Source organism: Triticum aestivum, chromosome 6B, assembly GCF_018294505.1.
Source record: "Triticum aestivum cultivar Chinese Spring chromosome 6B, IWGSC CS RefSeq v2.1, whole genome shotgun sequence".
Classification (NCBI taxonomy): Eukaryota; Viridiplantae; Streptophyta; class Magnoliopsida; order Poales; family Poaceae; genus Triticum; species Triticum aestivum.
The window spans coordinates 659689564-659761652 of record NC_057810.1 but is presented as its reverse complement, the minus strand read 5'-3'; the positions used below and the strand labels follow the sequence as shown (position 1 = coordinate 659761652).

The following is a 72089-nucleotide window of genomic DNA, read 5'->3' as shown; positions in this document are numbered from 1 at the left end:
CAACCAGTCTGTCAAGTTTCTCGGAGACCACCTGCACGCCAAGTGCCACAACGTTGACGACCCCTTCAAGTTCGACTACGGTTGCCGTGTTTGACTACTTCCACTACCGCCGCGTGAACGTCTACTTCCACTACCGCCGCATGTAGCACTACTTCCACTACCGTCGCCCCGAAGACGTTGGATTCGTCAAGTACCTCTCCGAAACGAACATGTACCACTACTTCCGCTACGACCATTTCGAGAACATCTACTTCCCCTACATCGTACCGAACCCGAACCGCTCCGAAAATGCACGCTTCAAAGGTATAACCCCGAGACGATGACCCGTGGACGAATGCATGTGTTGTATGAGATGCTTGTGTTTGCATTGTGATCAAATGGTCGGTTGTGATGCCCCTCTTTTGCCATTCCACCGACACGTGGGAACCCGGTAACCGGGATCACCCCACCATCTTTTGCATGTTTCGCACATCCGCACACTTGCTCTTTTGCACCGGTATCTCAAAGAGTTGTCGGATCATCGGAATGTTGTCGTGGCACCATTTTTGTTGTAGTTGCCGTGGCACCCTTTTTTGTTCCGCCATGGTGACAAATGCTTCATAACATGCTCATGTCAATGTTTTCATAAAATTGCATAAACCTTGATTATGTCATCCGCATCATGTTAACAACTTTAGAATGCTTAAAATTGTTGTTTGCTTAGAAATTGCTAAATAACATATGGGGATTTCCGGAATTGTTGTTTGTTGTTTCCGGCCTCATTTAAACTTGCCTAGCTAGGTAGTTTTATTATGCTTCACCCCTTGCCATGTTTAATAACATTTAATTTTGTTGAGTAGCTTAAACGAGAGCGAACTAAATAACTCGAATGTGGTGTTTTGTCAATATGCAACTCGTTGCATATTGAGCTCCACTTAATTTGTAGTATTGTTTGTGCAAATTGCCATGCCATGCCTCATTAAACCGGACATGCATCATACTTGATTGTGCATCATGCCATGTTTATGTGATGGTTGTTTACTATGTCGTTTGCTTCTTTCCGGTTGCGCTTCTCCTTGATAGTTCCGGTTACGTTGCGATTGTGAGGATTCGTTCGACTACATCCGTTTGTCTTCTTCATGGACTCGTTCTTCTTCCTTGCGGGATTTCAGGAAAGATGACCATTACCCTCGATATCACTTCTATCTTTGCTTGCTAGTTGTTTCATTCTATCGCTATGCGGCGTTACCTATCACTTGTTTACCATGCCTCCCATATTGCCATGTCAACCTCTAACCTTTCGCCCTTCCTAGCAAACCATTGCTTGGCTATGTTACCGCTTTGCTCAGCCCCTCTTATAGCGTTGTTAGTTGCAGGTGAAGTTGAAGATTGCTCCATGATGGACAGGATTATGTTGGGATATCACAATATCTGTTATTTAATTAATGCACCTATATACTTGGTAAAGGGTGGAAGGCTCGGCCTTATGCCTGGTGTTTTGTTCCACTCTTGCCGCCCTAGTTTCCGTCATACCGGTGTTATGTTCCTTGATTTTGCATTCCTTACGCGGTTGGGTGATTTATGGGACCCCCTTGACAGTTAGTTTTGAATAAAACTCCTCCAGCAAGGCCCAACCTTGGTTTTAACAGTTGCCACCTAAGCCTTTTTCCCTTGGGTTCTGCAGACTCAAGGGTCATCTTTATTTTACCCCCCCCCCCCCGGGCCAGCGCTCGTCGTGAGTGTTGGTCCAACCTGTCAGCCACCGGTGGCCACCAGGGGCAACTCTGGGCTGGCCTACCGGAAGTTTGGACAATCCGGTGTGCCCTGAGAACTTGATATGTGCAGCTCCTATCAGGATTTGTCAGCACATTCGGGCGGCTTTGCTGGTCTTGTTTTACCATTGTCGAAATGTCTTGTAACCAGGATTCCGAGTCTGATCGGGTCTTCCTGGGAGAAGGAATATCCTTCCTTGACCGTGAGAGCTTATGATGGGCTAAGTTGGGACACCCCTGCATGGTATTATATTTCGAAAGCCGTGCCCGTGGTTATGTGGCAGATGGGAATTTGTTAATGTTCGGTTGTCGATAACTTGACACCAGATCCGAATTAAAACGCATCAACCGTGTGTGTAGCCGTGATGGTCTCTTTTCTGCAGAGTTCGGGAAGTGAACACGGTTTTGGGTTATGTTTGACGTAAGTAGGAGTTTAGGATCACCTCTTGATCATTGCTAGCTTCATGACCGTTCCGTTGCTTCTCTTCTCGCTCTTATTTGCGTATGTTAGCCACCATATTTTCTTAGTGCTTGCTGCAACTCCACTTCATTACCACTCCCTACCCATAAGCTTAAATAGTCTTGATCTCGCGGGTTTTGAGATTGCTGAGTCCTCGTGACTCACCAGATACTATCACAACAGTTGCAGGTGCAGATGATACCAGTGCAGATGATGCAACCGAGCTCAGATGGGAGCTCAATTAAGACCTTGGTTGTTACTATGTTTCGTTTCATGTTGATTAGTAGTGGAGCCCAGTCGGGACGATCGGGGATCTAGCAGTTGGGTTATCTTCTTTTCTTTTGGCTTCGTCCGTAGTCGGACTATGTGTGTACTCTGATTGATGTATGATTTATTTAAGTACTTGTGTGAAGTGGCAATTGTAAGCCAACTCTTTATCTCAGTCTTGTTCATTACATTGGATTGTGTGAAGATGACCCTTCTTGTGACAAAACCACAATGCGGTTATGCCTCTAAGTCGTGCTTCGACACGTGGGAGATATAGCCGCATCGTGGGTGTTATAAGTTGGTAATCAGAGCCATCCCCGACTTAAGAGCCCCCTGCTTGATTGTTTGCTGGCGTTGTTGAGTCTAGAACAAAAATGTTTTGAGTCTTAGGATTATATATATCGGAGAGTAGGATTCTTTTTACTCCTCAGTCCCTTCATCGCTCTGGTGAGGTCTCCTGATGTAGAAGTTTTGACTCTCCTCTCCTCAAATTTCACTTAAATTTTTTTTAGGATCACGCGGGTATCTTGGAATCGTTCCGATGGTTTTGTGACGAGAACATTGTTCTTGGTGCCTCCTGTCATTTAGGGGTTGTGGCAGTGTCCCGGGGAGTTGAGCTCCGAGGTGTAGTCGTCACAATTTTATCGTTGCAGTTCTGGAATACCTGAGTTTTGCCGACATCGAAAATCTCTTTTATGCAGTTGTTGGTGAGATAACCTCGACGTCACCCAGTACTGGGGAGTTCGGGAGTATTGCCATAGCTCGTATAACGGATGCTTTTCGAAGGTTGAGGTACACGATTTCTGAAGGTTTCTTGGTTATGTGTTGACGGATGGATACAGCTTGGATGTAGGGATTGTTAGTTTTGGGTGAGATATATATTGCTTCCCCTGTATCCCCAACACCTGATTGCATAACCAGAAAGTTTCGGGAGTTTTATAGGTGGGAATTCAATTAGCTCTAGTTTTTTTTCTTTCTGACAGATGCATGATATGAGATTGGGGTTCGACGTCTAGTGGTCCGCCTATCCACGGTCGTTTTTACAGTGGTCTCATTGTGTCTTAAAGAATCCTTGTCTATGCCAATTCGGGGACACTTCGTATGTCATGTGCACTGCCTTGTACATGATGGTGCTGTACGATCGAGCCCGTGTGGGCCCCACCATGAAATCTTCGGACGAAATCTCTATCATATGTTTGTTCCGGCTTATTCTGCAAGCCAAATCCTTTGTTTTGTTTTATTTGTGCTATTCGAGTTGCTTCGAAGTCAAGTGTTGAATCCATACCTTCCCTAAATGGTGTTCTCATATTGCTATGTGAATACTAATCCTTCTTGATCATCGAGGTCGTCATGTTAATTCTTTTTCAACCGGCGTGCTTCTCTTCAAGTGAATCCAATCATTTCAACATTTGCGAGATCAATTCTAAGTTTTCTCAACGGTGTTTGTTCCATCGTCCCCAAGTTGCCTTTGTTTTCCCGCCCTCACACCCTTTCCTTCAAGGACTCAGATTTCTTAATCAAGTATCCTTTTGTTGATGTAAAGTCTCTCCATTCTTTTCTATCAATGCTCTTATCAAGCGATTCTCAGGAAGATACTAACGGAGCTTCAAGTTTATCATTCTTCGTCTCTTTTCTTCTCCGGTGGATTAATTTCAAGTTTCGGTGTTGATCATATCTCTTCCTTTTGTTTCACATATCTTCCCATGTGAATTTCTTATTCGAGGATCTCTTATTTATTCACCTTGCCCAGTTCATATCCGGAGTTTTGAAGATATCTCAGGAAATTCGTGTTTTCAGTTCTAATCCATTCAACATATCTCGAGATTGTTATCTCATTCAAGCCATTTAATTCAACCGGTGCAATCTCTCTTTTAAAATCGTTCAATGGTGTTTCCTTTTGAGTGGGCCCTAACCCATAGGTCTTTTTCCAGGATCTTACATGACTCTCCTAATTTTCCCGGAGCTATTCCAAAAATTCATTTCAAAGTTTGATGTAAGAATGAATTATCATCGGTCAAATATCTTTCTCCAAGATCTTTCAAATTCTTTCGTCGTTGGTTCAACCTTTCTAATTTTCATTCTAGAGTGTCTCAACAATTCATGGTGGTGTTTATCGTCGTCATTCTCGGATTTTGAAGACCGAAGAAGAGTTTTTCCTCCAAATGTTATCTGTTCTCTCAGAGATGTGTAGTTCAAGCTTGATGCCATCCTCTCATAATTGTTTTCGATTGTGAGAATTCTTTTCACCCATCCGACGCATTTCAGGAGTTTCTTTCCTTTCTCGATCACCCGAAGGCCATCATTTCTGAATATTACTCATTTTCAGCTTTCAGCTCTCATTCTCAAATTCTTCCGGTGCATCATTCAAATATCCTCTAATCAGTTCATGATCTCTTCATTCTCATGTATCTAAATCCCCTCAAGTATCTTCATTCATTTTCCAATTCTCCCCGGTGAGTTGTGCCTTTGCTACGTTCATTTTCTATTCTTACGGTGGTTCGTTCAAGATTTCACTTCCTTCGTTATCATATCCATTCATTCGTTGTTTCTGAATCCTACCGATGGTTTGTTCAAGTTTTTCCCAAGTTTGCGCTATATCTCTCTTAATCCTTTCTATGAGAATAAGTAGTATGCCAAATCCGTTGCTTGTCATCAATTTAAATTGGTGAAGGATACGCATAACGTAATTCTTATTATTGTTTCATCCAAGTGATTAATTTCTTCTTTCCAGAGTTGTTCATCATATCACATTCTCGGTTTCATGTGTTTCATCTTTTCTTTTCCGGAGTTCCAAGTTTTCCGCATTATCTCGTCACGAAGCTCCATCTAAATCATCGCAAGGCTTCACCTTGTGTTTTCAACTTCCCTTTCTTTTTATCATCCTTTTATTACCGGAGTTCTTCATGGAGGCTCTACATGGTGGTTCATCTAGGATCCCTTTCATTCTTCAATTGTTCATCAAGATTTCCCATGGAGTTAAGACCCGCCAAGCTATACTCTAAAATAAATATGGTGTTCAACACATGTTTTGTTTTAGGAGTTCAAGTATTCTTGTTCTTGCATTTTGAAGTGTAATTCTTTCTACCTTATCTTTTCAGGTGGTGTTATATCATTCTTGACAATTTTCCATTCATGTTTCGCGATTCACATGTTGTCAAGAATGAAGTATTTTAAATCCATTAATCTCTTCGTTGGAGTTATCTTGTGTCATATTTCACCTAAAGCCTTCCCTAAGGAATGTTGCTATTGTGGTGTTTATCAATGATCCAAGTTATCTCTCTATCATCTTGGTGGAAGAAATTTTTCATCTTGTCGGTGTTATCAATTATATTATTTGTTTCCGTAGTGGCAGAATTTCACCTCAATTTTGAGAAGTATTCCATAAGCCCACTACAAGCTTATTCATTTCGTTGTTGGTTTTTCCAACAACTCCGTTATAACCTTCTTGGAAGGGTGCTTTCCGAGCTCATTTGTGGCAGAAGTTTGCATTTTCTTCCCCATTCTCTTATTCCGAGGATCTATCTTCTATTCTTTCTTCCGGAGGCATTGTGATGTTGCTCTTTTCAAACATCATCTCGATTGTGAGGATCGTGTTCTTTTCGTGCTTATCCATTTAACCGGAGTGTTGTGTTCTCATTCAAGTTCTTTTCATCTTATCAAGCCTTGTATCTCTTTTCAACCGGAGTGTTGTCCGAATTTGATCTTCCATGTTCCTTGTTTATCTCGTTTCAACCAGAGTGGTTCCAATTCCTTCTTGTCCATTGTACTCGTCATTCATAGCTTTGCTACCTCCAAGGTTCACACGGTGTTCCTTCTTTCTATTCTCTACCGCAGTGCTCTCAATTGTGTTCAACTCCGTTGTGTTCTTTCTTTCAACTTTTCAACCGTCAAGGTTCTTTGGTTTCACTCTTTTGTCGGAGAAGCAACTTAGTTTTACCTCTTCTCTTCCTCTTTCGTTTCTCTCCGGTGCCATCCTAGATGTCGGGACGAGATCCTCTTGTAGTGGTGGAGTGTTGTAACGCCCCGAGACCGACGCTCCAGAAGACTTCCAGCTATTCCGAGTTTTGTTGTGTGATTTGTATTTGTTTGTTGCATTCTTCTTAGCATCATTTGCATTGCATCATGTCATCATGCCATCATGTCATGTAATTTTAAAAAAACTCTAAATAAAATCATATGGATCTTCGGTCCATTTAAATCGAGGGATATTCACAATGGAGATTTCTCTTTATAACATATCCTCCCAATATTTAGGGAGCTATATAAAATATTCCATTAATTTGGAATTTACGACAACACACGTGCATGTTAAATCCCTTGGCCTTTCCTTCTTCGTGTTTTGACACCCTAACCTTGCCTATAATTCTTTTCCCATCTATCGAGGCTCTTTCTAAATTATCAACATTTTTGGACACTTATAAATCCTAGTCCTTGTTCAAACCATTTGAATTAAATTCAAATGACTTTGAATTTAATTCATGCAATCTTGCCCACTCCATTTTTCTTGGATCAAGCTCATTTTTATGAGTCCGGAAAAATTAATCCCATGCTCAAATTATTTCTCCAACCTTTTCTTTATCTCCTTTTTCTTTCTTTGCTATTTACTGCTTTTGGTAAATAAAAGAGAAGTGGGGGATTAGAGAGATAGAGATCCGGCGCAGCCCAACTCCTCCTGGCCTTTTTCCCTCTTAACCAAGATGGCCCAAGGCCCAGCCGCACCTATACCTAAACCCTAGCCTCATCCCGATCGATCCCCTCGTTCCTCCTCCAGCGCCGCCAATGGACACATACCCGCGCATCGAGCCAGGGAGAGGAGCTCCCATCGCCCGATCCCCATCTCCCTCTCATCTCCTCCCTCGCGCTGCCTCCCACAGAGAAAGAGAGAGGAGTAGAGCCTCGCGCCCGACCCCCTCGTCGAGGCCATGGCCGCCGCCGCGCCTTCTTGCCTCTGCGCCTTGCTCCCTCCTGCCGCCAAGCGCCTCCCCTTCTCCTGCTCCTCTGCGACGCCCTACTGCCGGCCAAGTCCCGGCCTCCAACGCTAGGGCCGACCCCAAGCTCTCCTGTGCTGCCGTCATCAGCCGCAGGTGCAGGTCCGGCAAGATCTCCTCTGCCTCGCCGCCGCTCCATTACCCGCCGCCTGCGCCAAGCCGTTGCCGTTGCCTGTTGGCACGGTGACGACCACTTGTTCTGCCCTGCTCGGGATCGAGCAGGTCGAGTCGCTCACCTCCTCTGTCCACATCGTGCCTGGACCCGCCCCGCAACTCGTCTGCTTCCTCTCCGGCATCCGTTCCTAGCCCCGGCCACCCTCTGCCTTGGACTCAGGTAGCAGCCATGCCCATGCTGCCGCCGTGCCTTGCTCGCGCTAGCCCCTTTTGCGTTGCCTTGCTGCCGTCGACCCGAAGCCTTTTGTGTTGTTCTGGATCTCGCTAAGACCCTCTTGGATTTCGGCAAGTAGCATGAGGAACGAGGACTCGGAGCAACCAGTCTGTCAAGTTTCTCGGAGACCACCTGCACGCCAAGTGCCACAACGTTGACGACCCCTTCAAGTTCGACTACGGTTGTCGTGTTCGACTACTTCCACTACTGCCGCGTGAATGTCTACTTCCACTACCGCCGCATGTAGCACTACTTCCACTACCGTCGCCCCAAAGACGTTGGATTCGTCAAGTACCTATCCAAAACGAACGTGTACCACTACTTCCGCTACGACCGTTTTGAGAACATCTACTTCCCCTACATCGTACCGAACCCGAACCGCTCCAAAAATGCACGCTTCAAAGGTATAACCCCAAGACGATGACCCGTGGACGAATGCATGTGTTGTATGAGATGCTCGTGTTTGCACCGTGATCGAATGGTCGCTTGCGATGCCCCTCTTTTGCCATGCCACCGACACGTGGGAACCCGGTAACCGGGATCGCCCCACCATCTTTTGCATGTTTCGCACATCCGCACACTTGCTCTTTTGCACCGGTATCTCAAAGAGTTGTCGGATCATCGGAATTTTGCCGTGGCACCATTTCTGTTGTAGTTGTCGTGGCACCCTTTTTTGTTCCGCCATGGTGACAAATGCTTCATAACATGCTCATGTCAACGTTTTCATAAAATTGCATAAACCTTGATTATGTCATCCGCATCATGTTAACAACTTTTAAATGCTTAAAATTGTTGTTTGCTTAAAAATTGCTAAATAACATATGGGGATTTCCGGAATTGTTGTTTGTTGTTTTCGGCCTCATTTAAACTTGCCTAGCTAGGTAGTTTTATTATGCTTCACCCCTTGCCATGTTTAATAACATTTAATTTTGTTGACTAGCTTAAACGAGAGCGAACTAAATAACTCGAATGTGGTGTTTCGTCAATATGCAACTCGTTGCATATTGAGCTCCACTTAATTTGTAGTATTGTTTGTGCAAATTGCCATGCCATGCCTCATTAAACCGGACATGCATCATACTTGATTGTGCATCATGCCATGTTTATGTGATGGTTGTTTACTATGTCGTTTGCTTCTTTCCGGTTGTGCTTCTCCTTGATAGTTCCGGTTACGTTGCGATTGTGAGGATTCGTTCGACTACATCCGTTTGTCTTCTTCATAGACTCATTCTTCTTCCTTGCGGGATTTCAGGCAAGATGACCATTACCCTCGATATCACTTCTATCTTTGCTTGCTAGTTGCTTCGTTCTATCGCTATGCGGCGTTACCTATCACTTGTTTACCATGCCTCCCATATTGCCATGTCAACCTCTAACCTTTCGCCCTTCCTAGCAAACCATTGCTTGGCTATGTTACCGCTTTGCTCAGCCCCTCTTATAGCGTTGTTAGTTGCAGGTGAAGTTGAAGATTGCTCCATGATGGACAGGATTATGTTGGAATATCACAATATCTCTTATTTAATTAATGCACCTATATACTTGGTAAAGGGTGGAAGGCTCGGCCTTATGCCTGGTGTTTTGTTCCACTCTTGCCGCCCTAGTTTCCGTCATGCCGGTGTTATGTTCCTTGATTTTGCGTTCCTTACGCGGTTGGGTGATTTATGGGACCCCCTTGACAGTTCACTTTGAATAAAACTCCTCCAGCAAGGCCCAACCTTGGTTTTAACAGTTGCCACCTAAGCCTTTTTCCCTTGGGTTCTGTAGACTCAAGGGTCATCTTTATTCCCCCCCCCCCCGGAGCCAGCGCTCGTCGTGAGTGTTGGTCCAACCTGTCAGCCGCCGGTGGCCACCAGGGGCAACTCTGGGCTGGCCTACCGGAAGTTTGGACAATCCGGTGTGCGCTGAGAACGAGATATGTGCAGCTCCTATCAGGATTTGTCGGCACATTCGGGCGGCTTTGCTGGTCTTGTTTTGCCATTGTCGAAATGTCTTGTAACCGGGATTTCGAGTCTGATCGGGTCTTCCTGGGAGAAGGAATATCCTTCGTTGACCGTGAGAGCTTATGATGGGCTAAGTTGGGACACCCCTGCAGGGTATTATCTTTCGAAAGTCGTGCCCGTGGTTATGTGGCAGATGGGAATTTGTTAGTGTCCGGTTGTAGATAACTTGACACCAGATCCGAATTAAAATGCATCAACCGCGTGTGTAGCCGTGATGGTCTCTTTTCGGCGGAGTTCGGGAAGTGAACATGGTTTTGGGTTATGTTTGACGTAAGTAGGAGTTCAGAATCACCTCTTGATCATTGCTAGCTTCACGACCATTCCATTGCTTCTCTTCTCGCACTTATTTGCGTATGTTAGCCACCATATTTGCTTAGTGCTTGCTGCAACCCCACTTCATTACCACTCCCTACCCATAAGCTTAAATAGTCTTGATCTCACGGGTTTTGAGATTGCTGAGTCCTCGTGACTCATCAGATACTATCACAACAGTTGCAGGTGCAGATGATACCAGTGCAAATGATGCAACCGAGCTCAGATGGGAGCTCAATGAAGACCTTGGTTGTTGCTATGTTTCATTTCATGTTGATCAGTAGTGGAGCCCAGTCGGGACGATCGGGGATCTAGCAGTTGGGTTATCTTCTTTTCTTTTGGCTTCATCCGTAGTCGGACTATGTGTGTACTCTGATTGATGTATGATTTATTTAAGTACTTGTGTGAAGTGGAGATTGTAAGCCAACTCTTTATCCCAGTCTTGTTCATTACATGGGATTGTGTGAAGATGACCCTTCTTGCGACAAAATCACAATGTGGTTATGCCTCTAAGTCGTGCTTCGACACGTGGGAGATATAGCCACATCGTGGGTGTTATACCGGTACACCGCCGGAGACATTCATATAGATTCATATTTTGTTCTAAGTATCTAGTTGTAGTTCTTGAGTTGTAAGTAAATAGAAGTGTGATGATCTTCATTATTAGAGCATTGTCCCAGTAAGGAAAGGATGATGGAGACTATGATTCCCCCACAAGTCGGGATGAGACTCCGGATGGAAAAAAAGAGGCCAAAAAATTAAGAAAGGCCCAAATAAATACAAATAAACATGAGAGAAAATAGAGAATGGGCAATGTTACTATCCTTTTTCCACACTTGTGCTTCAAAGTAGCATCATGATCTTCGTGATAGAGAGTCTCCTATGATATCACTTTCATATACTAGTGGGAATTTTTCATTATAGAACTTGGCTTGTGAAAGTGCAACTATCCCTAGGTGGTTTTGGTAATTCATAACAACATATAGCTCATTGAGCTAATGCTATTCCAAGACTATTATTTCAGGAAAGCTAAATGAATGGCATGGCATGGATGATGAAAGTGGATCCCTCAAAATACTAAGGACAAAGGATTGGCTCAAGCTAGAAAAGCTCAAGACTCTTCATTTTATATTTTAGTGATCCAAGATCACATTGAGTCTATAGGAAAAGCCAATACTATCAAGGAGGGATGAGGTGTTGCTTGATGAGCCTCTTGCTTCATGTGCTTAGTGATATGCTCCAAAACCCTCAGCTACTTTCTCACATCCACAAATGACCTAAACCTAAAGCCAAAATCGGTCACACCGATTCTTCCTATCCGGCGCCACCGATTTCACAAGTCATAGCCACTGCCACAAACCCTAGGCAAATCGGTCCTACCGATAGGAATCTAGGTCTCACCGAGATGGGATTGTAATCTCTCTGTTTCCCTTCGTAACGTTTCGGTCAAACCAAAGTGAGCGATCGGTCCCACCGAGATTGCAATGTAAACTCTCTGTTTCCCTTTTGTAACATTTTGGTCTCACCAAAAAGAGCAAATCGGTCCCACCGAGTTTACCTGACCAACTCTCTGGAAAGCTTATTACCAAAATCGGTCTCACCGAGTTTGTGTAATTGGTCTTACCGAGATTACGTTATGCCCTAACCCTAACCGAATCGGTCTCACCGAGTTGCATGTCAGTCCCACCGAAAATCACTAACGGTCACTAGGTTTACTAAATCGGTCCGACCGAGTCTGTTGAATCGGTCCCATCGAGTTTGGTAAATTGTGTGTAACTGTTAGATTTTGTGTGGAGGCTATATATACCCCTCCACCTCCTCTTCATTCATAGAGAGAGCCATCAGACTAAACCTACACTTCCAACTTACCATTTCTGAGAGAGAACCACCTACTCATGTGTTGAGGCCAAGATATTCCATTCCTACCATATGAATCTTGATCTCTAGCCTTCCCCAAGTTGCTTTCCACTCAAATCCTCTTTCCACCAGATCCAAATCCTATGAGAGAGAGTTGAGTGTTGGGGAGACTATCATGTGAAGCACAAGAGCAAGGAGTTCATCATCAACGCACCATTTATTACTTCTTGGAGAGTGATGTCTCCTAGATTGGCTAGGTGTCACTTGGGAGCCTCCGACAAGATTGTGGAGTTGAACCAAGGAGTTTGTAAGGGCAAGGAGATCGCCTACTTCGTGAAGATCTACCGCTAGTGAGGCAAGTCCTTCGTGAAGATCTACCGCTAGTGAGGCAAGTCCTTCGTGGGCGACGGCCATGGTGGGATAGACAAGGTTGCTTCTTTGTGGACCCTTTGTGGGTGGAGCCCTCCGTGGACTTGCGCAACCGTTACCCTTCGTGGGTTGAAGTCTCCATCAACGTGGATGTACGATAGCACCACCTATCGGAACCACGCCAAAAACATCCGTGTCTCCAATTGTGTTTGAATCCTCCAAACCCTTCCCTTTACTTTCTTGCAAGTTGCATGCTTTAATTTCCGCTGCCCATATACTCTTTGCATGCTTGCTTGATTTGTTGATGATTGCTTGACTTTGTCCTAAGATAGGTAAAATCTGCCAAACTCTAAAATTGGGAAAAGGTTAAGTTTTTAATTGGTCAAGTAGTCTAATCACCCCCCCTCTAGACATACTTCAAGGTCCTACAAGTGGTATCAGAGCTTTGGTCTCCATTTGCTTTGATTTCCATAGCTTTGGTGGTCATAGCCTTGGTTTCACAACCTAGGAGAGTATGGCGTCTAGCGAGGGAAATTATCACCGTAGAGGTCCTTACTTTGATGGTACTAACTTTGCTAGTTGGAAGCATAAGATGAAAATGCATATTCTCGGACATAACCTCGCCGTTTGGGCAATTATTTGTATTGGCTTGCAAGGTGAATTCTTTGATGGGAGAGAGCCGAACCGTGAAGCTAATGCGGAAGAATTGAAGATGCTGCAATACAACACTCAAGCTTGTGATATCATCTTCAACGGATTCTGCGCCGAAGAATTCAACAAAATCAGTCGTCTTGAGAATGCAAAGGAAATTTGGGATACTTTGATTGATATCCATGAAGGTACTGAATCCGTCAAGGAATCCAAGTTGGATGTGCTCCAAAGTCAGCTTGACAAGTTCAAAATGAAGGATGGTGAAGGTGTCGCTGAAATGTACTCTAGGCTTGCTCTTATTACAAATGAGATTGACGGCTTAGGGAGTGAAGAGATGACCGACAGATTCATCATCAAGAAGATCCTAAGAGCATTGGATGGAAAGTATGATACCGTGTGCACATTGATCCAAATGATGCCAAACTACAAAGATCTCAAGCCAACGGAAGTCATTGGAAGAATTGCTGCTCATGAGATGTCACTCAAGGATAAGGAGGAACTTCACAACAAGTCAAGTGGTGCTTACAAAGCCTCAAGTGAAGCCCCCACATCATCAAGTGAGAAACAAACCTTCAATGAAGAATTGAGCTTAATGGTGAAGAACTTCAACAAATTCTACAAGAGTAGAAGCAAAGAAAGAAGCTCCAAGTCAAGGTCTTACCATGACAAAAGATCTTCTAGTCGAGAGCACAATTGCTACAATTGTGGGAGACCTGTACACTATTCCAATGAGTGTACGGCACCCTACAAAAGAAGAGAAGATTCTCCAAGAAGAAGAAACAAAAGAGAAGAATCACCACCAAGAGAGAGGAGGAGTAGAGATGATCGATATGAACGAAGACCCTCACGGAGAAGAAAGGATTCGGAAAGGAAGGACAAGTCATCAAGGAGCTACACAAAACGAAGACATCAAGCTCATGTTGGTGAATGGGTATCTGGCTCCGACTCCGACAATCACTTTGAGAGAAGCTATCACTCCGACTCCGAATATACTCAACATGAAGGTGTTGCCAGTCTAGCACTTGTGTGAACCAACTCCTACGACATATTTGATTCACCAAATGAAGAAATTGGAAGATGCTTCATGGCCAAAGGTCCAAAGGTAACACATCCTGAGTATGTTGATTTCAATAGTGATGAAGATGACTTGCTTGTGGATGATGATCTACTTATTGACAACTCTAGTGATGAATACTATGATGAAACGTCAATTAATCATGCTAATCAAGATAAAATGAATGATAATGATAAGGAGAAGATTGAGCTTCTAACTAAAGAACTAAACACTCTTAAGTTGGCTCATGAAACTATCTTCGAAGATCATTGAGAACTTTTAAGGGCTCATGAGAAGTTATGCTTTGAAAAGCTCAATCTTGAGCAAGAGCATGAGTTCTTAAAAGCAATCAATGATGATCTCCATAGGAAAAGTTCTTCTTATATTGCCAAGCGTTTACTCTTATCTACTTACATGCCTCAAGTCAAGTCTAGTAACAAACACAAGAAAGATACTTCCTCTAGTAGTAACAATAATAATGTCAATACTGTTGCTTCTAGTAGTTCTCTTGATTCCACTAATGATTCTCTTAGCCAAGTTACACTTGAGCAAGAAAATAGCTTATTGAAGGGAATTATAGAGAAAGGTGTTTACAAGAGCCTTGCCGGGAGTAAGCAATTCGAGGAAATTGTACGCAAGCAAGGAAGATACCGGAAGAATCAAGGTGTTGGTTTTGAACGAAAGTTCAATGCCAATGGAGTTGAGTGGGAAGAAGATCAATACCCCAAGATGAAGTTTGTTCCTCAACAAGAGAAGTATGATCCTACTTCCTTCAAGGGAACACAAGCACAAGATGATCTTCCACCACAAGATCACAAGAACAAAGGCAAGGACAAGCTTCAAGAAGAGATTGATGCATTTGAAGAAGGACCTAAGGCCTCGTTCAAGTGGGTTCCCAAGACTACATCAAGTTCAGCTTCATCAAGTACAACTACAACTCCAAGGATTCCCATCAAGATGATGTGGATCCCGAAGAAGAAGAACTAGAGAGTTCTTGAGGGTGACTCCGCCAACATTCTTCACTCATATCATTATGGCAAGGACAAGTGCAATCAACTTCCACATCTTGCACTAGTTCAAGGAGTCACAAACCCTCATGTTGGTAAGGCAAGGGACAAGGTAACCTAATGATTTCATGGACATCATCTTGTGTGTGCATCACTCTATGTCTATGGATATTCTTGTTTGTTCCTTGTGGGACTAACCCATGTAGGTAAGTTGAAAGTGCAACTCACTCCAACGGATTGCTCCAAATGATCTACTTCAACATTGAGCACCCACATCTTCAACACCTACATGAAGTCATCATCGACAAAACCCAAGGTTAGTTCATCCCTCTAAGGGGGGATCTCACATCTAGGGGGGGTCTTAACTCTAAGAATTGAGTCAAAGCAACTCTAATGGTGTGAACACATCAATGCATTATGTAAAAGTGGTAACCCCACTTGAGCTTAAACGATGAGTATGACCTATGATCAAATGTTCTCATTTGACTCCTAAGTCAATATACTCATATATAGATGACCTAGTCATCGCCAATTGTTTGATAGATGCTAGAATTGGTTGTGCATGTTTTGCCACATATTTCATTTGCCATCTTATTGAGTGAGCATGTTGGTGCATATTTTAATCATTCAAGGACATCCACTTGTTGTTTTGATTGATTTGTCTTTTTTCTTCTTGCCAAGTGGATGGACAAGAATGCCTAAGAACCTTCTCTAGCTATATATGCTTTTCTCGTCTCAAACTCTATTCATGCTACATCACAAAATTTGATCAAGTCAGATTCGAACCATTCTGTGTGAGGAGCACTCGGAGTCCCCGATTCGTCATAGACTTAAACTTCCAAAACTTCTTTGTGATTCTCGGTCTGACCGATTCCTCCATTTCGGTCCTACCGAGATCATTAAGTCGATCTAAGTTTTCAATCTCGGTGCAACGATTTGAACTTTTCGGTCACAGCGAGTTGCCGTAACTGTACACAGTTATGCATCTTGGTGCCACCGAGTTGTTCAACTCGGTCACACCGACAGGGTCGGGCTATATATAGTCACGGGCAAAAATTTGGAAATTCCTCCGAACCCCTTCGCCCGCGCAATAGCTCGCTCTGCCTCCAAGGTCTCCGGATCGTCTCCTCGTTGTCAGCCGCCTCCTGTCGCTGGTCTCCGCCGCTGTCAACGGAATTCAACCCCGCCGTTGCCGCTGTAGCGAGTTCATCACTGAGCTAGGGTATGGACTCGATCACTGTGCTATCCTCGTCTGATTCCTAGCACATTGTGTTCTTATTGATTCTTGCCACGATTGAAACACTCCTATCCAGTCAATGCAATCCGTAGATTAGATGAGATTCAAAATTTTAGGGTTAGGTTTCCGCCGAAACCATCTCGGACCCAACGAGTTGAAAAACTCAGTCCCACCGATTTGGCTTATGCCATTGCACTAGTAACTCTCGGTCTGACCGAGAATTGCTAATCGGTGAGACCGATTTTAGGACTTTGTGAAACCCTAGCAGTCTCGGTGCCACCGAACTGTGACTCGGTCCAACCGAGTTCATCAGTTTAGGTTCTAAAACGGCTTCGGTATCACCGATTTTGAAAATCGGTTGATCCAAAATGCTTTTCGTGGAAAACTAAAACTGAATTTTTGAATCATTCTTTTGTAAAAATCTCTGCATTTTGTGATGCTCATCCACTCTATCTCATCTATAACTCTTCACAGGGTCAGCAGTCAGTGTTTGCAGCATGTCAGACCAGAGTGACAGCCAGAACAGGTCAGAAGAGCAGATTGACATGAGTCAGGGCACTAGTCCCTCTAGCACTTCAGATGAAGGCAGCAGAAGCACTCCTAGCAACTTGCCTAAGGCTGCTACCAGGCAAAGGAAGAAGAGAACTTCAGACTATGAAGATGAGGATTATAGAGCTGAAGAGGATGAGGCTACTTCCAAGAAAGTAGTGCTCAAAAAGGAGTATGGCTCAGCAAAGCATACAAAGCCAGGCATGAAGATTAAAAGGCTTGTAGGAAGACAACCAATGTCCAAAGCCAGAGTCTCCACTCAAATTCCTTTGGAATCCCAATCCAAAGAGCCTGCTACTGAAGGAAAGAAAAGGAAGGAAAGGGTCAAGAAGACCATAGCTAGAGTTGTTGGACAACCTTCCATGATGGAAGAGGAAGAAGAGGTTGCTGCACCAGCACCAAAGGCACCAAAGCTTATGGGTGATGCTATTAGATCAGGGACTGCAACATCTAAGCCCAAGGAAGCACCCAAAGCTGCCCCCAAGGCCAAGCTTGCACCAAAAAGGAATGCCAGGAGTATTCCAGCTGCTGAGAAGAACAAGGCCCAAGTGCCTAATGTTGTTGATGAGGAAGATGAAGAAGGACAGGTCCTAAGGAAGCTCAAGCCCAAGATACCAGACCACAATGATGCCCATCCTGTGGCTGAGGACATGAACATTAGAAGAGACTCGGGGTTGAGGCTATGGAGGCTGATAGATCCATATGCCGCAAGGAGAAGAACTGCTGTTGATTATAGGTTCCATACAAAGGCACAGCAGGACTTCTATGAGACAATCTTGTTGGACAAGAAGCCCATAGTATGTGATATGAGGTGGGTCGACTAGACCTACATAAAGGAAAATGAAGAGCACTATCCTGGAGTGCAAGATAGTTTTTTTGCTTGTGGGGTTGCAGATTATGTTGGGCAAAAGCTCACCAACTGGAATGATGAACTTATCATGCAATTCTACTCCACAGCACACTTCTATCCAGATGGGAGGATAGTTTGGATGTCTGAAGGTACAAGGTACCAGTCCACTGTTGAGGAATGGGCAAGACTGATCAATGCCCCAAAGGAAAATGATGATAACCTAGATGTATATGCCAAGAAGAAGATGGACCACAATTCCATGGCACACATGTACAAGGAGATCCCAGACAAAGCCATTGAGACACATAAGTTTGGGTCAGTCCACTTTCTTCTGTCAGGGCTGCCCACAATCAATTGGATCCTAAGGCACACTCTATTGCCTAAGTCTGGTGACCACAACATGATCAGAGGGCATGCAATCAACATGTTGCATTTGTTTGATGTGCCTCAGAAATTCAAGGTCATGAGCCTTATGGTTGAAACCATTAAGAGGACTGCAGCAGATCAGAAGAGGGGCTGTGGATATGCCCCTCGGATTCAGGAGTTGATTAACTCAAAGATAGGAACAGGCAAATATCTATTGGATAAGGAACATTTTCCACTTTATCCAGACTTTGAGGACAATGAGATTGTCATGAATGAGAATGATCCATCATCTGTACATGCTCAAGAGAAGAAGGAGAAGGCAAGGAAGGAGAAGGCTGCCAAGATGCCAACTCAAGAGGAGGCATCTGAGTATTTCTTGAAGAACAAGCAGGAGCGGCTTGGTTACTTAATAGCATCAACACTGAGGATTGAGAAGGGATTGGCCACCCTCACTCAGAATCAGGAGAGCTTGGAAAGAATCATGGAACTCAAATTTCATGATCTTGATGTCAAAGTAACTGAGATTCAGTCAGTTGTGGAGCAGTTGCAGGATGACATGCAGGAGAGGCAGGGCAAGACTACCACTAATGTGTTTGCCAGAGTGTCTAGAGCCCAGAGGTCAGTTGCAGTGCCTGTGACAGACACTAGAGCAACATCATCTGCACCAGCTACAGCTCCTACAGCTCCAGTGCAACCAGCTCCAGCATCAACTCCAGCACCCTCTACTTCAACTGAAGCCTCCGTTCTTGGAGTTATCCAGACACCACCACCTGAAGATCAAGCCTAAGAGACGATCTAGCACTATGCATTTTCTATGAACTTTTTGGTAACTTGTTGCCAAAGGGGGAGAAAAATGTATAGATCATAGGCTTCGAGAGAGAGAGAGTGTGTTGCTTTTGTTCTCTCTTGATTTGGTGGTTAAAATTTGTTTGCTTTTGATTGCTTGAGATACTATGCTATTCTTGTGAGACATTGATGATCATGTGTTTGATCATAAGCTACACTTATGCATGTTTGATGATATTATCTTATATATCCTATGTGATCATTCACCTTGCTTGGTGATGAGTGCATGTATTCAATATTTATCATTTTGAGCGCTCCACCAGGATGTATGTGACATGGAAGAGTAACCCATGAGCCTAATTCCTTGTGCATTTGCAGTCCAAAGCAAATCTTAAACTATGCACAAATTTAGGGGGAGCTCTTGCTTATCACACACTTCTCAAAGCGACGATGTTTTTCAATCTTATTATCATTTGTCGAAGCTTTGATCTATATGTTGTCATCAATTACCAAAAAGGGGGAGATTGAAAGTGCAACTATCCCTAGGTGGTTTTGGTAATTCATAACAACATATAGCTCATTGAGCTAATGCTATTCCAAGACTATTATTTCAGGAAAGCTCAATGAATGGCATGGCATGGATGATGAAAGTGGATCCCTCAAAATACTAAGGACAAAGGATTGGCTCAAGCTCAAAATCTCAAGACTCTTCATTTTATATTTTAGTGATCCAAGATCACATTGAGTCTATAGGAAAAGCCAATACTATCAAGGAGGGATGAGGTGTTGCTTGATGAGCCTCTTGCTTCATGTGCTTAGTGATATGCTCCAAAACCCTCGGCTACTTTCTCACATCCACAAATGACCTAAACCTAAAGCCAAAATTGGTCACACCGATTCTTCCTATCCGGCGCCACCGATTTCACAAGTCATAGCCACTGCCACGAACCCTAGGCAAATCGGTCCTACCGATAGGGATCTCGGTCTCACCAAGATGGGATTGTAATCTCTCTGTTTCCCTTTGTAATGTTTCGGTCAAACCGAAGTGAGCGATCGGTTCCACCGAGATTGCAATGTAAACTCTCTGTTTCCCTTTTGTAACATTTCAGTCTCACCGAAAAGAGCAAATCGGTCCCACCGAGTTTACCTGACCAACTCTCTGGAAAGCTTATTACCAAAATCGGTCTCACCGAGTTTGTGTAATCGGTCTTACCGAGATTACCTTATGCCCTAACCCTAACCTAATCGGTCTCACCGAGTTGCATGTCAGTCCCGCCGAAAATCACTAACGGTCACTAGGTTTACTAAATCGGTCCGACCGAGTCTGTTGAATCGGTCCCACCGAGTTTGGTAAATTATGTGTAAATGTTAGATTTTGTGTGGAGGCTATATATACCCCTCCACCTCCTCTTCATTCGTAGAGAGAGCCATCAGACTAAACCTACACTTCCAACTTACCATTTCTGAGAGAGAACCACCTACTCATGTGTTGAGGCCAAGATATTCAATTCCTACCATATGAATCTTGATCTCTAGCCTTCCCCAAGTTGCTTTCCACTCAAATCCTCTTTCCACCAGATCCAAATCCTATGAGAGAGAGTTGAGTGTTGGGGAGACTATCATTTGAAGCACAAGAGCAAGGAGTTCATCATCAACGCACCATTTGTTACTTCTTGGAGAGTGGTGTCTCCTAGATTGGCTAGGTGTCACTTGGGAGCCTCCGACAAGATTGTGGAGTTAAACCAAGGAGTTTGTAAGGGCAAGGAGATCGCCTACTTCATGAAGATCTACCGCTAGTGAGGCAAGTCCTTCGTGGGCGACGGCCATGGTGGGATAGACAAGGTTGCTTCTTCGTGGACCCTTCGTGGGTGGAGCCCTCCGTGGACTCGCGCAACCGTTACCCTTCGTGGTTTGAAGTCTTCATCAACGTGGATGTACGATAGCACCACCTATCGGAACCATGCCAAAAACATATGTGTCTCCAATTGCGTTTGAATCCTCCAAACCCTTCCCTTTACTTTCTTGCAAGTTGCATGCTTTAATTTCCGCTGCCCATATACTCTTTGCATGCTTGCTTGATTTGTGTGATGATTGCTTGACTTGTCCTAAGATAGCTAAAATCTGCCAAACTCTAAAATTGGGAAAAGGTTAAGTTTTTAATTGGTCAAGTAGTCTAATCACATTGATCTATTGATGGGCATCTCCATAGCCTGTTAATACGCCTAGTTGATGTGAGACCATTTCCATCTTTTTATCTTCTCCACAACCACCATATTCTATTCCACCTGTAGTGCTATGTCCATGGCTCACGCTCATGTATTGCGTGAAAGTTGAAAAAGTTTGAGAACATCAAAAGTATGAAACAATTGCTTGGCTTGTCATCGGGGTTGTGCATGATTTAAATATTTTGTGTGGTGAAGATGGAGCATAGCCAGACTATATGATTTTGTAGGGATAAGCTTTCTTTGGCCATGTTATTTTGAGAAGACATAATTAAGTTGTTAGTATGCTTGAAGTATTGTTGTTTTTATGTCACTATTAACCTTTTTTTTTGAATCTTATAGATCTGAACATTCATGACACAATAAAGAAAATTACATGGATTAATATGTTAGGTAGCATTCCACATCAAAAATTCTGTTTTTATCATTTACCTACTTGAGGACGAGCAGGAATTAAGCTTGGGGATGCTTGATACGTCTCCAATGTATCTACAATTTTTTATTGTTCCATGCTATTACATTATCTGTTTTGGATGTTTTATATGTATTATTATGCTATTTTATATTATTTTTGGGACTAACCTATTAACCTAGAGCCCAGTGCCAGTTCTTGTTTTTTCCTTGTTTTTGAGTTTCGCAGAAAAGGAATACCAAGCGGAATAAAACTTTCGCGATGATTTTTCTTGGACCAGAAGACAACCAGGAGACTTGGAGATGAAGTCGGAGGAGCCACGAGGCGGCCACAAGGATGGAGGGCGCCCCCCCCCCCCCCCCCCCCTCCCACACATACACACCCTTGTGGGCCCCTCGTGCACCTTCTGACCTAATTCTTTCCCTATATATACCCATATATCCCCAAACCAACAGGGGCATCCACGAAAACACTTTTCCACCGCCGCAACCTTCTATACCCGTGAGATCCCATCTAGGGACCTTTTTCGGTGTCCTGCCGGAGGGGGATTCGACCACGGAGGGCTTCTACGTCAACACCATTGCCCTTCCGATGAAGCGTGAGTAGTTTACCATAGACCTACGGGTCCATAGCTAGTAGCTAGATGGCTTCTTCTCTCTCTTTGATTCTCAATACCATGTTCTCCTCGATGTTCTTGGAGATCTATTCGATGTAATAATTTTTTGCGGTGTGTTTGCCGAGATCCGATGAATTGTGGATTTATGATCAGCTTATCTATGAATATTATTTGAATCTTCTCTGAATTCTTATATGCATGATTTGATATATTTGTAATTCTCTTTGAACTATTGGTTTGGTTTGGCCAACTAGATTGGTTTTTATTGCAATGGGAGAAGTGCTTAGCTTTGGGTTCAATCTTGCAGTGTCCTTTCCCGGTGATAGTAGGGGCAGCAAGGCACTTATTGTATTGTTGTCATCGAGGATAAAAAGATGGGGTTTTCATCATATTGCTTGAGTTAATTCCTCTACATCATGTCATCTTACTTAATGCGTTACTCTGTTCTTTATGAACTTAATACTCTAGATACATGTTGGATAGCGGTCGATGTGTGGAGTAATAGTAGTAGATGCAGAATCATTTCGGTCTACTTGACACAGACGTGATGCCTATATTCGTGATCATTGCCTTAGATATCGTCATAACTTTGCGCTTCTCTATCAATTGCTCGGCAGTAATTTGTTCACCCACCTATTATTTTCTATCTTGAGAGAAGCCTCTGGTGAAACCTATGGCCCCCGGGTCTATTTTCCATCATATAAGTCTCCGGTCTACAATATTAGTGTCCGATCTACTATTCTTGCAATCTTTTACTTTCTGATCTATAAACCAAAAATGACAAAAATATTTACTTTATCGTTTATCCATCTCTATCAAATCTCACTTTTGCAAGTAATCATGAAGGGATTGACAACCCCTTTATCACATTGGGTGCAAGTTTGTTTGATTGCTTGTGCAGGTATTCGGTGATTTGTGTGTTGTCTCCTACTGGATTGATAGCTTGGTTCTCAAACTGAGGGAAATACTTATCTCTACATTGCTGCATCACCCTTTCCTCTTCAAGGGAAAAAGCAACGCAAGCTCAAGAAGTAGCACCCCTAGAAGATCATCCATCTTCGACACCCTCTTGTGTACGTGACGGTTCACTATTCCCGACTATGATGTAGCCCAAAGAACTGTTAGTAGATCGTCGACAGCCAGAGCCGAACGATTATCAGAACCTTGTAGCAAAAATTCTACATCATTCTGCCGTTGAACTAAACCGAAGCAGCACTCGTGGGAAGCATAGAAAGAACATCAACCCTCACATATCAGATGTGATCTAGATCGCAACCTGCATCTACTCATAAACCTGCTCAGGATGCCACTGTTTGGGAAGTGTAGTAGAAAACAAAAAAAATCGCACCTACGATCACCCAAGAACAATATGAAGATGCATAACAGGTTTTGATCAACGATCGTTACCGACTCCGAGAGTGCACGAGAAGTAGACGAGTCGGTGTAGATCATACTTGGAGTCCCTCGAATGTTGATGACGATCCCGTGAACCGCCCTCGAACGATCCCTCGAACAGAAGACCAAAATAATGGCCTTTCTACTTGGTAGCAAGAGTACGGTCTTCACGATACGGCAACGCTTCACCGTCTAGAGCTAATTGTCGCCGGAGAATTATAGGAAGGAGACTAGAACCACACTGGCTTATAATTATGAGGACTAGAGGTGGCTAGGGCTAGCTCTAATTAGTCATCTAGGACCAACTAGAACTTGTAATCCCTCCAATTCTTTTTAGTCTGCATATAACATTTGGTCAAAGTCAGACTTTGTAGAGTTTGACCAACTTTGTAGGAAAAAAATCAACATCTACAATACTAAAGCTATATGGTATGAAAATAAATTTCATGATGCATCTAACAATATTGATTTCATATTTTGAATCTTGATATTTTTTCTATAAACTTAGTGAAAGTTAATAAAGTTTGACTTTGCCCAAATCTTATATGCGGACTAAAAAGAAACAGATGGAGTACTAGGTGAACTAGAGGAGGCTCCAAAACATGTATATCCATAGGGTGGAAATCCTCTAGTATATATAGGTTAGAGGGAAGGGAGAGGGCAGCCACCAAAGGAGAAAGAACCCCCTTTGGTGCGCCAGCCTTGGGAAGGAGTCCCACTCCCTCCCCAAGTAGGATTCGGCCCCCCACAAAGGAAGTGGGGGTGCCACTTCCATATGGGCCTAAGTGGCCCATATTTCCTTCCACCTCTTAGCCTTTTAAAGCCCACTGATATTTTAATTAAATATAAAATACTCTCGGTAATTTTAGACAATTATAAAGATAATTTAACATCCACATAAACATTTTCCACCTATATATAATTAATCGGTAATACCTGGTATTACTCGATATTCACCGAAACCCTTCCGGTGACCCCGAGACGCTTCTGAAACCTCTCGGGACTATTCCGGATATTAGTGAAACAAATCCACAAATATATTCTCATCACTCCCATCCTACTACTACTCATCAGATCGTGATTACCTTAAACTTGTGACCCCGTAGGTTCGGTAAATCATAGACATGAACGAAACCCCTTCGTTCAATGTTCGATAGCGGAACCATGGAGATCCATATCGGTCACTATGCTTACACGAATGATATTCGAGTGAATCTTTGGTTATCTGATGTTCCCTTTGCTTCACAATGCTTTACAAAACCCAGTGTGCATCAGCATCCTCCAGAGTCATCACCATGCTCACTATAGCGTTGCTCCGATTACTGGTTATGTTCTTCTTTCTTGTTAACGTGTTCCGGCATCCCCATGACATAGTCACCTATGTCTGGCCAGAAGATGATGGATGCCGTGACACAGAGAAAGCCCTAAGAATATCTCTCCATCGTCGGAGGAGCAAATCCCACTCTCGAGCTATCTGGTCACTTGTCAAACTTTCAGGTGAGCCTGAAAGTTGTCGTTATGATCACCTTGTTACAGATAACGTTTGAGCAACCCCAAAGACCAGAAGTGAGCGATACACTCTCATGGTCTAAGGAACTAAGATACATGCTAACACTTCATGTTATAAATATGATTTTAGACGATGCAATCACATAGTATAACAGACACGTATTAGGTTGATTCAATATAATCGTTCTTCTAACGTCATACCCTCAATGTTGTTGTAGGACTATAGTTACACTTAACGATATCTTAAGATCCGGAAAATTTGATCACCAACAATGCTTGAGCCGGTCTTAGAGGTGAGACCGGGAACCTATTGTTTACCGTTTATCATTCCACACGGCATATGAGTTTTCCACTGAATCACATATTTCAGGATCATAGCAGTTATAGCATGAAATATAAACTCTTAACTATGAATAATGAAAATATAGTGATACAATATTATTGCCTCTAGGGCATATTTCCAACACTACAGAGTCGGTCGTGGTGCTTCAAGGGGAGCCAACAGCCATTAATGTTTGTGATGGAGATACTATCAGGTTGCGGCAGGGGAGCTCCTCGGGTCGTCATCGTCGGCACTGTAGGAAATGCGCTGGATTGCTGCGTTGCAGCGCTGCAGGACTTGGGGATCTTTTGCGTGAATACGGTTGCCGGAGGCGATCGCCGCTTATCGGCGGTGTTGCAACCGAGCCGAAAAGGGGAATATGCATTTTTCCAGTGGCAATGTGTGTGGTGTTGCGTCGATGCGGCTGAAGGAGAAAGGAAGGGAGAGGACGGCACTTGCATTGATTGGATTGAATGGCTAAGCTGGAAAGGATCCGAATTGGGTCAGTCCATAATGCACTGGCCTATTGCGAGAAGGTAGGGTACTCCATCTCTCAATAGACGAGAAATAGCTCCAACACTAGTATTACCCCTATACTTTATCCTTAGATCGTGGTTGATGCGAACCAAACTATGACTGGATGGTTAGGAGGACAATGCTATCACCAGCTCACGAGGTTTCATGTCCTGATGCTCATATTTTCCAGCATTTATTTTTAGAATTTTCGATGATGAGCGTTTAGTGAGAGGAGCCCGTAGACTAAGAGGTTGCTCACAGGGATATGGTATGCGTGTGTATATTAACAGGGGTGAATGTATATGCATATATATGAGTGCTTGTGTTTGTACTATATTAAAAAAAGATCGTAGTTGGTTGGGTATGCCACGTGACACCAATATCATACCTGTAATTTTGCCACTCGATCAATAAAGCCTAGCAGGTTTTCCTAAAAAAATATGACCTCTATAACCAGGGGCGGGCCTAGGATTTGAAGAGTGTGTATTCAAACTTTGGAAGTCTATTTTTTAAAGACTCCCTTGTTTTGGTGTGTATAACCGTAGCATGAATTTTTACAAATAGGATAACACACCAAAAACTATATCATAATATAATGGACTCACAAAATTGATCATGACCTAAAATTGTTCAACATACATATACTAATCTCTCAACATTGATCTACTTGTTCCTCTTCATGTTTTAGAACTGAAAAGTAAAAATTGATCCAGTTTCAGAGTACTAATTTTCATAATAATGCTCACTTGAACAAATTCACATATTATAAATAATCTCACATTACAAATTCACATCGCATATTGTAAAATTTTAGGTCCAAACAACTCATAACTGACCGCAAACAAGTATCTAATTTCAGCATTATTAAATAGGAAGATAACTAGTGAAATTAACGTACTTCAATGCGGCTCAAGTAGGCTGCAACTTGCTGGACAGTAGGAGAAGAAGACACGTAGAGGACGGCTGCAGGCTATAGTCATAGCTAAGAGGGTGTTTGGATCCAAAGGACTCATTTTAGTCAAACTAAAAATAGTCTCTTTAAGAGGCTAAAGTTTCAAGCACCCCTGACTAAAGAGGGACTAAAACTAGTCTTGAGACTAAAAAAATTTAGTCAACAGTACCCCTACTAAAATATGTATTAGTCATCTCTCCTCATTTAACTCCTCTCCTCTCTTTTAACACAGACGGGTTCTGGATTGAGGGTGAGGATAATAAATGCTCATTAAATTGATTTTAGTCTTTTTAGTAGGGATTGTCTATTCTACATCCGGATGAAATCCAATTCACTTTCATCCATATTTTCCATCCAACTAAAGACTGACAATTGTCCCCTGTCCTGTGTCCTCTGTTTTCTTTTCTTCCCCAGCTTCTAATACACAGAGTAACGGGTCCACAACTAAACTTTACCAACCCGTATAGAAAAGCAGCTACAAACAGGAAATCAAAGAAGCACACTGATACAGCCAAAAGCTACTCCATGACCGAACAGAAAAGCAGTAAAGCTGTAAAGCCCACTAACAAAACCAATAAAACAGTTACATTGTAAATCAATGATAGTTACACAGTAAAAATCCAAAAAATGAGAATTACACTATATCCACTAAGATATTACAGTGTAAATACTTTGAGATTTACACTGCGTCAAACAAGAAAATTACAGTGAGAATTACACTTCCACTAAGGGAGTTACACTAAAATTATAGTGTATCAAAACAAGATAATTACACTGCATCAAACAAGACTATTACAGTGTAAAATTATTTGAGAGTTACACTAAAAAATTACAATGTAAATACTTTGAGATTTACACTGCATCAAACAAGAAAATTACAGTGAGAATTACACTTCCACTAAGAGAGTTACACTAAAAGATATTACAGTGCATCAAAACAAGATAATCACACTGCGTCAAACAAGACTATTATAGTGTAAAATCATTTGAGAGTTACAATAAAAAATTACAGTGCAAAATACTTTGAGAATTACACTGTATTAAACAAGAAAATTACAGTGAGAATTACACTTCCACTAAGAGAGTTACACTAAAAGATATTACAGTGAAAAAGAACTTCGAGAATTACACTTCCACTAAGAGAGTCACAGTGTAAATCTTTTGAGAATTACACTATAAAAATCCAGTGCAGACTCTTACACTGTAAAACAAGATAATTGCATTGCAAACCACTAAGAGAGTTACAGTGTAAATCTTTTGAGAATTACAGTGTAAAAATGCACTAAAGATACAGTGCAAATTCTTTGAGAATTACACTGTAAAACAAGATAATTACTGTTGCATTTGAGAGAAACAAGTATAATTACATTGCAAACAACTAAGAAAGTTACAGTGTAAATCTTTTGAGAATTACACTGTAAAAATCCACTAAAAGATACAGTGCAAATCCCTTGAGAATTACACTGTAAAACAAAACATAATTACTGTCTAAAATACTTTGAGAATTACACTGTAAATCTTTTGACAATTACAATGTAAAAAGTACACAACTCACTAAGGAATTACAGTGCAAAATTCTTTGAGAATTACATTGTAAAACAAAAGATAATTACAGTGTAAAAAACTTGACAATTACACTGTAAATCATTTGATAATTACACTGCAAAAACTTTCAGAGAACTCACTAAGGAATTACAGTGCAAAATCTTTTGAGAATTACATTGCAAAAACAAGATAATTAAATTTGCATTTGAGAGAAACAAGTATAATTACAGTGCGAACCATTTTGAGAGTGCACAACTCACTAAGGAATTACAGTGCAAAATCGTTTTGAGAATTACATTGTAAAACAAGAAAATTACACTGCAAAAATCAATTGAGAGTTATTGTGTAAAATCCTAAAAAAATAGATGTACACTGTAAAATACCACTGAGATACAGTGGGAGAACAAAAAAAGTGGGAACTACAAAGTAAAAGAGGACCAGAATAAAGCAGGAGCATTAAAAACTATTCATGTAGTAAAGAAAAATTACCAGCTCATCATGGATATCTCTGTGATACAATGAGTTCTCTCCATAAGCCGAATCAACAAACACAAAAGCTTTATCTTTGATACACAAATGAGAACCAGTGCTCATCGAGACCAATAGCGAAGTACAACTAAAATTAAGAATCAAATCAGTAAAAGAACATCTAAAAATGCAGGAAACAAACAAATAAAAATGGAAGGAATACGGGGCAAACAATAGACTAGTTTGTTTGCTGGGTAGGTGATGTTGAGCGAGGAAACAAGCCATACAAGCAAAGCAAAAGGGATCTGAACTGAAACAAAAAAGCAGCCCATCCGACAGGGACATTCACAGGGACCTGAACTGAAACAAACAACAGGCAAACTGAAATAGACAACTAGCCGAATTCAACCAGACAATCTAGCTCATAGGACAAACGAGATCTGACACTAGAAGTGGCAAATTACTCAAATTTACAGTCCCGGACCACTTCCACGGATGCGAAAATCCAACACTGAACTAGCGCATCCAGGTACAACACAGAACACTTACATGCTAAACAAAATAGAATTACAAAACCCACTAAGAATTACAGTGCAACACGCATAAGAATTACACTAAATACACTGTAAATCCAATGGGGATTACACTGTACAATCCAGTAGAAATTACAGTGTAAACCCCCTAAGAAAATACACTTCAAAATCTATTAGGAATAACAGTGTAAAATAAGTCACAACTACACTGTAAATCCATAGCGAATTACATTGTAAATGCACTAGAAATTACATTGTAAAAACAAATGGGAAATATCACCTGACAAAAGAACAGAAACACAACAAATTCAGAAACACAACAAATTCTACTGACCCATTCCTATAGTCCTGTATCCACCTGTACGGGGATGTGTGTGAACTGTATTGTAAAAACTACAACCACGCAACCATGCAAGTGGATGTCAGCCTAGGGGAAACCTGCATGCACAACCTAGGGATAGATCACCATCAAAAACCACCCGAATACATAACAACACCGCAGTTACAGATCAAATCAAAACGACAGTGAAACCCCCTCATGGAGCAGCACTCTAGTTACCTCGCCCTGCCCATGGACATGGACGAGCGGCGTACGAACGAGAAGCTCGAACTACCTCCCCTGCCACAAGGCACTCCGCCGCCGAAATCCGCCATGGCAAACGAGATTCAAACCAAGAAACAGCGGAACCTCACACATCTACACGAATGATGAGGGGGAAATACACACAGATCTGACTATCAAAACCCTAAAACTACCAATCAGAATCTGCAGAACAAGAGAAAATCGAGATAAATTACCGAATCAGATGAACAAAAATCGGCGGGAGGGGGGAAATTGGGGCCGAGGTTGGTGCGGGGGCCGAGAGGTCGAGCGGGGCGCGGAGGCAGCAGGGGACACTAGTAGAAAAGAAGGCATTGGTTCAGGCTGGACCGGGACTAATGGGGGCATTGGACCCGGTTCGTGAGCCCCGGGGGCCGGCCGGGCCACGTGGGCCATTGGTCCCGGTTCGTCTGGACCTTTTGATCCCGGTTGGTGGGACGAACCGGGACCAATGTGCCTTGCTCGTGGCCCACCACCATTGGTTCCGGTTCATACCACCAACCGGGACTAAAGTGTTGGTCCTCGTTGCGGCCAGAGTTTAGTCCCACCTCGCCAACTGAAGGGGGCTCGCACCGGTTTATAAGCCCCTCCCTCTCTGTCTTATTGAGCTCCTCTCGAAATGAAAATAGATGCCCTTATACAGGAAATTTGATCTAAATTCATACTGAATTTCTCTGAAGTTAGTAGAAATTTATTATGAATTTCGGTTGAATTTTCTCTATAAGCGCATCTATGCTCATTTCTGAGTAGTTTTTTATATAGTTTTTTTCTTTTCTGCTATATTTGTTTTTTTCTATTTATTTCTGAGTTGTAATAAGTCATTAAAAATAAAAAAGATTTTAGTAAAGTTAATCACAACTATTTTTTCTTCTATTTATTTCTGAGTAGTTTTTTATATAGTTTTTTTCTTTTCTGCTATATTTATTTTTTCCTGTTTATTTCTGAGTTGTAATAAGTCATTAAAAATAAAAAAGATTTTAGTAAAGTTAATCACAACTATTTTTTCTTCTATTTATATCTGAGTAGTTTTTTATATAGTTTTTTTTCTTTTCTGCTATATTTATTTTTTTCTATTTGTTTATGAGTTGTAATAAGTCATTAAAAATAAAAAAGATTTTAGTAAAGTTAATCACAACTATTTTTTCTTCTATTTATTTCTGAGTAGTTTTTTATATAGTTTTTTTTCTTTTCTGCTATATTTATTTTTTTTCTATTTATTTATGAGTTGTAATAAATCATTAAAAATAAAAAAGATTTTAGTAAAGTTAATCACAACTATTTTTCTTATATTTATTTATGAGTAGTTTTTTATATAATTTTTTTTCTTTTCTGCTATATTTATTTTTTTTCTATTTTTTTCTGAGTTGTAATAAGTCATTAAAAATAAAAAAGAGGCGCAATGCTAGTTAATTCGCTTCAAGCCTTTCGGAATAGTGTAAACTGCACTAAACATAGCTCCGTGCAGTCTACCCTATTCCTCAAGGCTTGAAGCGAACCAACATGCAGGTGAGCATTGAGCCTCTTCTTCATCGTCTCTACACTCAGGGCTTATAAACAGCTGCGAGTGCCTCTCGCTCGGCGAGGTGGGACTAAAACAACAGCTACAGAAAACAGCTGCATAAAATAAATAAGTAAAGAAAAAAAGTGCCTCCTACTGGGGCCCCACGGCCTGAATACGACTAGAAACCCACCATGGGCCAGGATTCAGGCCCGTAGGTGGCCCAGTAGGACATCAGGCAAAGCAGTAGTAAGTAGACCCGTAAGCCTGCAGTGGAGAGGAGCTCGAGAGGGGAGCGGCAGTGGGGCTTATAAACCACTGCGCGCCCCTCTCAGCTAGCGAGGTGGGACTAAACTTTCGTGTTGCACCGTGCCAGCACACGGACATTGGTCCCGGTTCGTGGCTCCAACCGGGACCAATGCCCACTCTTTAGTCCCGGTTGGTGGCACCAACCGGGACCAAAGCCCTCTGCTTCCCGCCCTTTGGGAGGGCTGAAAAGCGGCCTTTGGTCCCGGTTGGTGCTACCAACCGGGACTACAGGGTGCATTGGTCCTGGTTGGAGCCACGAACCGGGACCAAAGACTTTGCTATATAAGGAAAATTTCAGAACCGCATCCCCATTTTGATCACTCCTCTTCCTCGATCTCCCGACGCCGCGCGCCGTCGCCTGCCGCCCCGACGCCGTCGCCGCCCCGCCCCGCCCCGCCCCGCCACGACACCGTCGCCGCCCCGTGCCGCACCTCACCGTCGCCGTTGACGTCGACCTTGCCGTGAGCAACTTTTTACGATTTTTGTTAGATTTTTTTGTTAGATTAGACGTGTAGTAATTTAGATATGTAGTTCATAGTATGTTAACTTAGATTGTGTAATTAATTTGTTCATATTGTGTTAGACTTTTTTTTGTTAATATATTGTTCATATTGTGTTAGATTTTTTTTCTGTTAATAGATTTTTTGTGTAATTAATTTGTTTATATTGTGTTAGATTTTTTTTAGATTTTTTTGTTAGATTAGATGTGTAGTAATTTAGATATGTAGTTCATAGTATGTTAATTTAGATTGTGTAATTAATTTGTTCATATTGTGTTAGATTTTTTTTTCGTTAATAGATTTTTTTGTGTAATTAATTTGTTCATATTGTGTTAGATTTTTTTTAGATTTTTTTGTTAGATTAGATGTGTAGTAATTTAGATATGTAGTTCATAGTATGTTAATTTAGATTGTGTAATTAATTTGTTCATATTGTGTTAGATTTTTTTTCTGTTAATAGATTTTTTTTTCTATTAATTTGTTCATAGTATGTTTGGTGATATTATTGTTAATAGATTTTTTTGGTGATATTTAGATTGTGTTAGTAAGTACTATAATTGAACTAGCTAGTTAGAAAAATATAATTACTATTTTATTTAGATTTTTTTGGTAATATAATTAGTTAGAAAAATATGAGTTAGTTAGAAAAATACTACTTACTATATAGAGAAGTAGTTTGTAGTAAGTGCTACTTTATTTATTTATAGTAAGTACTACTTTATTTTTTTATAGTAAGTGCTTAGTAGTTGAACTAGATAGTTGATTTAATTAATAAAACTACTTTATTTAACTATATATAGAAGTAGTTCCCGCATCGACGTCGGCGATGCCTATCCCGCATCCTCGTTGTCGTCGACTCGGCGGTGGAGGCCTGCTTGATCAGGGCCATGTTCGGGACTGGGCTCCGCCAGGCTGGTATTGGGAGGTGCTATCTTCCGGGGGACGTAGGTTGGTGAGGAGGCAGCCCGTTATTGACCCGATCCTTGTTTGGTGGCAGTCGTGTGGGCCAGTGACGGTGCTGAGGCTTCCGGACACCGCGGAGGTGGTACGGCACCATGTCAGCGAGGAGGACGAGCACGTCCGTCGCTACATGGTTGCATTGGAGGGCAGGTTTGACAATACCTGGCAGGTTCTTCAGGGATCTCACTGGAGCTATGATCCTGTGATGGTTCCTTATCTTTCGGTGTCCACCGCACGCGTCCATACCCGTCGGGCGCTACGGTTCTAGTTGTATTAGTGATAATATTCGACGATGTACGGACACCAAGAGATGATGTACTTTTGCTTATAATTATTGAATGCATACTAATTTGAATACTACTTTATTTTATGATTTGGTTTTGCTTATTTTATGATTTGGTTTTGCTTATTGAATGCTCATATTGGATAAGTTCTTCTTCATTCCCGTGTGCTAAACAATTTGGTATAATAATGCACTCGGGAATGAAAGGAGGAGCTACGTACATCGATCGCCGATAGTCAACCCATGATTAATAATAATGATCTAGTTTAATATTTGAATTATGAACATAGGGCGGAAATGTCGTACTCATCGGACGACGAAAACCGCCCGGGGGAGTGCGACTGGTGCCACGACGACCGAGGTATCTGCGACAGGTTCATTGAGCTGGACGAAGATCGGCGCTTCAGCATTAAGCTCGAGCAGACCTGCGATGTTCATACGGTACGCAACGACGACAATAGTTTTTTTGTAATTAAGCACGACTTCAACTATTTTAACGTGTATTTTTCATCTTTTCCAATTCAACTAGCTTATCCCATGCTTTGCAAGACGCTATGTCTTGGAGAGGATGGGTTTTGGAGACCATGAAAGTTTCGAAACCAAAAAAATTATCCTAAGTACCCATCATGGTGTGGATTTTCAAGTAAAGTTGTACAATGCTCAGAGTGTAACCCATTTTGGTTGCAAAAATTGGGAAGCACTTTGCAAGATGTATGGTCTTGATGAGGGTATGCTTGTCACCATAGATCTTGGTGATCCTACAATCGAGCAAGAGAGACCTTCGATTTGGGTCCTTGTGGATACACCTCCAATTCTTCCCCCATGTGAGCTTAACATAGTTATTAAGTAATTTATATTATTTATTTCAAAATAGTTGACAACTTATTTCCATTGACAGCTTATTTTCATTCTTCAAAGAATGTGCGGAAGATGGTAGACAGAACCTACTACACCGAAGGCTCCGAATTAACTTATCAGGAGAAAAATCATCTGGTCGCATTTTGTACTGATCTTGAGAATTACAATATCTACAATCAAACTCCTCAACATTATGGTCAATACGTGTCACTAGTGCACGTGTTGAACTACGGTAACTACCATGGAGATACCCTGGTAAGGTTTTTTACTATTACGACATCCGTGCATCTTTTTGCACACTTCTAAAACTAGTACATCATTGCTAACTATGAAGTTATTACTATGTTTTTCAACAGATAATCCCGAATGATTGTGTGCCTCATCTGATGTATATGCACAGTACCCTTCATGTTTTGTACATACAACCAGGTCTTCCTACGAATCTCAACTGTCCATACCGGGTTTCTAAAAAAAGTGAAGACATGACAATCAAAGAATGGAAAAAAATGTATGGACAGTCGTAAGGAGCTTCTTGGAAGCAAAAAGCAGCGAAGGGCAAGAATTGTAGACAGGATGATCGCCATTCTTCATAATGAAGAGTCAGGGTCTATATTGTTTTATGCTATTTTACCTTAAGGGTGTTTAGGGGTCCTACCTGATACTGATGATCATGTGCTAAGAACAATTATGTAGGGTTGGGTTCGATGATTATGAGGATGATGATCGTATGACTTATTATTAATAACGAGTAGAAGTTGTATGATGATGCATGGTTAGTAGGACTTGTTATTATATATGATGATGTATGATGCGAGCATGCATGAGGTATTATATCAGCGGGTAAACCAAGGACGAAGATATAAGAGAGGACACTTCTCTCTATTAGCTAGCTATAATAACAACCTAAAAATAACCCCCAAAACCCCTAAAGCAGCCACTTTTCTAAAAAAAATGGACTTTTGGTCCCGGTTGGTGCCACCAACCGGGACCAAAGGCCCCCCTGACTGGGCTCGGCGGACCGGCCACGTGGGGGCACATCTGTCCCGGTTCGTGTTTGAACCGGGATAATGGGTGTAGGTATTAGTAACGACCCATTAGTCCCGGTTCATGAACCGGGACTAAAGGCCCTTACGAACCGGGTCTAATAGGTGTTTTTCTACTAGTGGAGCGGGACAGAGAGTGCAGATGAGTCACCAACAACCAACTGCGTCGATCACCGAGAGGGAGATCCAAAATCGCCATGCTATCTCTCCCAACCTCTGTTCCAGGGTATGTGTGTGTGTGAAATGGCAAAGAGGAAACGACAAAGATGGGAAGAGGCAGAGGAAGCGACAGGCGCGGGATAGCAAGGGGAGCGTAACGGGTCGGATTGAAATATTCGGTGGGCCCGATAAGAAAAGTCAGCGCCCAAAAGAGGACAGGAAAAAAAGAAAAACCACGAATCATGACGCAACAGAACGTACGGCTCAGAAAACGGATGAAGACGAATAATTTTCATCCGGATGAAAATTAGCAATTCCGTTTTAGTATTTGGATCCAAGCATGAATGAGGCTAGCAAGTTTTAGTTTCACTACTTTTAGTCATGGGACTAAAACGTATCCAAGCACCCTCTTGTTCAGGTTCAACTAAGAATCGTTAATTAGCAATAAAGGGGAGAATTAAGTAATAATCATTAATCTAGTCCAACTAAGACAGTCACTCCTCCATCAAACGCAACACATGATCTACTTCCGGGCAGCTCCCGATGACATCGAGCAGGAATTGCTGTGCAACATCATTGGCTCCTCCCGGCACTCCTGGAGGTACCACCGCCACATCGTGTTTCTCCTCCCCGTCGCGTCCCTGCAGGCAGCTGTAGTACAGCTCCATGAGCTCATTGATCGGGCTCTGGCTCTCCTCGACGAGCCCGGGTACCATCGCCGCCAGGTCCCGGCTCCCGCCTCGTGGTCTGGGCCACTTCCCACCTGAGCTGCCGCTCAGGGCGTCCTCGCACTTGCGCTTGTCATGCGGGCCACGCGCCACATCTTCCGGACCGTCCTCCAGTCCCTCGCCGTCGTAGTCGTCGTCGAGGGGCGTGATCCGAAGCGAGCTCTTGAGCCGGTCGCTGAGCGCCTCCTCCTGCCGGAGCACCTTGGACCAGGTGTCGGACTCCTTGGCGCTCATCCTGTGCTGCAGCCGCTTGGACTGCCACACGAGCCTGCGCATCTGGTCGAAGCGCGGGCTCATGTGCTTGATCACCGCGCTCAGCAGGGACACCTTCCACGCCTTCTTCAGGTCGTGCGGCTTCCGGTACGGCGGCGCGCCCTGGTGGGCCTGCGTCTCGCCCTGCGTGCCCCACCACGGCTCCTTCCCCGTCGGCCACCACGGCGGCGCCAGGCCGCGCTCAAGGGGGAAGTTGCGCTGCGGCGGCTCGCAGTGCTGGAGGAGCGCCGAGAGCACGGAGCCCAGCGTGTTGTCCTGGATGCCCTGGAGGCGGTGGAGGTAGGAGGCCAGGCCTAGCGGGCTGCTGCTACCGTCGGCGGCGGAGCTGCCGGTGATCAGCGCCTTCGGGCCCGTGCGGTCGAAGACGACCTTGTCCTTCCACCAGCCGCGGAGGCTGTCGGAGGAGCCGGACGTGGGTTCGCCGGCCTCGTCGATCACGCCGTACACGAACCCGCGCGCGTTGCAGGCCTGCATCATCTTCATCATGTACCGGAGCACGCCGTCCTGCGCGCGGAGCATCGCCTTCCGCCGGCACCGCGCCTCGGGACCGTCCTCCTCCCGGTCCTCCTGCCGCCCGGCCGGCGCACCGCTCCTGGCCCCGGCGCGGCCCTCGAGCTTCATGAGGCGCATCTGGTCCTTCCACATGCGCTTCCTGAGGTCGGAGATCTCGACCGATTCAGAAGAGCCCGGCGGCTCTGCCTCGAAGTCGATTATCTCCTCTTGCTGCTCCACGTCCACCTCCAGCGCCTCGAGGCCGCGAAGGAACGCGGCGTCGCCACCGCCATGCACGCCCACGTGCTCCATGGGAAACGGACTGCACAGGTAACAAGTCTGTTTTGTTTCCGAGCTCGGCGGCGAGCGGTCTATCATCAATGGCGAGGGAACGAGCTGCGCCGGCGGCGGTTTATTTATGCGCTCTATGAAGTGAAGTGAAGAGGTTCAGAGGCCAGCAAGGACGGCGGGCGTGGGCGCGTGGCTGCTCAGGCAAGCCATGCACGTTCCCGACAAACCGCCTCACTGACTCAGGCACGCACTTCTTTCTGTTAAAAGAACAGCAACGTACACGTAGGACTACACATGCTCGGGGTTCATAGGCGAACTGAAAAGAATGGTTATATTACGCCCTTGGAAATCTGCGGTACGTAGTCCGCACACTCAAACTTAGGCATAGCTGGGCTACTACATAGCTACGGCCTACGTGGTGGAAGTATACGGCCTGCCGGTGCCGCGGCCCGCCGTCAAGTTTGCCACGCAACCTAGGTCCGCAAAACTGTATATCGATGATGGAGCCGCATTGAGTTCGTGTGAAAAGGTAATCTGTCAAAAAAAATTGATGACCGTTGTGGTGATGTTGGAGGCATTTGACAGGCAACTGTGTTAAGCTCAAAAAATTCTTCGGTCCTGATTACAATTTTCTTTCTTGATTAGTGTTCCTTTGTGCAAAGTCTAACGTATATATATATAAATAAGACATGTATTATCATGAAAAAAAAAGTTTATGAGATAACTATCTAACGGGTACCTTTGGAGGCTTCCGCATAGATCACTTTTGTGTCGCGTGCTGGGGATTTTGGGTTGTATTTTCGCGTGTGTGTTTTTACTTTTACTTTTCAGTGTTTCTTGTTTTCTTTTTTAGGTTTTGAATGAAAAACTATATATTTTTGGAAGCCGTGCTTTTCCAGGAGAAGCGTAATTGTGCCTCTTGAAAAGAAAAAGGAAAACGCAACCGCAAGATGCAAAATTTTACTTTCACATGCTTCTTCAAAGAAAGAGAAAGACACAGTCTTATTTTTTGGGCCTCTTTGATTCGCAGGGTTCTAAAAATGTGGGGAATATGAAAAACGCAAAATTGGAATGTCATGCTCATCTCAATCCTGTAGGATGTTGATTTGTCTGAGTGCATCATAGAAAAAAAATGGTTCTTTCAAAAAGGTTTGAGTGGATGTGAGAAATCTTATGACAAGTAGTACAAAGAAATCATTAGTAAACAATTCTATAGATTCAATCCTATTAATCAAACAGCCAACATAGAAAAATCCAAAGGATCCTAATCCTCAATAAAAAGAAAAAACTACAAAAATTCTTTGAATCAAAGGACCCCTATTTCTTTTTTTTTCGACATTGCGATTAAACCATGCCACGTAGTTAGTGGAGTACAAAATAGCTTAATTTCTTATCAGTCAGCCAGTGTTTTCATATGCAGAGCCAAAGGTGCTTTAAGTTTCATGGGGGCCGAGAATTAGATGCAACTCGGACAACCAAACATGTCATTTTCGTACCGCGCGGGTCTAGTTGGTCTGTATGCAGGCAACTAAACACATCCATAGAGCCTTAGAAATATGTTGGCAAACTGGAACATATATAGGAAATATGCTTGTAAACCGAAACAAACAGTGGCGGAGACAGGGGGACAGCAGGGCCCCTGCCCACGTTTGGCCCTCCCCATTGGATTTTCCTGGCTCCGCCACTGGAAACAGAGGAAGTGTGTTAATTTTTCTTCTTCTTAGCATGGCAAAACTCTCTGTTATAGCACGATGAATCTCTCTCTTATAACATGGCCACTCCTAAATGTTGCATGTGAGTGGTTATTTTGAAGGAAGGAACGCTCTCTAGTGGTGCCATTCGCTTGATTCGTGCTGTGTTAAGATTAGAAATATGCTTGTAAACGGAAACAGAGGAAATATGCTTGTAAACCGAAACAGAGGAAGTCCCACACATAGTAGCTCCGGAGTCGCGCACGTTGGTTTGCATGCCACGCCACGCCACGCCACGCAGCGCAGGAAGCTGTGACTGGTTCATGTGCATGCGCATGGCGCGTTGACTCCATGCGCCCCAAAGATCCGGCGCCCTCGCATGGCGCGCTCGGCAGACCAAACCTTTACGCAAAGCGTGAGGCCATCCCGTGCATCCCAAGCTCCCCCACGTACTACTGTATCACACGAGAAGCTAGCTAGCTCTCCTTCATTACACCGAAGCCATCAAGCTCGCACACCGCATACATTACATTAGCATCTTCTTCGATCAATCACCCACTCGATGCCGGCGCCGAGCAACTTCCTAAAGTCCATGGCCGCCGCGGCCGCGAAGCACGGAGGAGGAGGTGGAGGAGGAGAGCAACACCAGGCCACAACGGCGGCGAGGAAGCAGCAGCAGCAGCGCGTCGGCTTCCCGAGGCTGTCGACCTCCAGCAAGGCGCTCGTCCTGCTGCCCATCCTGCTCCTCGCCTTCATCTACCTCTTCGTGTACCCCAAGGAGTTCGAGCTGCAGTCGCTCATGAGCTCCTGCGTCCCGCCGCCGGGCACCTACACCGCCGCCAACGGCTCCACCACCCTGTCGTCCACGTCGGCCGTCGCATACGCCCGGAAGAAGCCGGACTTCCGTCTCCTCATCGGCATCCTGACGAGGGCCGACGTGTACGAGCGGCGCCACCTGCTGCGCATGGTGTACGGGCTGCAGCTGGCCGCCGACCCGGCGCTGGCGGCGCAGGTGGACGTGCGGTTCGTCTTCTGCCGGCTCTACAAGGACGACCAGCGGGTGCTGGTGCCGCTGGAGATCCTGGCGCACGGGGACGTGATCGTGCTGGATGGGTGCGAGGAGAACCTCAACGGCGGGAAGACGCACACCTTCTTCACCGCGGTGGCGGAGCTGTACGCGGACGCGCCCTACGACTACGTGATGAAGGCGGACGACGACATCCTGATCCGGGTGGCGGCGCTGGTGGCGTCGCTGGGGGCGATGCCGCGGGAGGACATGTACTACGGGGCCACCATCCCGTGCAACAGCATGGACCCCGGGAGGGGGTACATGTCGGGGATGGGGTACGCGCTGTCGTGGGACCTGGTGCAGTGGGTGGCCGGCGCCGGGGAGGTGACCCGGGGGCGCACCGTGGGGCCGGAGGACAGGATGACCGGGGAGTGGCTGAGGGTGGGAGGGAAGGGGAGGAACAGGTTCAACGCCAAGCCGGCCATGTACGACTACCCGCTGCCGGTGCGGGTGGACGAGTGCTCCCACGAGTTCGTGCCGGACACCATCGCCGTGCACCGCCTCAAGGACAACCCGCGCTGGGCGCACGCGCTCAAATACTTCAACTTCACCGCTGGGCTCAAGCCGTCCAAGTTCTACAAGTTCGACCCCTAGTTGTTTCGCCCTTCTTTTTGGTTCAGTTTTTTATATTTAAAAAGAGCTTATTTCTACTTGTACCTATATATCATCATTGATTTTGGAAAAGCTTGTATGAACAATTAAACTGAGCATACGAAAGATAACCATGAAAGTACACAGAAGAGCAGAGGGTATGTTCTACTAGTACAGTACTACATTTGTTCACAACGGGCATTAGCCATATGGCTACGTGTACATACAAAGTTCTAACAAGAGACACTTATCTCCAAATAAAATGTATGCAATTAATTCTGATTAGCGGACAAGCTGAAAACTGTATTTCGACGAAGCTTTACGAAAAGCTAGAGTGATTTCACTGGGGTTACCAGATTACAGTGACATACATGAACCGAAACACCACCGTGCTGCTTACAACCATCACGGGCACACAGAAAGGATGTGGAAACCAAAGCACTGCTGCTACGGCATGGATGCAAACATGCACAGAAACAAAAGGAAGCCTGCTTGCTCAATTGTACACCATGTATTTCGGGGTTGCGCTGAATTTCTGGTACCCCTTGATGACCTTGTTGACCGAGTCGAGGAAATCCTTCTCAGTCACAGTCTTCCTGCGGGCGCGGATGGCGTACATGCCAGCTTCTGTGCAGACACTCCTGATGTCGGCGCCTGAAACAACAAATCAGACAGTCGAATCAAATTGTTCAGAGGCTGGATCCTAGGTGCCCGAAACAGTCGAATCAAATCGAACAGGAACTGTTCAGAGTGCAAAGCCCATGTACTCACCAGTGGCGTTGGGGCAGAGTCGCGCCAGTAGCTCGAAGCGTATATCACGCTCACAGTTCATGGTGCGCGTATGTATTTTGAATATCTGGGTACGGCCTTCCAAGTCAGGTAGCCCAAATTCCACCTTTCTGTCCAAACGACCAGGACGCAGAAGTGCAGGATCAAGTGTATCAGGCCTGAAAAACAAGAAAAGATGGTTACCCTCTCAACTCTATTCATGTGGCCATGATGTTTTAGCTGCAATTAATTTCTGATTGAGACGGGAAGAGTTTTAAATAACACAGACCACTGAAGTTTCTTAATCATACAAGTCCCATCTATAAATAGCTTACAAGTAGGATGTCCAGAATGTAAGGTGAGCATCATGCCATATTGGACAACATGAGAATGCGCACGAAAGGAAAGGTAAGTACCTGTTGGTGGCCATGAGAACCTTGATATTGCCCCTAGCATCAAAACCGTCAAGCTGATTGACGATTTCAAGCATAGTACGCTGTACCTCATTATCACCCCCAGCTCCATCATCAAAGCGAGCGCCACCAATGGCGTCAACTTCATCAAAAAATATGATGCATGCTTTTTTCGAGCGGGCCATCTGACAAGCAATAACATATTTCAATCAAAACGATTGTTACTAAGACAGAACATTGAAGTTGAATAAACCAGATTAAACCCTGTAGACTGTAGGTTATCTGCAGAGCTGGATATACCTGAAATAACTCCCTAACCATCCTAGCACCCTCACCAACATACTTTTGGACCAATTCACTTCCAATCACACGGATAAAACAAGCATCCGTGCGATTGGCAACAGCTCTAGCAAGAAGAGTCTTGCCAGTGCCAGGAGGGCCGTAGCAAAGAACACCTTTAGGAGGATCGATACCAAGCTTCACAAACTTTTCCGGGTGAAGCATGGGGAGCTCGACTACCTGTGAATAGTTGTTCAGAAAAACAGTAAAGAAAGCAGGTCCAAGACTAGAATGTACTAGCATGCACAGGTTCACAGATTAAGCACAAGTTCTGAATCACAGGGAATTTTTTGGCATACCTCACGCATTTTTTCAATCTGCTCCTTGCACCCGCCAACATCATTATACGTGACATCTGGTTTTTCCTCAACAGTCATCATGGTGACGCTGGGATCAATCTTTGGTGGCAATGGAATCTGTATCTGATACTTGTTCCGATCGACACTGCATCAGGCATGAGATCACAATTCCACAGTGAGAATGATAGTGCGCAAGCACAGAAAAGGATAACAATTCTGGGTAGCATCTATGATGATTTATCCAAAAAATGCATTCATAAAATCAGTATTAGTTTAGCAAGATATAATATCTCCAAAAAACAAGTAGGGGAGTAAGTTCCATACTCCCACCTTCTGCATTCTGTGAGCAACCAGAAGGAACTTATACTTAAGCCAAGGAGATGATGACAAGATACTGTCAGAGATTCAACATGTTCTTAGTTAACACTGGTCACAGTAGCAAACACTGGTCCACTCCTCAGTTTACAAAGTTTTTTTCTCTGCTTACATGATGGCATATAACACATCCTACATGTACAGTATATGCTGCAGCCTTATAACATGGTTTAAATCAAACACATAAATCACCAGGTGCGAATTACTCAGGTTGATCTGAATGAAAGATGTATGATACAGTAAGACCAAAAGACAGGTAGTAACCTACCCGACTCTCATCCCTTCCTCGATATCAGTTGGCGAAACTTTATCCCCCAATCCAACCACAAACTGCAAGATGAAAAGATAAAAGCATAAGGAGGCTGGTGGGAATCAATGGGTATATGATTGAAATAATAAGATAGGATAAGCACGGTATACCTTTGCAATTTGTTTTACATTAATCATGTACTTGGCATCGTCGGTATTAGGGTTTATAATCTTGGTGCACCTTGCTACCTGCAGCATGAGGAAGGTAACTTAGACCCAAACAATTATGCATGCTAAACCACAACTACAAAATTGGGAAGAAGTACGAAAACATTAGGCCAAGTAACATACTTGTAAAGGCTGCTCTTCCTGCATCATCTGTTTGTCTGACACCAGATCCCACTGGCTAGGTGGAGCCAGCCCAGTATCAGACTCCTTTATCCCTGAGATTTAATATAAGCGCATAATGGGTCAGGCAAGCTAACTAAAAATGTTACCCTCCTAACATTTTAATAATCAGATAAACTGCACAGTGTATGGAAGTTTGAAAGCTAATCGCATATTCTGAATGTTCATGAAACCGCTAAACAAAAATTCTAAAACACAAACCAAATGGGAAGAACATTGCAAGCAAGAGCAGCAGTCAGATGCACATATCATCAAACAAATGCCTTGCTAGTCGAGTCTGTCAAAAACACACAGTGCATTCATACACCTTAAATTCTGAACCACTTACCATACTCACTAACTACACACACTATCTTCAGTACATACATGCCTCATATTTTATCATATGACTGAAAGCTGCTAGCAGTGAAAGTGTGAAACAACTAAACAAAGTGCAGACAATTGGTCTCTATCTAGTTCAGGAACAAATTGGGCTACATCTCTAGAGAGCCAAACCAACAAACAGACTATCAGATCCTTACTCACCACATAGGTCATTGATCCTCTTGGCCAACTCCTTGATCTCCTTCTCGGCCGTCTTGATGCTCGTGGAGTATGGCCCAAGCCCCTGTCAAGTGTCGACAGCAGCGAGAATCAGCAAAGTGTGCAGAAACCCTAAACAAAGACTCCACATCTCGCCTAAATACCCCAATTCCGCCGCAGAAAAAGAGGCAAGCAGTACAAAATAAACGGCATCCCGTCGCCCGCATCAAGACCCTAAGCTTCCCCAGAGGACAGGAACCAAAACCCTAAGCTGACCGCAAGCGCAAACCCAGCCGCGTCCAGCCCGAGACTAGATCACAAATTCACAGAAGGGGCCTCCCCCCAACAAATCCACAGAAGGCTACGGCAGATTCCCCAGAGAGCATGAACCGAAACCCTAGACTAGGCAGGCCGCGGGCGCGAGCCCGTGCGCGGCGCCCAGCCCGGGGGTAGATCGCCGCCAAACGGAAACGCAGATTCGAGGGGGCGGGGGGAGATCCGAGGGGAGGCGCGGCACTCACGTAGGTCTTAAGGAGGGCGATGTCGTCCTCGTCGAGGGGGCGCGGGTTCTTCTCCGCCATGATGTCGTCCTCCGGCTCCGGCGCCATGGCGTCCTCTCCGGCGGGCGGCGGGCGCGAGGGAGGAGGGAGGAGAGAGGAGAAGCGCTGGCGGAGTCTGGCTCGGCTGCGTGTGCGAGAGGCGAGACTGCGGGTTCGGGTGCGCTGGGCCTGCCCTCTGTTGGTTTGGCTACTACTAGTAGTAATCAACTTCTGCTCCAAGAAGAAGGCAGCCCGGGCCGGATACGTATATCCAGAACCCGTGTTCCCGCTCCATGAAGGGTCCGATAGTATATCCAGAACCCGTGTTCTTAAGACGGAAACGGATTTCTCTCTCAGGAAAAAAGACGGAAACGGATTCGAACAAAAATTCTTCTTTCGATGCAAGTTTGACAGGCTACACTTTTTTTCTTTCTTTTTGAGTTCATGACTGCAAGTGCCAGGTGAGAGGCGTCTGTAGATTCAAACTGAGATTTCAAACCGAGAGTATGATTCAGTCACACATTGTACAGCTCAAAGGATTTTGTGTGGTTTGTGTGGCAATTTTGCAACGCAAAATGTTTGTTTGTAAAATTAACAGATGATTACCCAGCATATGGTGAGTAAGGATCTGGTGCTCTGGTCGTGCTATTTTGGGACAACGTATTTGGAAAGAAAGTAAATTTGGAGGATAAACAATTAAGAGATCTCTGCATACAAGGCATATGAATTTCAAAGTACATTCTAATCTCTGTCACAACATATATATGTTCTCCAACATTTGCATCCTCTGTCGAAATAGCAACGGTAAAATACGGGCACCATATCAAAATGGGCAGCACTGAACCTCTCCTTTCAATGTGGCAAAATAATACTAAAAGCAAATCATTACATCCCATTCACGTTAATGCCTCATCTACAAGAACAATAGACATTCCTCCGCGGGGTTAACGGCGAGCTCGACCAATGGTTACAAGAAGATCGGAGCCATGACCAGTGTGATCGTGGCGAGCATCTTGATGAGAACATGGATCGAAGGGCCTGCCGTGTCTTTGAACGGATCTCCAACCCTGCGGCGTAACAGTCGTAAATGTTACTTCGGGTCGCATCATCGTAATGAATGAGCAAAAAGCAATGCCAGGTCACATAACATGTATACTTGTTTTTTTTAGAATAACATGTATTATATTGTTATTATAGGAATAACATGTATATTTTTATAGGAAAAGAACATTGTTATTCAGTTTAGCATGTGTTGATCAATAGTAGACACTTAGTTCAAGAAACCCAAAGCAACAGCACATAATAAGTGAGAAAAGAAACTTACGTGTCGCCAGTAATTGCAGCCTTGTGAGCCTCACTGCCTTTACCACCAAGTGCACCAGTCTCGATGTACTTCTTGGCATTATCCCAGGCACCGCCCGAAGTGTTCAGGAAGAGCGCCATGAGGATACCAGTAACAGTGGCAAACATGAGCATAGAGGCGACGACTTTAGCTCCAAGGAGAGGCTGCCCCGTAGCATGGCCCAAAATCCGAAAGATGATGCCTACAGATCATGTAAATAAAATTTCAAAACAACACCAAATATCATAAATTGAGTTTCAAAACGCATGAAATATCAGAACCATAGCACCACAACTCCCAGACCCATAAAACTCACCAACGGCCATGGGAGACAAAATTGCTAAAGCCCCTGGCTTTATCATTTCCCTCAAGGATGCAGAGGCCACAATTGCAACACAACGACCATAATCAGGCTTCTCTTTGTAGTCCTGCATTTATATTATCTTGTAAGTTAGCATTAAGTTTTCCAGGCATAAGAACTCAAGTACTTAATCATAAACAGGTACTCACCATAATTCCAGGCCTCTCGATGAATTGTCTCCTGACCTCAGTAACAACTTCTTGTGCAGTTCTGCCAACAGCTGAACAAGCCCATCCACTAAACAGGAATATAAGCATCGAACCTAGTAAACCACCAACAAAAACCTCTGGAATTGCTATGTCAACCTGCAATCCATTTTGTACAACCAGTCATGTGTCATAAGCACCTAATCTCAACATTACAAGTATAGAGGTGATAATAATACATACCTCTTTGAATGGCAACTGTGCAAAAGCAGCTACTTCATCCATATATGCGCTGAACAGGAGAAAGGAAGCCAGTGCTGCTGACCCTATAGCAAATCCCTTTGTGGTAGCTTTCGTAGTGTTACCCACAGCATCTAGAATGTCTGTGATTTCCCTAACACTTTCAGGCTGCAGAAATTATTCAATCCGTGTTACAATGATTAAAGAAAACATAAATAGTCTAAACCGATGTATAAAGATGACTAATTAAATGTTAACATTTATTTCTAGCCATTACAATCTTAGATGATTCGAATATGTACAGTAAAAAACATAAACAGTCTTAGCACAGGTAAACTGTATGTTCGAATATTATATGCACGAAGAAATTTGCGAGTGTACCTGCTGACTCATCTCCACAATACCACCAGCATTGTCAGCTATAGGACCAAACATGTCCATTGTGAGAACATATGCTGCAGTACTTAGCATTCCCATTGTAGCTACAGCTGTCCCAAAAAGACCACCAGTTGGATTGCCAAGCTCATCTACCAAGCCACAGGTACGTCCCAACCAAAATGCTGATATAATGGCTACAGATATCACCAGAACTGGCAAGGCTGTTGATTCCATTCCCAAACTTACTCCAGCAATAATATTAGTTCCATGTCCTGTGGAGCTTGAAAGAGCTAAAAGGCGGACGGGCTCATGCTTATAATCTGTATAATACTTGGAAATCCAAACAAAAGCATATGCTGTGATGATGCCCACCAAGCCACACAAGGCAAAATTGAACCATGCAGTAGGTGCTTGTTCAGTGTACAGGAGCCAACGAGTAGACTGCAAACATATCACATGTAAGTAATTAAAAAACAACTCCAAGGGAAAAAGAATGTAAACTAGAGTTTTTACCCACATGACAAAACGAACATATTGAATGCTCAATTGGTTTATACTCCCTCCGTCCCAAAATAAGTGTCTTGAGCTTAGTACAAATTTGTACTAGAGCTAGTACAAAGTTGAGACACTTATTTTGGGACGGAGGGAGTAGTTAACAATTATTTATCCTTTTGAATATGGCTGATTTACATCCAATAATGAATTGGTCATGATTACCGGACTGGAGACACCCTAAATGTTTTCCTTTGTTCAGATCGTGTTTGATGTTTTTCCCCTGGGATCATTTTTTGTATAATAAAATATGTCCATAGAGAAATATTACAATAGTCAAACAAGAGAAGTATGAATAACTAAACTTACCCCTCCAAAGGTAAGAACAGCAAGCAGTATAGTAATAGAATAGCCTTTCTGCATAATTGCCATGGGATCTTCAATAGGGGATATTAATCCAGAGTCACGTGTTCCCCTAATTGAGAGAATTCCAACTGATGACACCACTAGGTCAAAAGAATGGACAACAAGAGGAAACAGAATAAAGCCAGAGGGATCTGCAACAGTAAATAATGTTGATTATAATCCAATGTAATCACAAGGATTGTTGGCCCGCAAAAGAAAAGATGATTATCAATTTTATTCAAAGCCAGGCACATCCCACACACCGAGTCAGCCAACACTATTTTTCAACATAATCCCTAGATTAAAGCTAATTTATTATATTATCCATATTAGCAACTACCTGTGGACAGTGCTCTTATGGACCAAAGTACATTCATAAGAAAAAAACAAAAACAATGTCACTCGACATCCCAATCAGAGATCTAACATGACAAGCAAAAGAGCCTTGCCTTCAATTTTGCAGCGCTGTGCCATTGTTGCACCAAGTATCATTGCACTGATAATTTCTGCTGCTATGCTTTCAAAAAGATCGGCACCACGGGCAGCACAATCTCCAACATTGTCACCAACCTGTGTAGTTTCTTATCATTAGCACATATAGTAGCAATAAATGAAACATAGGCTAATAACAATCTGATAATTAGTTTTAGAGACAAGCAAATCTTGCATTCCAGCACAGGCACAAATGTTTTATCATTGGAAATGCATCTACTGAACTTCAGAATTCTACTGTACAACGCATTGGCCACAACAGTAGTCCACCCCTTGCAGAAACAATAATTTGTTTAGGTTTTCAGAACGAATGCAAGCTGTTAAGGTCATATTATCTCTGATAAAACTTATGGAGCTCATCATTATTGAATATCATCCCTTATGTCTAGGTATATTCCATGAAAAAATATGAGACAAATTTTAATTAAGAGCATGAAGAAAAAATATTCCACATTTTTTATTGAAGAAACACCATTACCAAGTCAGCAATGACAGCAGGATTACGAGGATCATCTTCTGGTATTCCCTGCTCAACCTTTCCAACAAGATCAGCTCCAACATCAGCTGCTTTGGTGTATATGCCACCACCCAGCTGAGCAAAGAGGGCAACAAACGACGCACCAAAACCGTACCCCACAAGGAGAAGAGGCACTACACAAAATCACATGAAATCAGCAACAGCAATTATGTTCTTTTGAACTGAAAACACATATACAAGTTTGCATCTACAAGCATATCACCAGTGGATCAGTTACCAGTGTCCATTAAGGACTTAAAAGTTACTCTTTTTTTATAGAACATGAACATCTTTTATAATGAGTCATTTTATCCACTCAAACTTTCAGTGTTGATCACATTGTGGTACTTTTTCCCAATAAATAATTATTCCCTTCTTTTCTTTTAAAATTTCACCATAAGTTCAAAACTATATAAATTGGCCATGAGATGATTAAATAACTAGTTTACTGTTAAAAATGTTTCCAGTGTTAGTTATTTTTACTTACTAATATAAGGACTAGCTTAATGTTCAAAGTTGCATCTGGAGTTGTGAAAGGACAAATAAAAATGATGTAAAAACCACATTAACAATCTTTGAAGCAAAGTACTTTTCCTTATTCAACATTACTCCTACAGAATTGTCATTTATGAACTCATCATTGGTCACCAGTTTAACAAGAAAAAAATATGTATGAACTAATTTAACAATTTTGACCATGTACAGTAGACCATATAGCTCAACTGGCAATTCGAGTAGAGTTCTATCGTCCCAGGTAGGCAGGTATTGAATATATCATGTTTGAAATAACTTACAGTCTGTAACCTTCATCGAATCAGGTGAATCTACTCCAAGCCAAACATAAAATGTTGCATAGAGTAATGCCACACCAAATACAGCCATGCCAACAACAACGATGGCCGAGAAACCACCTGCACGGACAGCAATCTGTTTCGAGAAATCAGTCATGATTTCAAACTATACCGTACAGGGGAAACACATTAAAACATGAAAGATAATGTATCAAGGATGCGAAACAAAACCTGCAATGCTTCCCTTGCAGACCGTCGAGCAGCACTTGAAACTCTAACATTTGCACGTACGGAGACCCACATCCCAACATATCCAGCTAGTCCAGAACACACAGCTCCAAGGAGAAAGGCAATAACTGTAATATATGCAGATGTTGTCCTGTGTAGCAATGAAATTTATGAGACAACAAAAGATGGGTACAACTAAGATTTTATAATAAGAGTACAAAATCACCTTCCTAGGCCTGATGCCTCCTGCTGCGGGGTGGTAGTGCGGAAGAGATAAATGAAAAGGATAACAAGTGCCAGGATGCAAGCCATTTTAGAAATAGCCCCATACTGTGTCCTAAAAAATCCTTCAGCACCATCCCTTATGGCATCAGATATCTGAGCAGTACATGCAACATGACAGATCAAAACCTTGATAACCTTACATACAGAACTCACAAAAGTAGATGCATAGATAAATAAAATTCTGAAAATCAGGATTTCCAAAAGGGGCAACTTTCACCATGACAGTGCACAACGAGCTGATATTTTGTATGAGTGTATGACATAACCTCCTGAAACAGGATCATGCTAGATTGTGTGATATGTTAATTTGGTAAAATGCTATGATATGGGATATGTTCTCAATTTGCACTGAACTGTGTAGCTTCCATAAAGTGACACATGCCACAGCTAAATAGCATTCTGCAACCCCAATCAACACATACAAATAGCATTTTACACTGTGTGTCTTAATCGTATCCATGATCTAGCATATCAAATATCAACATATGGACTAAAACAAAACCATTAAACCTGAAATGTAAATTGCAGAATAAAATGGGCCAGTAGTCTCATAGGATGGTATGGTTAACTGTCAAGCAAGAGATGATAGAAAATGTGTTATGCACTTTGCAGACAATTGAAACATGCCAAAGAAACCAATAATTTGAAGTGAACATTAAGAAAATGAAAGCGCTGCTATATCTTCCACGAGCTGAACACAAGCATTTTCAATACCTCAGACATCTCTGGAGGTCCTTCATCCTTGGCAAGAACCCACTTTGTGAGGTAGAGAGAGAAGAATAAACTGAGAGTGCATATACAGAACACGAAGACTATAATTGGTGATGTACTGGCTCCTAAGTAGAACACACCACAGACAACCAGCAGAAGGAGAACTATCAGGGCACGAGGATTTATCTTCATCAACACACGGAAGACCTGCAGCAGTCAGAATAGCAACTGAGTGAGGCACAAATAAATTGCTCGTAACAGGGCTAAGTATATCCAACCAATCGATCAGTGGAAATGTTTAAACACTTGTTTTACTTATTGAACTTCCAAATTTATATTGAAAAATGCACATAACATCTAGATGAAAACAGCTACTTGGGTTGAATCATTTCAAAACCTGCAACAACTTTGAGAGAAATAAACAAGCAGCAGTGGTGTACACATTGAAGTTTTGACTTTTTTTAGCAACATAACCTTTATTGTTGGAGTTACAAGCAGCAATAAACAGAGCAGACCTCATTTGTTTACTGCACTTACATCATTTAAGAGAGGAAAAATTCTACATGGTAATAAATATTAAGTTAAACAGAGGAAAGAGTAATCATGATGCAGCATTGTGTGGTATGTCAATTTTTTGGTTGGTGTGTACTTCAACTCGTAACGTTGTAAGAACAAAATGATGAATACAAAACATGATACAGTGGATATTTTGACAAAATAAACTTAAGGACCATTCAAACTGACAGAGATTAAGGAGAAAGAGCTATCACCTCCCATGCAAATTGCATATACTAAGCACAGCAAAAAAATGTGTGCGAGAAAGACACATGGAAAGATGAAAGCGAACTAAACTGATACTACTAGTAACTGCTAAGCTCGGTGTGTAAAAAGTGGAGAATGCTTAGCAATAGGCCATACCAGCGGTATAGATGATTTACTTCGTACAGTTGAAAAAGTTCTTGGTTTCTCCTGATATGGTCTTCCTTTTTCCATTTCACTTTCCATCATGATGGAATAAGAGTTTGCCCTCTTCGTTACTAGAAAAGGAGCGAACTCCCCACCTTGGGGCAGGTCACCCCCAGATACTGGGCGCTCAATTTTGTATGATCTATATCAAACACCTTCAGAACACAAGCAGTAAGTTCAAAAGGTCAGGCACATCCAGCTCTTAGGCCTCAGCCACCAACTACCTTTTGCTACAAAAGAACCTTTTCTCTCACAATTATATAAGATAAACATTCCATGTTATACGAAAAGCATTAAAAAATGATCCACAATCTGTATAATCATTGCCTAATTTGTGTTCAAATGCTAGGGCACGAAGTCGAGTTATGATGTGAAATCAGGTACAGGCTATACGTACATCAGACTATGTTTACATAGAGAACAGAGTACGATTAACATATACAAGAACAATAGAAAATGATGAACGTAGGTCAAACACTGATAGTTCCTGGGACAAGCAAAGCAATAGCACTCATTTTGAATGCCAGCCTTGACTACTACCTAAAATAAAGGGAAATTTGGGTTACTTGGATATATCAGGGGCCATGGAGCAGTAGCCATGAACCACAACTCCACGACCAAAAGCACCTCACATCAATTGTGCAGCCCAGGGAAACTAGCGACCATGCACAGCTAGCACGAAAGGAGGATAACCATGAATGAGCCAGCCATCTACATCGAGTGCGCACTGCGCAACCCCAAAACACTAGTAACCCCGAACAGCTCGTGCTTGACACCAGACGATCACGGATCCACCTTAGTCAATCACGGACGCAGCACCAACGTCCAGAATTAGCACGCCTAGCATTGCGCAATCGCCACGAATCAACCTGATCTACCAGAGCCTACGCAGATCGAGCAGATGCGGGCCCGTACCTTCGGCTTTCGGTGGGGCGGAAGCCGGTCAGCCAAACGTCGACGGGAATGAAGAGGAGTGGAGCCCAACGGCGGCACGGCCCTCCGCGGGGTCGCCGAGATCTCTCGTTGACGCGGTCGCGTTCCGGTCGCTGCCTGCCGTGCTCCCCCTCGTCGCCGCGCGCGGGCACCGGCTCGGCGGCAGTGGCGGTTCCCCTCGTCGAGGCGGCCGGCGGCCGGCGGCGGTCGCGGTCGCGGTCCCACGCGTCGTCGCGCGCACTGAGCTGGGTGGAGGGGAGGAGGGAGAGGTGCGAAGTGCGATGCGGTTGGAGTGGAGATGCGGGGGAGAGAAAGGTCGGGAGGTAGGGCTGGAAAAAAAAAACGGAAGCTCGTTGCGAGCCCGTCTGACTCGAGTCTCGGCTCGGCTCGGCGTGGTCCCCAAATCAGCCGAGCATTAGCTAGCCAGCTCGCATTTGCTCCTCGGCTGGAAGCGCCCACAGAAGAGTATTATCTCCAGGCCATCATCCAAAGAGTCCGTGAACAAGTTTTGCGGTGCCTATGCCCAAGTGGTGAATATGGGAACCAAAGTGGCATTTGGAAGCGTGTAGCTTTGTTTGCTCGTTTTACTTGCATGTTTCATTTCTTGCATTATGTAAATGTGTCATTCTGCCTTGCCGCTACATTGTACCATCAAATTGAGAATAAGAGCAACTCCAACGGGCCGATCCAAACCGAACGGCGAATTTGTCTGTTTTTTGTCTGTTTGGGTCGGCCGTTCGCCCGGCGTCCGCCCTGTTTAGATTTGGGTCGGCAGTGCACCCAACGCGTCGATCCATTTCATGTCCACACTCAATTTTTTTTTAAAAAAAGGCCCGCGGCCGATCATGCCGGCGGTCATGTCTCATGTCGGCACCATACCAGCGTCGGCATACAATGTCGGCTTCAAAAAATATCACCACAGTTCATGTTGGCGCACTCGCCAGCCGGCCGGCACACATGCCAGCACACAAAAAAAGGGTGGGACTTGAGTTCGACCACGTCATCGCGGCCACCGTGGTCACGCCAGCACACCTGCCGGCATACTAAAAAGATGGCGCTCGCCGCCATAGATCACTTGTCGTCGAACTTGAGCATGTCGGCATGCATCTTCTCGAACCACGGCCTCTTCCTTGGCGACACGGTGTTGAGATCCACCTTCATGATCTCCACCCCGGTCATCATGCTCGTGAGAGCCACTTCTTTCGCCTTGGTCTTGGCGTTGGCGGCCTCGATCTCTAACATCTTGGCTTGCTTCTCCGCCTCCATCTCAAGCATCCTTGCTTGCTTCTCCGCGTCCATCTCAATCCTCCTCCTTTGGATCTCCATGAAGGCGTTCATTTGATCTTCCCTTTCTTGCCGGCGCTTCTCCTCCCTTGAGTCCTTCTTGGTGATCATGCCCTCCACGGTTGCGATCAAGGCGATCGATGCCGCATCCCGCTTGTCCTCCTTCTTGGAGTTGGTCTTTCCCCGCGGCCGAGCCTTCTCGCCGTCCCCAACCTCCTCCACGACTTGCTTCCCACCACGCGACTCGAGGGCGGCATATTGCGCCTTGAACTTCTCCTCGTCTTTGATCATCCTAAAGCAATGGGAGAGTTGAAGCACTTGCCATTGTGTTGGACCTTGAATGCCTCCAAAGCTTGAAATGCCTACAAATGTATTTCATGCAAGCATATTGGCAAAATGGTATGCAAATGAACACGCAAGCACAAACTTGATGACACAAAAGAGGGCGGCTTGCTAGCATACCATGTCTTGCATGCCGATGGCGCGGGCATTGAGGTCGATGGGCGCGGGCGTGGAAGGCGCGACCATGCTCACCTCGGGCGAGCACTCCCCGAAGAGGCGGGAGGCCTACGGGTAGACATGGAAGCCGGGCACCGGGGTGCAAGCCAACGCGCGGAGCGAGTCGGGCAGCACCGTCCGAGGGAAGGCGGATGAGCCGGTGCTGGCTGCGGCCACGACGGCATTGACGAGGCCATGCTGCCCAGGGTTTAACCCTAGCATATAGAGTGCCTCCCTTGTTGCCGCCGTGACGCGGGCGTTGGTGACCTCTTGCTGCGCGGTGGCGGTGACAGAGGCCACCGCGATGGCTTCATCCCTCACGTCCGTCGCGTGCCTCCGGTCCTTCCTCTTGGCCGACTCCTTTTGTCCGCTGTTCGGGCATCAGCACCTTCTTCGGCTTGGCGCACGGCAGTCTTGCGGGGGGCGCGAGGCTTGCCTTTACCCGAGGGGGCGGCCGGCATGCCGGACGAGGTGACGGAGGCGAGGCCGCCGGCGACGTCGAGGTCGTCATCCATGGCGGGGGTGGGGCGGGAGCGCACGCGGGCGGGAGGTTTTTTGGGAGGATGGAGGGAAATGGTGGAGGCTGCCACCGACCAGCGGGCCCGGGAAGAGGAGAAGGCTCAAAAATGGGCCGGGAATGGGTCGGCAGGCGGACACCAAGCGGACGCGCATCCGTTTGGGTCGGCACGTTGGGCCGACTTATGTGTCCACGCCGACCCAAACGGACACCAGCAGACGAAATGGGTTGCCCCGTTGGAGTTGCTCTAAGTCTTTCACTTTGTTCCCCTGTTAATTGGACTTTAATGGAAAACCCAAGTTGGCAACCCTCTTTGAAGATCTCAAAGAACCCTATAAAGAAGAAGAACAATGATGACATAAGCTCCCAATAACCTATTGGATTGGATGACAGCGATGGCCAAGGTAGAGGGACGGTCAATGAAAGGATCGAGATGGATCTAGATGGGTGAATAAGGACAACTACAAATTACTTCGATTATTAGTGAAATTAGGCTATGCCGAGTTAACGACGGCGGTTCAGTTAAATTAGAATGCAGTCGTACGATCAGAGGCAATAGGCGACTCTGGTGGTGACACGTCATGCTAGGATTTTGGTCGATTTGAGTTCATCGCCGGAGATGGGAACGACGATGCTGGTGCATGGCTACGACGACATAGATGAGTGGGGTCGTGAGCGTTATACCTGCCGTCGCAGGGTAGTGCAGTGATTGCGGCGGTGCAAGGCCTCATCGGAATTGACAAAATTGCTCATCGGAGTTGCGGGCGGCATCGGGAAGCTTTGGGTCGCCGATGATGATGTTGTACTCTAGGGGTCATGTTAAAACATCAGTGAGGTGCGCCATGTTGCGGTGAGTCTAATGGACAAGGTCTCGGTCTTGAGCTCGTCCTTACCTCGTTGGAAATGTAGTTGCGATGGTGGCGATGCTCCGATGTGCTTGTGCTCGCATCCTCAAGCTGACTTGGACATGTGTGAGGTGTCAAAAGGGTGCTCTAAAGCGCGTAGATGCGATGGGAGAAGAAAGGGGCTCGGTCTTCACCCATGCTTGGCAGAATCGATCGGTGATGGTGGTGACAGTGGCGGTAGCGTGCCTAACAACAGAGTGGGGCTTCTGACGAGGGTTATTTAATATATCCCTAAATTCAATGAGGGTTTATAACTTGCCAAAACAATGTTTAAAAATTCAAAATGCAATGAAATCATGGTATGCATATGAATGATATGTTCACAACCAAATTTTAGAAAATTGTGATGTGTGATGACCCACAAGTGTAGGGGATCTATCGTAGTCCTTTTGATAAGTAAGAGTGTCAAACCCAACGAGGAGCAGAAGGAAATGATAAGCGGTTTTCAGTAAGGTTTTCTCTACAAGCACTGAAATAGTAGGTGATAGATAGTTTTGTGATAAGATAAATAGTAACGAGCAAAAGTAAATAAAGTAAATAAAGTGCAGCAAGGTGGCCCAGTCCTTTATGTAGCAAAGGATAAGCCTGGACAAATTCTAATAATAAGGAACAAGCTCCCAAGGACACATTGGGAATTATCGTCAAGCTAGTTTTCATCACGCTCATATGATTCACATTCAGTACTTTGATAATTTGATATGTGGGTGGACCGGCACTTGGGTACTGCCCTAACTTGGACAAGCATCCCACTTATGATTAACCCCTATTGCAAGCGTCCACAACTACAAAAAGGAGTATTAAGGTAAACCTAACCACAACATTAAACATATGGGTCCATATCAACCCCTAACGAAGCAACGCATAAACTAGGGTTTAAGCTTCTGTCACTCTAGCAAACCATCATCTACTTATTACTTCCCTATGTCTTCCTCTAGGCCCAAATAATGGTGAAGTGTCATGTAGTCGACGTTCACATAACACCACTAGAGGAGAGACAACATACATCTCATCAAAATATCGAACGAATACCAAATTCACATGACTACTAATAGCAAGACTTCACATCCATGTCCTCGGGAACAAACGTAACTACTCACAAAGCATATTCATGTTCATGGTCAGAGGTGTAATAATATGCATTAAGGATCTGACCATATGATCTTCCACCAAGTAAACCAATAAGTATCAACTACAAGGAGTAATCAACACTACTAGCAACCCACAGGTACCAATTTGTGGTTTTGGATACAAGATTGGATACAAGAGATGAACTAGGGTATGAGATGAGTTGGTGCTGGTGAAGATGTTGATGGAGATTGACCCCCTCCCGATGAGAGGATCGTTGGTGATAACGTTGGTGATGATTTCCCCCTCCAGGAGGGAAGTGTCCCCGGCAGAACAGCTCCGCCAGAGCCCTAGATTGATTCCGCCAAGGTTCCGCCTCGTGGCGGCGGAGTTTCGTCTCGTAAGCTTGCCCACGAATTTTTCCAGGACAAAACCCTTCATATAGCAGAAGATGGACGCCGGAGGCCCAATAGGGGGGCCAGGAGATAGGGGCGCACCCCTAGGGGGGCGCGCCCTCCTGTCTCCTGGACAAGGTGTGGGCTCCCTGGCCTATTTCTTTTGCTCATAATTCCTTAATAATTCCAAAAAGTTGTTTCGTGGAGTCTCAGTTCTTTTAGAGATGTGCAGAATAGGTTTCCAACTTTTGCTCCTTTTCCAGCCAGAATTCCAGCTGCCGGCATTCCCCTTCTTCATGGTAAACCTTGTAAAATAAGAGAGAATAGCCATAAGTATTGAGATAATGTGTAATAACCGCCCATAATGCAATAAATATTGATATAAAAGCATGATGCAAAAAGGACGTATCAACTCCCCCAAGTTTAGACCTCGCTTGTCCTCAAGCGGAAACCGAAATCAAAAAATATGTCCACATGTTTAGAGATAGAGGTGTCGATAAAAATAAAAATACGGACATGAGGGCATCATGATCATTCTAATAACAGCAACATATATGGATTTTGTCATATGATTTCCTATGTTCAAGTAATAGGCAATTCACAAAGTCAAGTATGGTTCAAAAACTTCATTGGGAGCTAATAAACTATAATCTCAGTCATTGAAGCAATTGCAATTTATCGTAACATCAGAAAGAGTCACTAATAGAGCTCCTCAGCAAGCTCACATACTCAACTATCTCGTAGTCTCCCATAATTGTTAACACTCACGCAATACATGTGGTTATAGAGTTTCAACCGGACACTGAGAAAGATAGGGGCTTATTGTGTTGCCTCCCAACTATTCACCTTTAGGTGATGTCAACAATAATAGACTATGCCAACTTACATCCAATCGGATATATATATCATGATCTTTCAAACACGACGAGCTTGCCAACGGATAAAATGAAAAAGGGAAAGGTGAGGATCACCTTGACTCAAGTATTAAAGTAAAACATAAAGTAAAAGATAGGTCCTTCACAGAGGGAAGCAGAGGTTGTCATGCGCTTTTAGGGTTGGATACACAAAATCTTAATGCAAAAGAATGTCACTTTATATTGCCCCTTGTATGTGGACCTTTATTATGCAATTCGTCACTTTTATTACTTCCACAACAAGTTCGTACAAAGCTTATTTTCTCTGCACTAATAAGTCATGCATATTTACAGAGCAATTTTTATTGCTTGCACCGATGACAACTTACTTGAAGGATCTTACTCAATCCATAGGTAGTTATGGTGGACTCTCATGGCAAAACTGGGTTTAAAGGATATTTGGAAGCACAAGTAGTATCTCTACTTGGTGCAAGGAGTTCTGGCTAGCATGAGGGGGAAAGGAAAGCTCAACATGTTTTAGAAGGTCACTGACAATATACTTTAACTGAGATGTCGGAAAACATAAACCATTACGTTGTCTTCCTTGTCCAATGTCAACTCTTTTAGCATGTCATACTTAATGAGTGCTTCACAATCATAAAAGATGTCCAAGATAATATATCTATATGTGAACCCCTCTTTCCTTATCACTTCCTATTAATTGCAACGATGACCAAGGCTACGTTCATCAACTCTCAACAATTTTTATGCCTCATACTTTCTATGTGTGAAGTTATCACTATCCATAAGATCAATATGAACTCTTTTGTTCTTTCTACTTTCTCAAGATCATAGCAACATAGCAAAGCCCTTGACTCAACACTAATCTTTTATTATAGATAGCACACAGACTCGCTTACATAAAGAGATCACAACAAAAAAAACTTAAAACTACTTGATATCAAAACTTCGAACTAATAGATCAAGATACTACTAAAAGGATCAAACTAAATAAAGCGATAAAGATAGGAGTGTGATGGTGATACGATACCGGGGCACCTCCCCCAAGCTTGGCAGTTGCCAAGGGGAGTGCCCATACCCATGTGATTATTTCTCCTTCTTCACGGTTGGTGTTGTGATCTTCTTAGCGATGATGCCCTTCGGGATACGGTTCTCCTCCTCGAGCTTATTGATTTGTCGTTTGAGGTCCAAAATTTCTTTACGGAGCTTGCCCGTAACGGCCAAGGCTCCTTTTACCCAAGGATGCTGCATAGCTTCTGGAGAACACATGAAACTCTTTTTCATATTTTCATAAGAAAGAAATCTAGAGTTGGAAGGGATGACCGAGGCAGGGACAGCCAGGCTAGGTAGTTCCCCCATAGTGAAATCTGCTTGGAGACGAGAGGTAACTTCTTGATCTTCCTCCATGGCATCTATCCTTCTCAAATCAGCCTCCATCTCATCCTCCGTTGATGGTCCAAAGTGATAGACATCGCCGTTTACTCCTGGACCCTGTGTTGGGTGAGACACCCGGCTCTCCCCAACTGATTCCTGAGAAGACATCCTGCTTTATTCTGCAACAGGAACAACTCGAAACAAAAACAGAGGATATTTGCGTGATACGGTGGTCAAAACCTTTGGGAGTATATATAATGAATTTTTACCGACCAAAATACATAACATACAAGAAAACGGAGTCCGGGAGGCACACGAGATGCCCATGAGACAGGGGGCGCGCCCTACAGGGGGGCACGCCCTCCTCTCTCGTGGGAGCCTCGTGTCCCTTTCGGACTACTTCTTTCTTCCTAAAATCCTGAAATAATCCAAAACTGATGAAAATTGCTATTAGAGTTGTTTTGGAGTCGGTTTACTTACCGTACCACGTACCTATGCCTTTTTGGAGTCTGGAATGTTCTGGAAAGTGTCTCTTATGTATTCCTCAGGGGTTATGGTTTCAATAATATTGGTTTCAACATTGATAGGGTTACCTGAAATATAATGTTTAATTCTTTGACCGTTTACCACCCTTGGATTTGTGCCTTCAAAGTTGTTGATTTTTATAGCACCAGAACGATAGACCTCCTCGATAACGTAGGGACCTTCCCATTTTGAGAGAAGTTTTCCTACAAAAAATCTTAAACGAGAGTTGAATAATAACACATAATCTCCTACGTTAAACTCACGCTTTTGTATCCTCTTATCATGCCAGCGTTTGACTTTTTCTTTGAATAGCTTGGCATTCTCATATGCTTGGGTTCTCCATTCATCAAGTGAGCTAATATCAAATAACCTTTTCTCACCGGCAAGTTTGAAGTCATAATTAAGCTCTTTAATAGCCCAATATGCTTTATGTTCAAGTTCACGAGGTAAATGACATGCTTTCCCATAAACCATCTTATATGGAGACATACCCATAGGATTTTTGTACGCAGTTCTATAGGCCCATAATGCATCATCAAGTTTTTTGGACCAATTCTTTCTAGATCTATTCACAATCTTTTGCAAAATTAATTTGAGCTCTCTATTGCTCAACTCTACTTGACCACTAGACTGCGGGTGATAAGGAGATGCAATTCTATGATTGACATCATACTTAGCAAGCATCTTACGGAAAGCACCATGAATAAAGTGTGAACCACCATCAGTCATAAGATATCTAGGGACTCCAAACCTCGGAAAAATAACTTCTTTAAGCATTTTAATAGAAGTGTTATGATCAGCACTACCAGTTGGAATAGCTTCTACCCACTTAGTAACGTAATCAACAACAACTAAGATATGTGTATAACCATTGGAGGCAGGAAAAGGTCCCATATAATCAAAGCCCCAAACATCAAACGGTTCAATAACAAGAGAATAATTCATAGGCATTTCTTGACGTCTACTGATGTTACCTATTCTTTGACATTCATCACAAGATACGACAAACTTACGAGCATCTTTGAAAAGAGTAGGCCAATAAAAACCAGATTGTAGTACCTTGTGTGCAGTTCTATCTCCAGTGTGGTGTCCTCCATAGGATTCAGAGTGACACTTGCGTAGGATTTGTTCCTGTTCATGCTCAGGCACACAACATCTAATAATACCATCTATTCCTTCTTTATAAAGGTGTGGATCATCCCAGAAGTAATGTCTTAAATCATAGAAGAACTTTTTCTTTTGTTGGTATGTGAAACTAGGCGGTATGTATTTAGCAACAATGTAATTAGCATAGTCAGCATACCAAGGAGCAATACGAGAAGCATTGACAACTGCTAATTGTTCATGATCAGGAAAACTATCATTAATAGGCAGTGGGTCATCAAGAACATTCTCTAACCTAGACAAGTTGTCTGCAACGGGGTTCTCATCTCCCTTTATATCAATAATATGCAAGTCAAATTCTTGGAGCAAGAGAACCCATCTAATGAGTCTAGGCTTAACATCTTTCTTTTCCATAAGATATTTAATAGCAGCATGATCAGTGTGAATAGTAACTTTGGAATCAACAATATAAGGTCTAAACTTATCACATGCAAACACAACTGCTAAGAATTCTTTTTCAGTGGTGGCATAATTTCTCTGGACTGTATCAAGAGTCTTACTAGCATAATGTATAACATTCAATTTCTTATCGACTCTTTGCCCTAGAACAGCACCTACAGCATAATCACTAGCATCACACATAATTTCAAAAGGCAAATTCCAATCAGGTGGCTGAACAATAGGTGTTGTGATCAAAGCTTTCTTAAGTGTTTCAAATGCTTCTACACAATCATCATCAAAGACAAAAGGAATATCGTTTTGCAATAAATTAGTCAGAGGCCTAGAGTTTTAGAAAAGTCCTTAATGAACCTCCTATAAAAACCGGCATGACCAAGGAAACTTCTTATACCTTTTATGTCCTTGGGACATGGCATCTTTTCAATAGCATCAACTTTGGCTTTATCAACTTCAATACCCCTCTCGGAGATCTTGTGCCCCAAGACAATGCCTTCATTAACCATAAAGTGACACTTTTCCCAATTCAGGACGAGACTAGTGTCTTTGCATCTCTGCAAAACTCGATCAAGGTTGCTCAAACAATCATCAAAAGAGGATCCATAGACGGAGAAGTCATCCATGAATACCTCACAAATCTTTTCACAAAAATTAGAAAATATAGCCATCATGCATCTTTGAAAGGTAGCAGGTGCATTACATAAACCAAAAGGCATACGTCTATAAGCAAAAGTACCAAAAGGGCAAGTAAAAGTAGTTTTAGATTGATCCCCCGCTGATACAGGTATCTGAGAGAAGCCAAAATAACCATCTAGAAAGCAAAAATGTGTGTGTTTGGATAACCTTTCTAGCATTTGATCAATAAAAGGTAAAGGGTAATGATCTTTCTTAGTAGCTTTATTTAACTTGCGGAAATCAATTACCATCCTATAGCCTGTAATAATTCTTTGCGGGATCAATTCATCTTTATCATTAGGGACAACGGTAATACCTCCCTTTTTAGGGACACAATGGACAGGGCTTACCCATTCACTATCAGCAACGGGATAAATAATACCTGCCTCAAGGAGTTTTAGTATCTCCTTTCTCACCACTTCCTTCATTTTGGGATTCAATCGTCTTTGAGGATCTCTAACAGGTTTGGCATCTTTCTCCACTGAAATTTTGTGTTGACATAATGTGGGACTAATGCCCTTGAGATCATCCAAGGTATATCCAATAGCAGCTCGGTGCTTCTTCAGAGTTTTCAATAATCTTTTTTCTTCTTTCTCTGAAAGGTTAGCACTAATAATAATAGGATATATTTCTTTTTCATCAAGATAAGCATACTTAAGATTATCAGGTAATGGTTTGAGTTCAAACACGGGATCACCCTTGGGTGGAGGGGGATCCCCAAGAATTTCAACAGGAAGATTATGTTTTAGCATATGTTCTTGTTTAAGGAACACTTCATCTATTTCTTCCCTTTCCTTCATAAACATATCGTTTTCATGGTCTAGCAAATATTGTTCTAACAGATCAGTTGGAGGAACAGCAATGGAAGCAAGACCAATAATCTCATCCTTACTAGATGGTTCCTTTTCATGGTGTTGTCTACTAAACTTAGCGAAACTAAACTCATGAGACATACCATCTAAACCAACAGTGACAATATTCTTTTCACAATCAATCTTAGCACTAGCAGTGTCCAAGAGGGGTATACCAAAGATAATGGGACAAAAATCATCTTGTGGGGAACCGAGAACAAGAAAATCAGCAGGGTATTTAATCTTCCCACACAAGACTTCAACATATCTAACAATCCCAATAGGTTTAATGGTGTCCCTATTAGCAAGCTTAATAGTAACATCAATATCTTCTAATTCAACTGGTGCAATATCGTGCATAATTTCTTTCTAAAGATCATAAGGTATCGCATTAGCACTAGCACCCATATCACATAAGCCATGATAACAATGATCTCCAATTTTAACATAAATAACAGGCGTGCCTACAACAGGTCTACGTGTCTTAGTATCGGGTCTAGCAATATTAGCAGTTTCACCCAAGAAAGAGGTAACATGCTCATCTAAGTCCTCGTCCAAGAGATCTTTAATCATAGCAATATCAGGTTCAACATTAATTTGCTCAGGAGGTGTATAGGTCCTAGTATTGCTCTTACGAACAACAGTCGAAGCTTTAACATGATCTTTTATCCTAACAGGAAAAGTTTTTTTTTCAACATAAGCAATAGGAATAATAGGATCACTATATGTAATAGTCTTCTCTTCGACTGTAATAGGTGCAACTACTTTCACTTCAACAGGAGGATTATATTTAAACCACTTCTCTTTAGGGAGATCAACGTGAGCAGCAAAAGTTTCACAAAAAGTAGCTACTATCTCAGAGTCAAGTCCATACTTAGAGCTAAATCCACGGAAAGCATCGGTATCCATAAAAGATTTAACACAATCAAACTTAGGTGTCATACCTGACTCCTTACCATCGTCGGAACCCCAATCTTCAGAGTTGCGTTTAATTCTTTCCAATAAGTCCCATTTGAAATCAATAGTCTTCAGCATATAGGAACCAACACAGGAAGTATCGAGCAAGTTGCGATTATCAAGAGAAAGCCGAGCATAAAAATTCTGAATAATCATTTCCCGAGAGAGCTCATGATTGGGGCATGAATATAACATTGACTTAAGCCTCCCCCAAGCTTGAGCGATGCTTTCTTCTTCGCAAGGCCAGAAATTATATATGTAATTACGATCACGATGAACAAGATGCATATGATAGAACTTCTGGTGAAATTCCAATTTCAATCGCTTATAATTCCAAGATCTCGTATCATCACATAGCCTATACCATGTTATTACATCTCCCTCCAAAGATAAAGGGAAGACCTTCCTTTTGACAACATCATCGGGAATACCTGCAAGCTTAAATAATCCACAAACTTCATCCACAAAGATAAGGTGTAAGTCGGGATGCAATGTTTCGTCTCCTGCAAAAGGATTAGCTAGCAGTTTTTCTATCATACCCGAAGGAATCTCAAAGTGAACATTTTCATAAGATTCAGTAGGTTGAGGAGCATCTCTTTGCTCTTCTGGTTGGGGTGAAGATACCCCAAACAAGCCACTCAAAGGATTAGTTTCCATAGTGACTGACAAGTAACAGAAAATTTCAGCACACAATATAAATGTTTCCTTACCAAGTTCCACTCACCAAGAGCGCTACGCTCCCCGGCAACGGCGCCAGAAAAGAGTCTTGATGACCCACAAGTGTAGGAGATCTATCGTAGTCCTTTTGATAAGTAAGAGTGTCGAACCCAACGACGAGCAGAAGGAAATGATAAACGATTTTCAGTAAGGTTTTCTATGCAAGCACTGGAATAGTAGGTGATAGATAGTTTTGTGATAAGATAAATAGTAACGAGCAAAAGTAAATAAAGTAAATAAAGTGCAGCAAGGTGGCCCAATCCTTTATGTAGCAAAGGATAAGCCTGGACAAATTCTAATAATAAGGAAGAAGCTCCCGAGGACACATTGGGAATTATCGTCAAGCTAGTTTTCATCACGCTCATATGATTCGCGTTCGGTACTTTGATAATTTGATATGTGGGTGGACCGACACTTGGGTACTCCCCTAACTTGGACAAGCATCCCACTTATGATTAACCCCTATTGCAAGCATCCGCAACTACAAAAAGGAGTATTAAGGTAAACCTAACCACATCATTAAACATATGGGTCCATATCAACCCCTAACGAAGCAACGCATAAACTAGGGTTTAAGCTTCTGTCACTCTAGCAAACCATCATCTACTTATTACTTCCCTATGCCTTCCTCTAGGCCCAAATAATGGTGAAGTTTCATGTAGTCGATGTTCACATAACACCACTAGAGGAGAGACAACATACATCTCATCAAAATATCGAACGAATACCAAATTCACATGACTACTAATAGCAAGACTTCACCCATGTCCTCAGGAACAAACGTAACTACTCACAAAGCATATTCATGTTCATGATCAGAGGTGTAATAATATGCAATAAGGATCTGAACATATGATCTTCCACCAAGTAAACCAATAAGTATCAACTACAAGGAGTAATCAACACTACTAGCAACCCATAGGTACCAATTTGTGGTTTTGGATACAAGATTGGATACAAGATATGAACTAGGGTTTGAGATGAGTTGGTGCTGGTGAAGATGTTGATGGAGATTGACCCCCTCCTGATGAGAGGATCGTTGGTGATGACGTTGGTGATGATTTCCCCCTCCCGGAGGGAAGTGTCCCCAGCAGAACAGCTCCGCCAGAGCCCTAGATTGATTCCGCCAAGGTTCCGCTTCGTGGCGGCAGAGTTTTGTCTCGTAAGCTTGCCCACGAATTTTTCCAGGACAGAACCCTTCATATAGCAGAAGATGGACGCCGGAGGCCCACCAGGGGGCCCAGGAGATAGGGGGCGGGCCCCTAGGGGGGCGCCCTCCTGTCTCTTGTATAGGGTGTGGGACCCCTGGCCTATTTCTTTTGCTCATAATTCCTTAATAATTCCAAAAAGTTGTTTCGTGGAGTCTCAGGTCTTTTGGAGATGTGCAGAATAGGGTTCCAACGTTTGCTCCTTTTCCAGCCAGAATTCCAGCTACCGGCATTCCCCCTCTTCATGGTAAACCTTGTAAAATAAGAGAGAATAGCCATAAGTATTGAGATATAATGTGTAATAACAGCCCATAATGCAATAAATATTGATATAAAAGCATGATGCAAAAAGGACGTATCAATGTGACACTTGACTAGGCTACGAGAGAAGAAATTTATGATTGTTTTTTTTCTATTGGGACTTGACAAGTCATGATAATACAGAAACTTTTTTCTTGGAATGACTGGTATCAGACACAAAAGATGCACACGCCTCCAGAAAAGCCATAGACAAAAAAATGCGGCAACGGCGGATATGCCAGATCACCTTGGAGGCACTGGCAGAGGCCAGGTCAAGCATGGCCATGAACAATCGCGCCCCATCGCATACGACGAGGCTCCCCGGCCGTGCGCTCGGTTACATAGGGCGTCCACGGTCTCTCCAAGACTGGCATTCAGGTTACTATCCCATTCTTATGCGCTCAGGCCAACTATAACCGATCCCCTATAACCGGTTAGAGGGGTAAAAATCCGGTTTTACTCCTCTAACCGACACCTAGCCGATCCCTAATAACCATGAGCAGAGGATAATTTATCCTTAGTCGCACACCCCACCCCTATATTTTCTCGGCCGCTACCGCTTGGAGAAACCCCCCTCCATTGCCTCATCCACCCCACTCCTGTGCCGCATCTACGCCGGCACCATCATTCCCATCCCTCGTCGACCACCACCCGCCACTGTAGATGCTCCGTAGGCTCCACCGCGGTCATTGACCACCCGTATATGTGCCTCTCTCGCCCCTTCCTCGGCACAGAATTGGTAGATTTGCTCCTGCCGCCGCCGCCGGATTTTATGCATCTGGCCGTCGGCGATTGTGCCTTGATCATGGGTTGGCAGTGTACCGGACCACATAGCCCCAGCAACGCCTCCGTGCCGCGTGCAAGTCTTGATTTTGCCTCTAGCCGCTCGGATCTCACTCGTCCGCGGTTTACTGGCAAAGACATGCCCAGCCATCGCTGGGGCTCGGCACTGGCCCATCAGCTTGTTGGCTCCTTGTTGCCAGTCATAAAGTGTGACGACTGCCCGCGGCAAGTGGTGCGCTGAGTTTCTGATACGTCCATTTTGCATCATGTTTTCCTACTGTTATTTATAATGTTTTTATGCATAATAACACTTTGTGGAGTAATTCTACTGCCTTTTCTCTCATAATATGCAAGGTTTACACAAAGAGGGAGAATACCGACAGAAGGAATTCTGGACCTGAAATTTTATAGAGAATTATTTTGGAATATATAATAAATATTGGAGAAAAGAACTACCTGAGGGGGGCTGCCAGGTGCCCACAAGACACCAGGGCATGCCAGCCCCTCCAGGCACGCCCTGGTGGGTGGTGCGCAGCCTGGCCCACCTCTGGTGCCCATCTTTTGGTACATAAGGTCTTTTGACCTAGAAAAAAAATAAGGAGATGACTTTCACACTACAAAAAAAGACACATCCGTGACATTTTGGGCCGAACGAATTTTTTTTCTGTCATACATATGACACTTCTATGACGCTAATTGTGACAAAACCCGGTATCATCATAGATGTGGTGGGCTCCTACTTCTATGACAAAAAATCATGACAGAAAATGGGCTTTTTGTTAGGGAACATAGTAATTTCAAAAAATTTCCTACGTACACGCAAGATCATGGTGATGGCATAGCAACGAGAGGGGAGAGTGTTGTCCACGTACCCTCGTAGACCGTAAGCGGAAGCGTTCGCACAATGCGTTTGATGTAGTCGTACGTCTTCACGATCCGACCGATCCAAGCACCAAACGTACGGCACCTCTGAGTTCAGCACACGTTCAGCTCGATGACGATCCCCGGGCTCCGATCCAGCAAAGCTTCGGGGATGAGTTCCGTCAGCACGACGGCGTGGTGACGATGATGATGCTCTACCGGCGCAGGGCTTCGCCTAAACTCCGCGACGATATGACCGAGGTGGAATATGGTGGAGGAGGGCACCGCACACGGTTAAGGAACGATCCGTAGATCAAATCGTGTGTCTACGGGGTGCTCCTCGCTGCCGTATATAAAGGAGCCAGGGGGGAGGAGGCGGCCGGCCAAGGAGGGCGCGCCAAGGGGGGAGTCCTACTCCCACCGGGAGTAGGACTCCCTTCTTTCCTAGTTGGAATAGGAGAAGGGGGGAAAGAGGAGGAAGAGGGGAAGGAAAGGGGGGGCGCCGCCCCCCTTCCCTTGTCCTATTCGGACTAGGAAGGGGAGGGGCGCGCGGCCCCCTCCTGCCTCCTTCCCTCTTCTCCCTCGAGGTCCATGTAGGCCCAATAACCCCCGGGGGGTTCCGGTAACCTCCCGGTACTCCGGTAAAATGCCGATTTCACCCGGAACGATTCCGATGTCCAAATATAGGCTTCCAATATATCAATCTTTATGTATCGACCATTTCGAGACTCCTCGTTATGTCCGTGATCACATCCGGGACTCCGAACAAACTTCGGTACATCAAAACTTATAAACTCATAATAAAACTGTCATCATAACGTTAAGCGTGCGGACCCTACGGGTTCGAGAACTATGTAGACATGACCTAGAACTATTCTCGGTCAATAACCAATAGCGGAACCTAGATGCCCATATTGGTTCCTACATATTCTACGAAGATCTTTATCGATCAAACCGCATAACAACATACGTTGTTCCCTTTGTCATCGGTATGTTACTTGCCCGAGATTTGATCGTCGGTATCCAATACCTAGTTCAATCTCGTTACCGGCAAGTCTCTTTACTCGTTCCGTAATGCGTCATCCCGTAACCAACTCATTTGGTCACATTTCTTGCAAGGCTTATAATGATGTGCATTACCGAGAGGGCCCAGAGATACCTCTCCGACAATCGGAGTGACAAAACCTAATCTCGAAATACGCCAACTCAACATGTACCTTCGGAGACACCTATAGTACTCGTTTATAATCACCTAGTTACGTTGTGACGTTTGGTAGTACCCAAAGTGTTCCTCCGGTAAACGGGAGTTGCATAATTCTCATAGTTACAGGAACATGTATAAGTCATGAAGAAAGCAATAGCAATATACTAAACGATCAAGTGCTAGGCTAACGGAATGGGTCATGTCAATCACATCATTCTTCTAATGATGTGATCCCATTAATCAAATGACAACACATGTCTATGGTTAGGAAACATAACCATCTTTGATTAATGAGCTAGTCAAGTAGAGGCATACTAGTGACTATATGTTTGTCTATGTATTCACACATGTATCATGTTTCCGGTTAATACAATTCTAGCATGAATAATAAACATTTATCATGATATGAGGAAATAAATAATAACTTTATTATTGCCTCTAGGGCATATTTCCTTCAGTCTCCCACTTGCACTAGAGTCAATAATCTAGATTACATAGTAATGATTCTAACACCCATGGAGTCTTGGTGCTGATCATGTTTTGCTCGTGAGAGTGGCTTAGTCAACGGGTCTGCAACATTCAGATCCGTATGTATCTTGCAAATCTCTATGTCTCCCACTTGGACTTGGTCCTGAATGGAATTGAAGCGTCTCTTGATGTGCTTGGTCCTCTTGTGAAATCTGGATTCCTTTGCCAAGGCAATTGCACCAGTATGGTCACAGAAGATTTTCATTGGTCCCGATGCACTAGGTATGACACCTAGATCGGAAATGAACTCCTTCATCCAGACTCCTTCATTTGCTACTTCCAAAGCAGCTATGTACTCCGCTTCACATGTAGATCCCGGCACGACGCTTTGTTTAGAACTGCACCAACTTACAGCTCCACCGTCTAATAAAAACACGTATCCGGTTTGCGATTTAGAATCGTCCGGATCAGTGTCAAAGCTTGCATCGACGTAACCATTTACGACTAGCTCTTTGTCACCTCCATATACGAGAAACATATCCTTAGTCCTTTTCAGGTATTTCAGGATGTTCTTGACCGTTGTCCAGTGATCCACTCCTGGATTACTTTGGTACCTTCCTGCCAAGCTTATTGCTAAGCATACGTCAGGTCTGGTACACAGCATTGCATACATGATAGAGCCTATGGCTAAAGCATAGGGAACATCTTTCATTTTCTCTCTATCTTCTGCTGTGGTCGGGCATTGAGTTTGACTCAACTTCACACCTTGTAGTACGGGCAAGAACCCTTTCTTTGCCTGATCCATTTTGAACTTTTTCAAAATTTTATCAAGGTATGTGCTTTGTGAAAGTCCTATTAAGCGCCTTGATCTATCTCTATAGATCTTGATGCCCAATATGTAAGCAGCTTCACCGAGGTCTTTCATTGAAAAACTTTTATTCAAGTATCCCTTTATGCTATCCAGAAATTCTATATCATTTCCAATTAATAATATGTCATCTACATATAATATCAGAAATGCTACAGAGCTCCCACTTACTTTCTTGTAAATACAGGCTTCTCCAAAAGTCTGTATAAAACCATATGCTTTGATCACACTATCAAAGCGTTTATTCCAACTCCGAGATGCTTGCACCAGTCCATAAATGGAACGCTGGAGCTTGCACACTTTGTTAGCACCTTTTGGATCAACAAAACCTTCTGGCTGCATCATATACAACTCTTCTTCCAGAAATCCATTCAAGAATGCAGTTTTGACATCCATTTGCCAAATTTCATAATCATGAAATGCAACAATAGCTAACATGATTCGGACAGACTTAAGCATCGCTACAGGTGAGAAAGTCTCATCGTAGTCAACTCCTTGAACTTGTCGAAAATCTTTCACAACAAGTCGAGCTTTATAGACAGTTACATTACCATCAGCGCCAGTCTTCTTCTTAAAGATCCATTTATTCTCAATTGCTTGCCGATCATAGGGCAAGTCAACCAAAGTCCATACTTTGTTTTCATACATGGATCCCATCTCAGATTTCATGGCCTCTAGCCATTTTGCGGAATCTGGGCTCATCATCGCTTCCTCATAGTTCGTAGGTTCATCATGGTCAAGCAACATGACTTCCAGAATTGGATTACTGTACCACTCTGGTGCGGATCTTACTCTGGTGGACCTACGAGGTTTAGTAGAAACTTGATCTGAAGTTTCATGATCAATATCATTAGCTTCCTCACTAATTGGTGTTGTTGTCACAAGAACCGGTTCTTGTGATGAACTACTTTCCAATAAGGGAGTAAATACAGTTATCTCATCAAGTTCTACTTTCCTCCCACTCACCTTCTTTCGAGAGAAACTCCTTCTCTAGAAAGGATCCGATTTTAGCAACGAAAATCTTGCCCTTAGATCTGTGATAGAAGGTGTACCCAATAGTCTCTTTTGGGTATCCTATGAAGACACATTTCTCCGATTTGGGTTCGAGCTTATCTGGTTGAAGTTTCTTAACATAAGCATCGCAGCCCCAAACTTTAAGAAACGACAACTTTGGTTTCTTGCCAAACCACAGTTCATAAGGCGTCGTCTCAACGGATTTTGATGGTGCCCTATTTAACGTGAATGCAGCCGTCTCTAAAGCATAACCCCAAA

At 43.6% G+C, this 72089-nt stretch overlaps 4 protein-coding genes across 4 annotated transcripts; 1 reads left to right on the top strand and 3 right to left on the bottom strand.

The window, feature by feature from the left end:
• Window positions 1–36050: 36050 nt before the first annotated feature.
• LOC123134750 (putative ETHYLENE INSENSITIVE 3-like 4 protein) lies at window positions 36051–37909 on the bottom strand. The gene has a single exon (XM_044553930.1). It carries the CDS (start codon window positions 37462–37464, stop codon window positions 36088–36090), a length of 1377 nt encoding a protein of 458 aa, XP_044409865.1. The 5' UTR covers window positions 37465–37909; the 3' UTR covers window positions 36051–36087.
• A 1668-nt stretch (window positions 37910–39577) lies between these two features.
• On the top strand, window positions 39578–40854 carry LOC123138734 (uncharacterized). The gene has a single exon (XM_044558637.1). It carries the CDS (start codon window positions 39631–39633, stop codon window positions 40729–40731), a length of 1101 nt encoding a protein of 366 aa, XP_044414572.1. The 5' UTR covers window positions 39578–39630; the 3' UTR covers window positions 40732–40854.
• A 126-nt stretch (window positions 40855–40980) lies between these two features.
• Window positions 40981–44888, bottom strand: LOC123138733 (26S proteasome regulatory subunit 7A). Its single transcript, XM_044558636.1, has 10 exons — window positions 44623–44888; window positions 44105–44186; window positions 43523–43614; window positions 43343–43420; window positions 43191–43252; window positions 42548–42692; window positions 42210–42428; window positions 41913–42094; window positions 41500–41675; window positions 40981–41382 (listed from the first exon to the last, which is right to left on the bottom strand). Exons 1-10 carry the CDS (start codon window positions 44707–44709, stop codon window positions 41225–41227), a joined length of 1281 nt encoding a protein of 426 aa, XP_044414571.1. The 5' UTR covers window positions 44710–44888; the 3' UTR covers window positions 40981–41224.
• A 475-nt stretch (window positions 44889–45363) lies between these two features.
• On the bottom strand, window positions 45364–53224 carry LOC123138732 (pyrophosphate-energized membrane proton pump 3). The gene is made up of 15 exons (XM_044558634.1): window positions 52910–53224; window positions 51947–52149; window positions 51032–51235; window positions 50259–50410; window positions 50036–50183; window positions 49808–49940; window positions 48975–49147; window positions 48454–48574; window positions 47969–48156; window positions 47111–47548; window positions 46733–46897; window positions 46493–46648; window positions 46299–46410; window positions 45965–46184; window positions 45364–45707 (listed from the first exon to the last, which is right to left on the bottom strand). The coding sequence occupies exons 2-15, from the start codon at window positions 52034–52036 to the stop codon at window positions 45608–45610; spliced, it is 2400 nt and encodes a 799-aa protein (XP_044414569.1). The 5' UTR covers window positions 52037–52149; window positions 52910–53224; the 3' UTR covers window positions 45364–45607.
• Window positions 53225–72089: the final 18865 nt, after the last annotated feature.

Excerpts from the sequence above, each read along its gene's own strand:
- LOC123134750 (XM_044553930.1), bottom strand. The coding sequence starts at position 37,464 with ATGATAGACCGCTCGCCGCCGAGCTCGGAAACAAAACAGACTTGTTAC.
- LOC123138734 (XM_044558637.1), top strand. The coding sequence starts at position 39,631 with ATGCCGGCGCCGAGCAACTTCCTAAAGTCCATGGCCGCCGCGGCCGCG.
- LOC123138733 (XM_044558636.1), bottom strand. The coding sequence starts at position 44,709 with ATGGCGCCGGAGCCGGAGGACGACATCATGGCGGAGAAGAACCCGCGC. Across the intron at positions 43,615-44,104 it reads GAGGATCAATGACCTATGTG|GGATAAAGGAGTCTGATACT; the intron begins GTGAGTAAGGAT and ends ATTAAATCTCAG. Across the intron at positions 41,676-41,912 it reads GTTCTCATGGCCACCAACAG|GCCTGATACACTTGATCCTG; the intron begins GTACTTACCTTT and ends CTTGTTTTTCAG.
- LOC123138732 (XM_044558634.1), bottom strand. The coding sequence starts at position 52,036 with ATGATGGAAAGTGAAATGGAAAAAGGAAGACCATATCAGGAGAAACCA. Across the intron at positions 49,148-49,807 it reads TTCGATGAAGGTTACAGACT|TGCCTCTTCTCCTTGTGGGG; the intron begins GTAAGTTATTTC and ends GATTTTGTGTAG. Across the intron at positions 46,898-47,110 it reads TTGTGGAGATGAGTCAGCAG|CCTGAAAGTGTTAGGGAAAT; the intron begins GTACACTCGCAA and ends TAATTTCTGCAG.